Raw genomic sequence first — 67,220 nt, forward strand, 5'->3', positions numbered from 1 at the left:
GCAAGACAACTTGCTTAAATACATGGGGAAACAGATCAGGAAAACGAGACACAGCTGACAAGACTAACGAGGTATACAGGTGTGTGACCGGTGAACTAATGAGGGTTACCAAGGAAACAGATGAGTGGCAGGAAAACAGAACAAAGGAAGACGTGACTTATGAAAATACAAACAAACACTGACACGTGACAGTCCAATGCATTGGGTTTCCAGCACCAAGTCCAAGCCTATTCTTTTACACACCCAATGTTATACCAAATTTACCATTTTGATGGAGTATCGCAATAATATCATATCGTGCGTTCAGTATTGTGAAATGTATCAAATCTTGACATGAGGGTATCATTACACCCCGACTCCACATATTAAGAAATACTGAAATGACAACTGGAATCAATGTAGCTGTTCATCAGTTTGGAAGGAGTGGTGTCAAACTGTGTGGAGGACAGACTGGGAGAGATTTTTTTTGTGTGTGTTTTGGTGGGAACAAGCTAAACTGAATGGAGATCAGTTACATTCCTCAAATGTAATAGTGATTCAGGAATATGAATGAAGCAGTGATCAGGGATCAGGAGATCCAGGTCAGGTGATGACACCCCAGGTCAGGTGATGATCCTATTGACTACAACTCAATGTATGATCAATGTCAGCATTATCAGGAGCGTGCTTCTCTTTATTTTAATTGTCCATCTTCATCATGCCTTCACTAAAGGAAAGAAAGCAAGGGGCTCTGCATGTGGTGTGATCTATTATATATATATATGCTGCCAGGACACTGGGTGGCAGTACGGGGGCGATCGGGGGGAAGAGCTGTGATGCGAGTAAATAATAAAGTATTCCATGTGAATCTATCCAGCTACGTCTTCTTGATTATCTTAAGAACCCAACTCAACATGGTGTCAGAAGTGGAGCTAGAGTGAGTGAATGGATAGCGGACTTATATGAGAAGTGGAGAAGCAAAAGTTAAGCAGAATGTCGCAATCGCAACGAGGACAGCAAGCTGCCGAGGGCGAACAGAACGACCCTCCAGCACAGCCTCTTGCTAAAGCATGTGCAACGTTCTCAATAAATCCGCCGGAATCCTTCGACTTTTCAAAGCCACAAGATTGGGAAAAATGGATTAGACGGTTCGAGCGCTTCAGAGTGGCTAGCGACCTGGATAAGTCAACAGATGTTAATCAGGTAAACACGCTGATATATTGCATGGGAGATGAGGCAGATGACGTTTTAAAAGGGCTGACTTTAAGCGCCGAAGATAAACTGGTGTACAGCTCCGTCAGAGACGGTTTCACAAACTTTTTCGTGCCGAAGAAAAATGTGATATATCAAAGGGCTAAATTTAATCAGCGAGCCCAGGGGCCGTCCGAATCTGCCGATTCGTTCATAACTGCTCTATATGCTCTGGCTGAAAACTGTGAGTACGGGGCACTGCGCGATGAACTGTTGAGGGACAGGATCGTAGTAGGCATCAGAGACAACGTGCTTTCACAGAAAAGGCAAATGGAGAGCAGGCTGGATCTGGCAAAAGCTATTAATATGGTCAGACAAGCAGAAGACATTAAACGGCAACAAACAGATCTGAGAGGAGATGCTACACATGCTAGTAAATCTTTGGTGGATGCAGTGCACACTAAGAAAGCAAAACAGCAAGCATGGAAAAATAAAAGACAGCCAGCTAAACAGTACAAAGACAAGCATGAAGCACAATCAGGAGCAGAGCATAAGTCATGCCCTAAATGTGGAAATCAGCATGCTAAATTCCAGTGCCCAGCAAAGAATGCAGACTGCCACAACTGCGGTAAGAGAGGGGATTATGGCAAAGTATGCAAGTCTACTAAAAGCGTGAGTGTTGTCACAGAGGATGATGATATATTCCTGGGAACTATTGATGCAGGAGAGGATGCATGGACTGTAAACTTACAAGTAAGACAAACTAATGTGAGGTTCAAGATAGATACAGGAGCCGATGTTACGGTCATACCGGAGCAGGTGTACAAACAGATATGCAGCGGCACCAAATACAACCTCACTCCAGGTAATAAAGTGCTGTTTGGGCCAGGCCGTGTACCTCTTTCTGTATTGGGTGTGGCTAAAGAAATACTGAAAAGTGGTGATAAACACACCACAGAGGACATTTATGTAGTTAAGCACCTAAACACAGCTCTGCTGAGTAGGCCCGCCTCAGTTAACCTCAGACTGGTGGCCAGAGTAAATGGCATCGACTTGGACTCTGTAAAACAACAATACCCAAAGCTGTGCGGTGGGTTAGGCTTAGTACAGCAGCAGTACACAATTAAGCTTAGACCAGATGCCAAGCCCGTTTCTTTGAAGGTGCCTCGTCGTGTCCCACTGCCCTTAATGGGTAAAGTAAAGCAGGAACTCCAGCGCATGGAGCAGCTAGGAGTCATCAGCCACATTGAGCAGCCAACAGAGTGGTGCTCTGGCATGGACCAGACGCTAGGCATGCTGTCTGGAGCAAAGATATTCACTAAACTGGACGCCAAAATGGGGTTTTGGCAGATCCCATTATCAAAAGACTGTGCCCATTACACCACTTTCCTCACCCCATTCGGGCGCTTCTTCTTCAACCGCTTACCATTCGGCATTGCTTCTGCTCCTGAACATTTTCAAAACAGGATGGTAACGGAAGTGACAGAGGGCTTGGAAGGAGTCGTCTGCCACATGGACGATGTCCTTATATGGGGTTCCACACAGACAGAGCACGACGCACGGGTGCATGCGGTCCTACAGAGGGCACAAACGGCTGGCATAAGACTGAACACAGCCAAGTGTGAGTTCAGCAAAACCAAGGTGAAGTTTCTCGGATACATCATCTCAGCACATGGGGTAAGTCCAGATCCAGAAAAGACACGTGCTGTGCGTGAGATGCCTCCGCCACAAAACATCAGTGAGCTCAGGAGCTTTCTGGGCATGGTGAACCAGCTAGGCAAGTTTGTGCCCAACCTGGCTGAGAAGGACAAAGCTCTCAGAGACCTGTTGTCTAAAAAGAACAATGTGGTATTGGGGGCCTGAACATCAGATGGCATTCACCAGTCTCAAACAAGAGCTAGCGTCCACTCCGGTCTTGCAGTTATACGACCCAAACCAAGAACTGAAAATCTCAGCTGATGCCTCGTCATATATGCTCGGCAGTGTGCTCCTGCAGAAATGCAAGGGGACCTGCGCGCCGGTGGCAAATGCGTCCAGGGCGCTCACAAGCACGGAGCAACGCTATGCTCAGGTGGAGAAGGAAGCACTGGCTTTGACTTGGGCGTGCGAAAGATTCAGTGACTTCATCATCGGTCTCCATTTCGAGCTGGAGACAGACCACAAACCCCTCGTGAGCCTGCTGGGCGGACAAGCGCTGGATTCTCTCCCACCTAGAATACAAAGATTCAGGATGAGGCTCATGAGGCACGGGTACACAATCATGCACGTCCCAGGGAAAAGCCTTACTACTGCAGATACACTGTCACGGGCGCGCCGCTAAAAGATGGTGTGACAGATGGAGATGGCTTAATGGAGGAAACAAACATATATGTGGACTCTATAATGGAACACTTACCTGCAAGTGGGTCTTACCTGTCCGAGCTGCGGAAACAGCTGAGTGCAGACAGCGTGTGCGCCGAGGTGATGAAGTACTGCATTGAGGGCTGGCCAGATCGCAGCAGACTGGACGTGCTAGTAAAACCTTACTGGACCTAAAGGGCTGTTCTCAGCACTCACAATGGACTAATTTTGTGGGGTACTAGACTAGTTATCCCTTCAGTAATGAGGAATAAAGTGCTTGAGAAAATTCACGAAGGACACCAGGGGATAGTTAAATGTCGTGAACGAGCCCAGCAATCCGTATGGTGGCCAGGGCTAAGCAGCCAAATAGGAGAGCTGGTGTTGAAATGCACTGCGTCCATTAAAGAACGTGCCAATGCAACTGAGCCTCCTATGCCTTCCAAACTACCCGATAGGCCATGGCAGAAGCTAGGGGCTGCCCGACAAGAAGTGCAGATGTGGTAATACACCTCAAATCAATTTTTGCCAGGCACGGCATACCGGAAATTCTAGTCACAGACAACGGGCCTCAGTTTGCGGGTGCTCACATGTCAGCCTTCACCACCGAGTACGAGTTTGAGCATGTAACGAGCAGCCCAAGATACCCTCAAAGCAACGGTGAGGCCGAGCGTGCGGTCCAAACCGTTAAGAACCTGCTGAAAAAAGCGACTGACCCTTACCGTACGCTGCTGGCTGACAGGAGCACTCCTTTGAGCAACGGCTTTAGTCCAGCACAGCTGCTTATGGGGCGCCGCCTGCGCACCACGGTGCCAACGTTCCCAGCAGTGCTGGAGCCAGCCATCCCAGATCTTTGGTCTGTGCAGCGCAAAGAAAGGGAGAAGAGAAAGATGGATGCGAGTAACTACGACCGCAGACACAGAGTGAGAAATCTCTCTGACCTGTCACCAGGAGATCAAGTGTGGATCACAGATACAAGATCTACAGCCGCACATGAAACACCTAGATCTTACCTGGTCAGTGGACCACAAGGCACTTTAAGGAGGAATCGCCGTCACCTCATGCCCATGTCGGCAGACAACAGCAGTAACATACTAGAGCATGCTGCAGGGGTTGGTGTGCAGGATACTTCTGCAGACTCAGGACATGTGTCTCCAGAGGGGCCTAAGAACACTCCCACAACTTTGAGAACCAGATCTGGCAGGGCTATTAGAAAGCCAGATAAACTGAATCTGTGAGAACTATGGAAAAAGTATGCTAAATGTTTTTGGGGTTAAACAAGGAGGTTTAGTAATTTCAGTGTTCTAACAGTTTAATAAGACGTTGAATCCTGGTTTGTGTTAACTGTCTATGGTAACTAATGTGTGTTCATGTGTAGCTTAAAGAGGCCTCAAGGATACATATATATATATTAGGGGTGTAACGATACCTTCATTTCACGATTCGATATATATCACGATACTGAACTCACGATACGATATTATTGCGATACTCCCAAGACATATGATAAAAGGTTAACAAAAAATGTATTGTTGATTAAAATGCTAACTTTGATATTACATTGTGGGTTTAAATGAACAGGTTTGGACTTGGTGCTTGTAATTCAAAGACAATGGTGACACCAGAATAAAAATATTCATGATTCTGAAGCTGACCATTGCATTATTATACATTATAATCAACATTATATAGTAGTTTAATGTAGTACTGACACTAAAACTCTGAAAACATGATTTTTTTCTTATACAGTAATTTCTATTTTGGGTGAACTATCCACGATACATATTGTCACTATCCACGATACGTATTGTTGCATTTTTGTATTGCGATATATTGTGGCACGATATATTGTTACACCCCTAATATATATATATGTAATTATATAGGTCACAGTCTATTGCTTTTCAGAAAGGGAGATGTGGTGTGATCTATTATATATATATATATGCTGCCAGGACACTGGGTGGCAGTACGGGGGCGATCGGGGGGAAGAGCTGTGATGCAAGTAAATAATAAAGTATTCCATGTGAATCTATCCAGCTACGTCTTCTTGATTATCTTAAGAACCCAACTCAACCCTGCAAGCATTGAGCAAAATGCAATACGTGGGCTATGTGTAAAGTATTATATATTGCTCACGTTCAAGTCATTTGCACTTCAAAAAAATCGGTTAAATGTTGTTAGAACTTTAATCAGGAAATTCCTAAACATTCCTAAAGCAAGATGCATTTTTAAGAACGTAGAAAAATGGATACTTTATTCAAACACTACTTTTTTAATGAATGCATCTCATTGCAGTCAGTAACTATACAAATCAAACGCAAATAACAAGCATGCAAAACATTGGTGGTGCTTGAGGAGATTCCCCTCTTCCATGTAAAGCGCTTTGAGTGCAGAGAAAAGCGCTATATAAATGTAATAAATTATTATTATTAGATAATTAGAAGACTAGAAGACTAAAACTGAGAATTGCACATGCAAAACTAAAATGTGTGTTTACCAATCAGTGGCCATTATTCTACAATGGATGTTTTCCAACCATTTTTCAACAGACTTGCTATCATCATGATCATGAAGGCCGACCCCTAAACCAAGCCCCCAGTGGATTAGAGGAAGTCAGGTAAAGCGGTTAAACCCCCCGACTGATGGAGAAACACCTCGAGTGTTCTACAGAGATATGATCTTGTGCTCATCAACTACGGTAACACTTTAGAACTGATCCTGATAGTTACTGATTGGCTAATGGTGAACTACCACATTCGACTGCTTACTAGTTCCTTAATCAGAGTTTCTTGTTAGTTAATAATAGTTACTAGAATGTTAATAGTGCGTTACTCATGTAGTTCTTCATTAATGAAGGAACCGTCTTCTATAGTGTTACACAAATCACTTAGTTCAATGTTACTGTCTCCACACCGTCGGCTTCGTCAAAAGGTCAATGCTGATCCAACATTCTTTAAACATTGAAATGTATGTATGTATGTATGTATGGGTATGTGTATGTGTGTATATGTGTATGTGTATATGTATATATATATGTAATATATATATCTTTTTTTTCTTTTCTTTTTTTTCTTCCTCTCAAACAGTGAGTAATAAATGATAACAATACCATCACACATTCACTACTTAAATTACAATATTATACATTCTGGTTGGGGAGATATACAATGTGTCTATAATATGTATATGTATGTGTATGTGAGTATATGTGTATGTAATAGAGACAGGTTCATCCGTATTACCTTCTGTGTTATGTTGTTTAGATATTTGTTTATTTGTTGGCTCATTTGTTTTTCTCTTGTATTATGCCTCTCTTGTTTGTCATTAACTAGTTTAATTGTCCGATACTTGCTTTTTTCACATTTATATTTGTTTATATTTTTTGTTGTTTTTTGTTGTTGCTTTTTTTGTTTATGTACTTATCTGTATTTGTATTGTTTGCTTAATAAAAAAAATAATAAAAAATATTGAAATGTCAAACTTGACCAAAATGATTGGATCAAAACTCAATGTCACCTTGCTATCTGTAATCAGTAACGCGGAAAACATATCAGCACAGCAGAGGAAACACTGAACTGAAAACACTCGAAGAAACAATGCAGCAAACCTGCAAACCTGAGTGAAAGAGAGAGTCTTGAAAAATGCTCGGTCAGAGAGAGACGATATTAATCCATATTTAGATTAGTAGCCTATCTTTCATTTGTTTGGCTGAGAAATCAACTAAAGGTGTTTATTTAATAAAATGTGGATCATTCACATTAAAAGAGACATGTCAGACGGCTTAAATAGCCTACATGCCATAAAAATGTCTTATCAGGACTTTTTTTTCACACTCCATTTGGGGTGAAGAGACACCATAAGTCGATGTGTTGTGTAAAATAACCGAAACTCACAGACTCTTCCGTTCAGATAGGGACTAGCGAATTTAGAAATCATTTTAATAGTTTTTATTTAGTATGCATGCTATTTATACTTTACTATGCATCTGTTGTGATTAAAATTAATTTTTATGTAAAGCACTTTGAATTATACCATTGTGTATGAAATGTGCTGTATAAAAAAATGCATTGCCTTGCTATGCCTAAACTCTCTCTTAAAATGTCTTAGGTATTATTTTAGGTAGGCTATTGATTTTGTTTTACTTATATTTATGATGATTATGTTAAACTATAAAAAATTATGTTATGGTATTTTTTCCCTTATAAAATATGTAGCCTGGTGTAATAACATGTATTTTTGCCCAGTATGCCCAGTAACTTGTAATCATCAGTAGTGGTCTTTCTTTCGAAACCTCCACCCTCACCTAACAGTGGTGGGCGGGGTTTGTTTGTGTCAGAACGATGATTCTGCATCTCCATTGGCTCGTGTCATCTCCGACGTCACGATCATGATTAGAATTGATGATCGGACGTTTTGATTTCATTGTCTAGCCAGGGGATTCGTAAGGAAATCTGCTGAATTCGAGGGGGCCCGTTGATTTCTCAACAAAAAGGTATCTCTTTTAACACGCCAAGGAATATTGTAAGGTTGTGGTGACAGCACGGGTCTCATTCCAAATAGCCCGTGTCATCCATTTATACCAGCATCGCTTCTCGAGCAATGCAAAATTATAATAATAATAATAATAAAAGTTTCGCGTGGTGGATTTGGCTCGCGCGTGGCCTCCTGGGCCTCTCTCGCGCACTAGCGCGCGTCAGGAATTTGCCTCTTATCTTTCCCCCCTCTTTTTTTACCACTTTACTTCAGTTTAGTTACGCATTTCATTTATTTTTTTACCCTAACCCCCAGCGTTTTATCTCCGAGATGAGGGTGGTCGTATGCCCATTTGAGCTCTGTTTGAGATTATTATGATTTCATGCACGAGCGCAAATGTATTACGTGATATTATTTAAAACGCACAAATGAAACGTCGGCGATTAACATACATTTTCTGAGCATCCTAGACATTTGCATGATAAATCAGATAAACTGTTTTGTTTACCATGGGCTGTCCGAGCAGCAGTGACACGCTAGCGTTGGATGTTATTGAGTGTGTTTGTAATGGCGCGGGATGGAGACTTTAGCACTGCAGCTAAACCGCATCAGCACCGCCACTCATCATCACAACAAACAACGCTCATGGTTACGCTGAGGCACACAGCATTTGAATAACACAGTTTTAACTTGTTTCATTTTATTAAAGGGAACGGTTATCTATTATCTTGGACGAAATTTAGATTTCACTACATTCACGTTGTGATGAAAGGCACGGCTCTATCACTCAGTCTAACAATCTTTGGTAACACTTTATTTTACGCCGTCATTGTTACATTGATATGTTACATGTAGTTACTATAGTAATAACTTCAAATTATGTGTAATTGCATGCAACTAACCCTAAACCAAATCAAACCCTTATCCTAACCCTAGTACATGTAGTTACTTGTTCTACATGTATATTAAATATATAATTACAGTGTAACAAATACACCTTAAAATAAAGTGCATCCCAATCTTTCTGTCATTGTATTTATTTGAATAATATAACTAACAGAGTTTTATTATTGCAACATAATATTAATGATTTGGCAGCAACTATAAGATAACCATGAATCAGTGATTTTATGCTTTTTATTAAATAAGCTGATGAAGAACTTTCTCACGTAATGTTGTTGGACTGAAATTGTAAACAGTATTTTAGGTCCCACTTTATTTGTTCTAAATTTAAAAAGAAAATTGATCTAAGGTGCATTGTACTTATTGTGTTGATGTTGTATTGCAAAACACTTGCTACTATTGAGGTGGGATACAGGTAAGGTTAGGACAGGTTTGGTGGTATGTGTAGGTTTAAGGGTGGGTTAAGGAGTAAGGGAATGTCAAAAGTGTAATTATAGATGTAATTACAGAAATTAATTACAGCTGTAATTAAGGCATTTCAATCCTTTAGGTATTATTTTTTTGAAAGTGACCCTATTATGCTATTTTAAAGTTTCCTAATGTAGTTTTTGAGTCTCCTACAACAGGTTTACATGCATCAAAGGTAAAAAAAAAAAAAACTGTTTAATTTTCTCATAATATACATTTGCACATCATCACATTTTCAATGATTCTCAAACGACTCGTCAGATGAATCAATCTCTCTAAATCCCTCCTTTCCGCGAGCTACTCCCCCCCCCCCCCCCCCCCTTAAGCATTAACAAGTGCATGTCCATCAACAAACTGATTATTTTACTTGTACTTAATTATTTATAGAGTATGTTCCTAATTTATTGCGGTGAACATGTGAAAACTGTATCAATAACAGTGCATACATTAGCCAAGCTCTAGCGTGAATGACTGATGTAACATAAAGTTAGTAAAACAAATCTTGCTCCATGCTTAATCTTTCCTCAAAGTAGTGAGAACGACAGACAATCTGCATTGATAGACACAGTTTTATGTAATAGTGTCCCACAGCTGATTAGCAGGAGTATTTCAGTAAGACAGTGATAACACGAGTTAGCCAGTTAGCAGGAGACCTATACTATGTAAAACTCAAAACTAAGTATTTTGAACACCATCTTTCAAGAGCAAGCGGTTTGCGAATCTTGTATTGAACTCCGATATTGAGAAGTCGTCAGTAAAATATAACAATAAGTGTGCGGACAATATGCTAATGTTTCGTCTTGACGTCACAATGTAACGGCTTATGACTCGTTTGAATTTCATTGACTCAGAGTCGACTCTTACTTTTGAAAGACAATAACTTTATATACGGTGCACTTTCAGATTTAAAACTTTGCAGGATGTTTTCATTCGCTTAGAGCTGTGTTACACACTACATGAAAGGGCCCTTTATGGTAACACTTTATTTTACAGTGTCCTTGTTACATATGTTACATGTAATTACCATAGTAATAACAGTAAATTAACTAATCCTAATCTTATAGTAAGTACATGTTGTTAATTAATATTACTCCGTACTTAAATATATAATTACACTGTAACATTGATACCTTAAAATAAGTGTCCATTTTACATGTACTTACCATAGTAATAACAGTAAATTATGCATAATTACATGCAACTAACCCCTTAACCAAAACCTAATCCTACCCTAACCCTTATAGTAAGTACACATTGTTAATTATTTTATTACTCAAATATATAATATATTATTACTTAAATATATAGTTACACTGTAACAACGACACCTTAAAATAAAGTGTCTTTTTTTTCACTCTAAGTAAAATGTAGACAATATGTGCATTGTATCTACTGATTAATTGAAATGTTAGTACCTAGTAGTTAAAGACATGTAATTATTTAAAGTGTTTTTTTCTTTTCTTCTCAGTGTTGTTATAGCAATAATGACTGTTTTGAAGAGGAATCTTTCCATGTGGTGTTTTTCAGATCTGAGGGGTCCAGACCTGGAGAGAGCAGGAGCGTGTGTGTTTATACACCCTCCCAGATACAGCTTCCTCACACCTCGAGTGTTGCGATGCCTGAATGCTGGTGTGAATAGATGTGCACACGACAGTGTGTCTCTGCTGTATGTTGAGATTCATAGTAGCTCAGCCTGATTCCTGGGGTCTCACTGAACATCCATCAGAGGGATGGAAAAATGGCTGGAAAAGAGGAGCATTCACACTGTGAGCATCTACACAAGTGCATATTCATTAGAGACCACGTACACCATTGTGCTGTGGAGTGCAATACAATAGTCCTAACCACTGCAATGGGCTTATTACTCTTATATTGATTTGTTTTTATTTCATAATAAAAGAGGGACATACATTTACCATAAGTTGCACAACTACCGGTACACACTTAAATATTGTTCAGGGTTCAACATATTAAGCTCTGTAAATGGCATCTGATGTGTTACCGGCGAATATAATTTTGACTCATCTGTGTTTCACATTTTTAAAATGAATATTTAATAGGGCTGTCAATCGATTATTATTTTTAATCGCGATTAATCGCATGATTGTCGTGAGTTAACGCGCGATTAATCACATTTTATTTGTTCTAAATATACCTTAAATTAATACTTTTCAAGTTTGTAATACTCTAATCATTATGGGCATGGATAAATATGGATGCTTTATGCAAATGTATGTTTATTATTGAAACCATAGTCATCATAGAGCATGAAGACGAGACATGTTTCAAAGATCATAGATGTTTTTCATTCATGTTGTTATTATTCAGTGTTGTTATTATTCAGGTTCCCATTACTTCTCTTTCTTTGAGAAGTAATGGAAAGAGACGTTATTAACGCGTTAACTTTGACAGCACTAATATTTAAACAAAGAGAATGCAAAACTTCACATGTTACCATCAAGTAATGTTATGAAGCATGTCTCAATTGTGTGTCATGACCTCCTTGCTTTGGTTATGTGCCATACTGAAGCAGTTATAAATAGTGTAATGACAATGAGATTGTGGAGAATGAGTGAAATAGCTCAATAATGATTTCCCCATACACAGCTGTGGGTGAAACATTGAAAAATACATCAAAATAGTTGGATGGAAACCCAGACACTCTTTCAAAAGTATAACCACAAAACATTCAACGTGATCCTAATGCTTTCAATCCAGAACATTCATTTAAAAGAATGAGATTTGCTTTGTGACACTACATTAGTGACTGTATTTGTAATGTGGCTTTTCTTCTTGCATAGGGTGTTCTTGATACTGTTGTCTTATTGCCCGTACTGTGCAGGAGTGTTTTGTCATTTTTATTATTATAACTTCCTTTCATCTTCCAGATGAACTTGCGGTCGGTATTTACTGCCGATCAACAGCGGATCCTGGAACGCTACTATGACAACGGCATGACCAATCAGAGCAAGAGCTGCTTCCAGCTCATCCTACAGTGTGCTCAAGAGACCAAACTTGACTTCAGCGTGGTCAGAGTAAGCGTGTTTTATGTATTTTCTATTGAACATGTCATTTCAGACCATTTTTTGTCGTTATTTATTGGTCAACCATCATGGATTTTTCAATGACTGTTAATTTAACGACTTATATCTAAAGAACAAGATGATAATTAAGTGTACTTATTTTAAATTACAGTATTTACTCAAAATTCTCTAAAACATGTGAAATAACAGAAATAACAATGCATATATCTATTCACATTACTTTAAAATTCTTTTAGTGAAAGTGCCTCAGTGATTGAGAGCAATAGGAGAGGGGGACATTTCAGTGAGTAATGACTTATAAACAAAAGTAGTAAAAAATAAAATAAAAATAAAAATAAATGTATGTAATTTACATTACAATATGCTTCCCCTGTAATTTAGGCGAGATATTGTTGCTAATAAACATAATGTAATTTAAGGTGTCGCTTTTATATGAAAATAAATATGATAAACAAGACACCAAAAGTATTTGTTATTTAATTACGAAAGACGTGTTTATCAATCATTTTTACTTTAATTTTTAGATATGACAACAATCACATGATCCATATAGAGATCGCATTATCAGAGAATGTGTAAATCTCACTTAATTTATAAACATAAACATATCAGAGTTTTAAAAACAAATATTTTAAAAGAGAAAAATACGTCACGGTTGTTTAAACTGTGTCGTCAGCCTCATTGTCGAGAGAGTTTTTTGTACATACGTCAGCATGACATCAGAGCAAGTTGTACCACACTCGGACACATTTCTAAATTGAAAATATGCCCAATGATAACACGTACATTTCACAAAACCTCCCATATATCGCAAAACAGTTTTTATGTTCGCATGAGGTGTTTTTTAGGCAATTTGAAAAAGGAATATTTCGCAAAACTGCTATGCGCATTTACAGGTCACCTGACGTAGATGTTCGGACAGAAGACGAGACAGAGTTCTTCATTAAATTCATAAAAGACAAAAGAATTATGATAATACTAGACTCTCAACCACTAAGAAATGCCACAATCAAGACCTCGAAGCAGATGTGAGGGAGAAACACCCAGAACCTCCTCATATGCGGCCTCTCCCCAGTATAAGTGGCTTTTCTTGCCATTAATGCTTGGATACACGCCTACGTCTCCTTCCATTAACAATAATGGCTTGTGTGGTGACTGCGATATACGTAAACCTACCCAACATCAGTGCCATGATTGTTGGAATGACTTATCACAACGTTTACATAACATCGGTTAATGGAAACGTCGTCATTTCACAGTAGTCTTGTAAAATAATCTATAATGGAAACGCGGCTAGTGTCAATGTTGCAAAGTTTATAGTGTCATTATTCACCGCAAATTTTGTTCTCATCTGATAGTGTCAGTGCAGTTAAATCGATAACATATTAATTCTAGTCTTACAGAAATGTGACAGTCTCTTATTAAATCTAAAAGGGGGGATTTATTCCACTTCCTCCCACAGGGAAACTTTTTCAATCTGTCCATCATGCAAAGTCTCGTTGACATGGGCTTCTACTTTCATGGTTCTTCATTTGCCATTTTGGAGCTTGGTAACACTTTACAATAAGGTTCATTAGATAATATTAGTTAACTACCTTAGTTAAACATGAACTCAGAATGAACAATACTTCTACAGCATTTATTAATCTTAGTTCATATTAATTATAACATTTACTAATACATTATTAAAACCAAAAGTTGTAACTACTAATGTAGTTAAAGGGGTGGTTGAATATGATTTCATTTTTCTAACTTTAATTAGTGTGTAATGTTGCTGTTTGAGCATAAACCACATCTGCAGTTACAACGCTCAAAGTTTAAAGCAAAGGGAGATATTTGCTTTTAAAGAAATTGCTTTTTAAGGACTACAACAAACGGCTGGTAGAGACTACATGACATTCCTCATTTACATAAACATTTACATAAACCCCGCCCCCAGAACACGATTTATAGATTATCAAGACAGAATATGCTAATCAATGACTAGAAGATAACTACACATAAGCTACATAAATTCATCAACTAACCATTCAAAATTCATGTTGTCACTTCTTGAGTCTCTCCATTTTTGTCTGACTGGTTTGAACATAAGAGGCTATCTACATTAATCCGGAGACATTTGAAAAACGGCGTTTTCGTTTATAAACGCTCTCCGTCCACACTAGCGTTTTCAGGCATTTTCGGACGTTTCAGTGTGGATGAGAAACTTTTGAAAAACGCCTGAAAACGCTAAATTCACCTTTACTGCGCATGCGTAAAACCCCACAAAAGATCACTGATATGATTCAGATGGAAAAATAAATAATGAAGTTATCATGCAATTCTTCTGACATGATCATTTTATTTAGTAAAATATCTCACCATACACTGATGCGTCCAGGTCGCACGCAGTCACCGCATGTTTGGTCTAAAACGTGTTGGCTCTCATGTATTGTCGCAGGACAGCAGCAAATGTGAGTAAATTCTGTCATCTTTGCAGGACTGTGATATGAAGAGTGTGCAATGTAGAATATTTTTAGCAACAGTGTGAAAGTGAATAGCACATAACAGGCACAATACTGGTATAAACATGAATATCTATTAGTACAATATGCGTCACATGACTAAATTTACGTCATCGGTTTTAAATACCACCGGTTTCACAGTCCACACTACAACGTGAGAACAGCGTTTTCAAATGTATCCACTTTGGAGTGCGTTTTCAAAAAAGTTAATAAAGTTTTCATTAATAAAAACGCATTCTCAGTGTGGACGGAAGGCCAAAACGGAGAGAAAAATATACATTTTCAAATTAAACGTATTAGTGTGGACATGGCCTAAAAGTTTTAGAAATTTTCAGTGCATGTCTGTGTGAGTGCAAGCTGTTGAAGCTCCGCCCCCTGTGCCGGGAGCAGCAGCTCATTTGCATTTAAAGGGACAGACACACAAACGGTGCGTTTTTGCTCACCCTCAAAAAGTGACAACTTTAACATGCTATATAAAAATATCTGTGGGGTATTTTGAGCTAAAACTTCACACTCTGGGGACATCAAAGACTTATTTTACATTTTGTGAAAAGGGCATTATACCACACCTTAAATGTACTGTGTGAACTAACATGAACAAACAATGAACAGCTGTATTTTTTATTAACTAACGTTAACAAAGATAAAGAACTAATACAGTAACAAATGTATTGCTCATTGTTAGTTCATGTTAGTTAAAGGGATAGTTCACTTTAAAATTAAAATTCTGTCATCATTTACTCACCCTCAAGTTGTTTCAAACCTGTATTAATTTATTTCTTCTGCTGAACACAAAGGAAGATATTTTGAAGAATGTCGGTAACCAAACAGTAGACAGTACCCATTGACTTCCATAGTAGGAAAAAAAAATACTATGGAAGTCAATGGGTACTGTCTACTGTTTGGTTACCGACATTCTTCAAAATATCTTCCTTTGTGTTCAGCAGAAGAAATAAATTAATACAGGTTTGAAACAACTTGAGGGCAGTGTTGTGCATGAACGCGTTCAATGAACGACGTTCACTGAACTCGTTCATATTTTCGCCGAACGCTGAACTGAACGAATCACTTTTCATACAATGAACGTGAACGAGAGCGGCGCTCACTCTGGCAGGAATGAGCAGCACGCGCAGTTCACGTTCACGCTCATTTGAAAAGTCAGGTTTTACCAGGGCTTAATTTGAACATGTTCCGTCACCTCCGACATTGGATCTGGAACCTTTTTTATTGGATCCGGCACCTCCTGTGTCACTAAAATTAATTGCCTAAATGAAAAAAAAAATAAAAAATAGGCTTACTGTTTGTGTAGTGTTCAAAGTTTGCGACACATGACTTGCGCGCTTGTTGTACGAGTTGAGATTGCTGTTAGCCTCGATCACTCAGGGGAAAAATCTCAAAAAGACAGGAAAATTTGCAAAAATCATTTCCGCGGATCAAAAAGGAGACCACGGTGGACACAGTAGCCTAGTATCGATATCTTGTTATTTAGACATAAATAAGGGGACGTTCTAATCTGCATCAAGCCACATTAAGCGTTCGTATAGCCTAATGGTTTTCTATGGGAGGAAAATGCTTAACCGTTCATATTATTGGCTCATCTGATTTTTTGTACATAGTAGCCTATTTGTTAGGATTTTAGTATAATTATTAGGTTTATAAATGCACGCACAATTATCCGTGAACTTGATTTGAACAAATGCCTTTCAACTTGTGAGTGCAAAATTCAGAATTAAATTAATGTGCAGAAATGTGTACAAATAGAGAGTAGGCTATGTGCCTAGGCCTACTATACTGTTGTAGCCATTAAAAAAAGCGCATTTCATATTTGTTAAAATGTTATAATGTTATTTTTTCCCCCCATTTATGTTGATTTATGAAAAGTGAACAGCACGACCGAGATAGGATGCGCAATATGAGACATGGAGCGGGTCAGACATGATTTTGACTGTTGAAGTTGAAGTTGTTATAGAAAGCCTTTCTTTAAAGTGAATTTCGTTTTGTATAAATTGTATCTTAATTTTAATAAATTTTTCATCAACCAATTGCCTGTAGGCTATTTAATGAATAGGCCGACGAAACAAATAGGCTATAACGGAGGCGCCCGCGCGCTCACTTGCATTGCACGTGAACTAGAGCACATCCTAACTTCACACAGACATGACAAATACATCAAATACACAAAGCTTGAAATGTCTTTAAACTAAATAATTCAAAACGAAAAAAGAAAAAGGCTACTCTCTGATAATCCAATATTAGGCTTATTTATGTGCATTTCTCTCTATAAGCGTTCACACGGAGATGGCGATCGTCAACTTCTAGAGAAAACACTTGTTTATTAATAAAAATCAATACACGCGTCACCGGATTTACAGATGCACGCACGCACATTATTTCGAAATAACGAGATACTGTGTTGAAATAACATTATTATGAATAATAGTCTACATCTTTGTTAAAATAATTTTAAAAAATGAACGTGAACTAGTTCATTTTTAGATATGTGAACTTAGTTATTTTTTTTTTTTAAATGAACTATGAACATGAACTAGTTCATTATCATCTGTGTGAACTGAACTTTGAGCTAGTTCTTTTTAAGTACACAGCAAAATCCCCAGTGTAAAATCAACACTGCTCGGAGCATATATGGTCCCACTCTACAGAGTGTTAAAATAACACTTAATCAGTGTTAAAGTTAATGAGATAATTAAGAGATTAATTAAGTGATGATTGAACATTAATGATGAACACCTGCTGTTAACAAGCACAATCACTGAAGGAAAGAGAAACACAAGAACTACAACTACAACTACAACTTTTAGTCACAGCCGTAGATTGAATCAACTGAAGATAAAAATAACACCGTGTCCTAACTACATGCGACGCGATAAAATTCCAGCGACAGCAAGTGTGTCTGTCCACACTAGACGCGACGCGACTGTGAGACGGCACACGTCAATAAAAAAATCACAGCCATTCAGAACAGCGTGTGGGCGGAGTCTCTCTGTGAAAGCGCACTGCTGGCCCGCACTCGCATTGGAAATGGGTAAGGACATAATCAAATCAAGAAATAACATTATTAAAAATCAAAACATTAACAAAATATACTTATTGACTAATTTTGTTATGAAGTACAGTTGTATGTTTGCATAGAATTCAGTTTGAACGCTAAATTATATGCTTTCAAAATCTGATGTAAATTATCCATTATCGCTTGTGGCACAGTGACCTATTTTTAACTAAAAATAAATAATGTGTACTCATAACCAGTGTAATTTCTTCATATGACAATCAGTTTATTCAATGAGATCTCTGTGTGGGCGGATCTGTCAGCCGCGACGTCGCAGAAATAGGAACCGTTTCTAAATTAGAAACTTCGCGTGTCGCCGCCGCGTCTGGTTAGGACAAAAACTCTGATTAACATGGAAAAGATACCTTTTATCGCGTGTCGCGGCGTCGCGTCGCGTGTAGTTAGGACATGGTGTAAGACATTCAATCTCTGAAGATCTCAACAGTGAACGATTAAACAACTCCACAAACAGCATTACCAGCTTCACTTATTACTAACCAGACTGACTTTATTTCTGGTATATGTCTATGGACAAAAGTTTAGATGTCGATGTTTTAAAAAAAAGGTCACCATTATGGTGATCAGTTTTCCCTTCAGTTGGGCAGTTTGACTCATGGCTTTTAAAGTGCAATTTTGGTCTTTGTAACAATATTTACCAAAACTCATAATATGTTACAAAGGAAGCTAAAAATATGAAATGTCCAGGTGTTATCGTTTTCATTATTATAAAGATGAAAGATTCACTAATCTTATCCCTGACAAAAAACAAAAGTTGTTTTTAGTTATTAATAAAGTCACTTTTTTTGACACAGAGCAGTCATCCTGAAAAAAAAATTGATATGTATTGCAGAATTTTTTTGAAAATTATTATTTTTATATTAGAAACAACAGACATCAAGAATCAGAGTATGAATCTCAACAATGGTGACATGCTTCATGCTGCAATGCATGCTGGGAGCCACGATTTGTATACTATGGTGCCTTCCATAATGCATTGCGGCATAAAGCATGTCACCATTAATGAGATTCATATGGGGATTCTTGATGTCTGTGTTTTTGTCCAAAGATTACTTTCCGAATAATTAAAAAATAAAGATTCAGCTTGATGACTTATCTATAGAAAGAAATTAATGTTATTGAAAATCGATTATTACCAAATCACCATTTTCAGTAAATGATAAAAAAAATTAATATTTGTGCTTCATGATTTTGAAAACTATGGGCCTATCACCTGACCATCTTTGTTTCTGGCTTTCTTTGCAACCTTTGTGTGTTTTGGTAAACACTGTTACAATGACCATGAAAATCAAATATTAAAAAAAAGAATCAAATTGCCCAACTAAAGGAAACACTGTTCACCATAATGGTGATTTTTTAAAATGGTGACTAAAACATCAACATCTAAACCTCTGTTAATTCTCAATAAAACTTCTGTAGACATCTGACAGAAATAAAGTCAGTCCTGGTTAGTAATAAGTGAAGCTGGTAATGCTGTTTGTGGAGTTGTTTAATTGTTCACTGTTGAGATCTTCAGAGATTGAATGTCTTATTTTTATCTTCAGTTGATTTAATCTACGGCTGTGACTAAAAGTCAGTTGTAGTTCTTGTGTTTCTCTTTCCTTCAGTGATTGTGCTTGTTAACAGCAGGTGTTTATCAATAATGTTCAATCATCACTTAATTAATCAGTTAATTATCTCATTAATTTTAACACTGCTTCAGTGTTATTTTAACACTCTGTAGAGTGGGACCATATATGCTCCGAGCAGTGTTGATTTTACACTGGAGATTTTGCTGTGTATGAACGGGCACAACACTGCTTGAGGGTGAGTAAATGATGACAGAATTTTAATTTTAAAGTGAACTATCCCTTTAATACATTAACTAATGTTAACTAATGAACCTTTTTGTAAAGTGTTACCCTTTAAAGGTAGGGTAGGTCAGAATTGTCTAAAAAAACTTTTATTCAAATTTGTTTAAACTGTCTTTATATACCAATACATAATTAAAATGCAAGTACTCTGAAATAGAGAGTATAAAAAATTGAGTGGCTCTAGTGTATTTAATCTTTAATAAACACAGCTCATTAATTCCATTCACTCCCACCTAAAAACGGGTGCGCGACTGCGCGCACGTCGGCAGAGCCAGTAATAGCGGCGGTAGTCATGGCGACGGAGAGTGACAGTCGCGCAAGCCAATCACTTGTTTCGTCCCGAATGAGCTGTGTTTTTTGAAGATTAAATACACTATAGTCACTCAATTTTTATACTCTCTTTTTCAAAGTACTTACATTTTAATTATGTATTGGTATATAAAGACAGTTTAAGCCAATTTGAAAAAAAGTTATTTAGACAATTCTTACCTACACAACCTTTAATTCAATGGAAAAGTGCAGCAGGAACATATTTTCTGCTGGAATAGTTAGACTTTCTCAAACCTGATGGCAGTGCATGTCTCTGCGTTTCTCTTTCTAGACATGGGTAGGAAACAAGCGACGGAAGCTGGCATCTAAAGCAGACCAGAACGGTGCATCTGCTCATGGTTTGTCCCATCAGCACGTTCCCTGTGGATCTGCCGGCGCGCTCGTGGCCGGGTCGGTGTTGACGGCCGAGATGGCAGCCATGAGGAGCATTCAGCGTGGGCCCGCTGTGACCCACCTCCTCCCCCCACAGGCCTCATCCTCCTCATCCTCCTCTTCTCCGTCATCTTCCTCGCCACTCAGTGGCCACAGTGATGTGATGTTGACAGGTATTTATGCCAGCTGCTTTGATGCTTCAGCTCTCAACAGGACAGGGACAAAATCATTGCCCTCGCACACAGAAATGGAGCTGCCCGCTCACGAGCGTATGCAGCGGAAAGTCCCCATCATCCCCGGCTCTAGCGCAACACTTAAACCCTTAAGCTCGAGAGACTCTGCGGTAATCGCTCCCAGTTGGGCCAAGCAGTGCAGGACGTCCCAGCATCCGCCATGGCCTCAGAAAACGGCGCCGGCGCATTGCGGTCCTGTGGGTGGTAGCGCTCAGATTCAGCGTGTTTTCACCCTGGACGGATTAGAGGACCTGTCGCAGCGAGCTCTCCCGGGAAGCGCTCGAGACACAGCGGTGAGGAAAACCCGGCCGGTCGACGCGTCCGAGATCTTCTCGATCGCGATGGAAACCGCCGACGCTGATGACGAGTATTCCAGAGAAGAAGAGCTAGCTAACATGGGTGTGCAGATGCACTGCGGGAAAGCCTCTGTGGGCTCCAGCGCTGGTTCCTCTTCTTTGACTGACAGTCCGGGACCAACAGAGAGGAGCCATCCGGCCTGTGCGCTGAACCTATCAAACTCGGCTCTCTTTGGGGAAAAGGGATGTCAGACCAGCAGCTCCTTATTGATCAGATCACCCTCCCCTAGCAACTTCCCGTTAAACCTGCAGACCTCTTCCAGAATCCCCTGTCTCAAGGTATGCCACGATGATTATTATTTTTGATTATTACACAGTGACTGTTTCAGAGGCCCACACATTTTCTGGACGAGCCTCACCCGTAGGGCTGTAAACGATTCATCGCGATTAATCAAATCCAAAATAAAAGTTTGTGTTTACATAATATATGTGTGTATTGTGTATAATTATTCTGTATATATAAATACACACACATGCATGTGTATATTTAAGAAATTATTTTTATTTATATATAATATAAATCATATAAAAATATATATGCAGTATATAAATGCAAATATTTCTGAAATATATACATGCATGTGTGTGTATTTATATATACAAAATAATTATACACAATACACACACATATATTATGTAAACACAAACTTTTATTTTGGATTCGATTAATCGCGTTATGATTATTGTTATGTTATGATTATTGTTATGTTATGATTATTTTAAAGCCCTAGATTAGCTATTAATGGCTGTTAATTTAGACAGGGACAAATGAATTTGAACTTTGCTATGAGATTCACACGAAATATAATTTTGATTGATCAAGAAAAAATGAACTAAATAAATTGCACCGGATTGCACTGAATCTCCAAATTAGTATTAGTGAAAGCACAAAAAGTCATTTTGGTAACACTTTAAAATAAGGTTTCATTTGCTAACATTAGTAAACTACTTTAGTTAACATGAACTACGAATGAACAACACTTCTGCAGAATTCATTATTGTAGTTAAAGGTTGGGTAGGTAAGAATTGTCTAAATAACTTTTTTTCAAGTTAGTTAAATTAGGAACTCCAAGGCACTCGAAATATGTGAAAAAAAGTTAAAAAGCCTTTATTGATGAATGGCTCTAAACATTAAAAATGGTGGATCTGTCACCATTTTTAATGTTTAGAGCCATTCATCAATAAAGGCTTTTTAACTTTTTTTCACATATTTCGAGTGCCTTGGAGTTCCTAATTTAACTAACTAGATTCTATATCCCATCCAAAGAGCACCGAGATTTTTACACCCTGAAGCAGCACTTCTATTTGCATCCTTTGCTTTGATAACTTTTTTTCAAATTGGCTTAAACTGTCTTTATATACCAATACATAATTAAAATGTAAGTACTTTGAAAAAGAGAGTATAAAAATTGAGTGACTATAGTGTATTTAATCTTCAAAACACAGCTCATTAATTCCTACCGGGACGAAACAAGTGATTGGCTTGCGCGACTGTCACTCTCCGTCGCCATGACTACCGCCACTATTACTGGCTCTGCCCACGTGCACGCAGCCGCGCACCCGTTTTTAGGTGGGAGTGAATGGAATTAATGAGCTGTGTTTATTGAAGATTAAATACACTAGAGTCACTCAGTTTTTTATACTCTATTTCAGAGTACTTGCATTTTAATTATGTATTGGTATATAAAGACAGTTTAAACAAATTTGAATAAAAGTTTTTTTAGACAATTCTGACCTACCCTACCTTTAATGCTAATTTTAATTTACTAATACGTTATTAAAATCAAAAGTTGTATTTATGACATTAATTAATGCACCGTGAACTAGCATGAACAAACAATGAACAACTGGATTTTTATTAACTAACATGAACAAAGATTTTTACAGTAAAAATGTACAGTATGAAATACAGTAAAAAAAAGATTGCTCATGGTTAGTTCATGTTAGTCAACGGTGCATTGTGTAATATTTAGGAGGATCTGTTGACAGAAATGCAATATAATATACATAACTATGTTTTCAGTGGTGTATAAAGTACCTTACTTAATGAACCGTTGTTTTTATTGCCTTAGAATGAGCCATTTCTATCTACATACACACCGGGTCCCCTTACATTGAAATGCGCTGGCATGTTTCTACAGGAGCCCTAAACGGACAAACTTGTTTCGTCACTATGCTGTTCTTCATGCAAAGAAGCTAGCTAAAGTCAGCCAATAAAATACTGACACAATGATGAACAAGTAACAATAATATTTGCAATAACATATAGTTTTACTGAATAATAAAGTAAACATCATTTCTTAATTTATCTTTGTAAAGAAACCTCATTGCTGAACTGGCTACTCTCTGCTGTCTCAGACGACGACGTCTTTTCCTGTCGGCCACCCACCGTAACTTTTGATGGTTGCAATTCGCAACCTCACCACTAGATGTCACAAAAACTTACACACTGCACCTTTAATATATTAACTAGTGTTACCTAATGAATCTTATTGTAAAGTGTTACCGTTATTTTTTTCCCCTCCACTTTAAAGTTTATTTTGTGAATTCATTTTCACAATAATTAAGTTGGGTATCAATATAAATAAATAAATACACAAGTATTCATAAGTACACAAGTATTCATTCTTATTTCTGCACGACACCTGCGTGCCTAAATTACAGAGACAAGCATGTTACTGAAAGGATCAGACTATTTTTTTCACAAGAAAATGTTTTCCTTTGTATTTCTTCAGGTAACGAGTAACATGTCTGCTCCCTGGCTTCATAGTAACTCGCGGAAAAGAACGGTGAGTCTCTCAAATATGCTGACGCTCTTCTCTAGCACATATATTGAGCAGAGATCATTTTACTGTCAGTTTTTGATGATGGCTTTTAATAAAAGGTGTAGTGTTTATTAAGCTGCAGGACAGGACGCAGTTTAGCGACAGAGACTTGTACACGCTGAAGCGCTACTGGGATAACGGCATGACCAGCCTGGGCTCTCTGTGCAAAGAGAAGATCTCAGCTGCAAGTAATGAACTCAGCGTGGACACTGAAATTATCAAGGTCAGGAGTCTGTACAGAAATCATCCTTTTCTTCTCTTCTTTTATAGTTAGAGACACAGCATAATACAGTGGCAAAAAAAAATCCCTCGTAAACAATTTCACTATTCATAATTCTAGAAGAATAATCAAACATTTTCTTTCAATAATCGAATTGGCTAAAAGATTCCTTAAGTTTTTTTTTCTTTTTTTCTATCGAGTAGATGCAGCATCACAGAAAGGTTTAGCTAGGCCCCTGATATGACTCAGTGTCTTCATCTGAATGTGCTTCATGTCAGTGGTATTTATCAAAAATCATACTTTTATGAGAATATAATACATCACATTATTAGGAGAATAATATAAATGTTCATTTAACATCAAGAAATGACATGCAGGTGAGACGATGTCAATGTGGTATTCTGTCAAATTGTATTTGTGTCTAAGTTACTGTCTGATTATTGTTTTAGTTTTTTGTTGAATGTGTTCCTTCTGTTTAGAGAGAATAATTTCCTTCACAAAAATGATATTTTTCTGTCTTACCATAAAGCATATTGTAATCACACACAAATATTTTGTGCACACTGTTTCAGTTTGCTTGAAATTGCCTTGGAAAATATCCTTTCCCTTGTAATATCAAAATGGTGTTTAATTATTGAGCTTGGCAACTAGCAGATATGTTACAATGATGAAATTGTAATGATGTAATTTCATTGAGAAAGCATATTGTTTCTGTTCTTTGATGTGAAATATATTGGCAATTATAGAATGAGCCCAAAGTAACAGTAGCAAACTGCATGTGTTATTTATAATTTAGGGGGAGGAGACGTTCTCATTCTAGAAAGCATTTGATTGGACAAAATTTCTCCAGTGCTTTGTAAGTCATCAAATTTTCTGGGTCCCTGCTCCCAGAGGAGAGAGTTTAAGTAGAAGTATATCAGCAAATCTTCTGAAAGTGAATTTAGTCAATGTTTAGATGTACACTAACATGAGCATAGCTAACAGACAGACCAAAAGCTTTATTTACCGATAATGTCCAAAGGAACTGTTATATTACAAGGTAATTTAAGAGCCAGAGGATTTATGGATAAACAAAGTGTCACACATAGTTTAAAAATTTCAGTACTACTTAAAAATGTTTGCTCGTTTGTTAAAGTACAATTTGACCAAATCTTCCAGACCCTCTTCTCATTTATAGTCTACCTACAGTCCAATCCCTTTTCTCATATTACATCTTTGCTTATCGGTGATATGACTTAATTCTCATAAAATGGTGGCCTATAATTTTTTATCTCACTTTATTCATGAAATCCATAATTTTATATATTGTTGCATCGAAATCCAACATTTTATATATATATATATATATATATATATATATATATATATATATATATATATATATATATATATATGAATGTCATGTCGTTGCCTTTTTTTATACCTGTATTTGACAGACGTGGATTGGTAACCGCAGAAGGAAGTACCGTTTGATGGGCATTGAAATTCCCCCGCCTAAAGGAGGGCCGGTCATGTTCCCAAATCCTTCTGCACCTCATTCACCTCAAATCCTCGAAGACGACTGTCCGGAACTAGGAGAGGCCGGCGAACACAATGACGCTATGTCACTCTGTTTGTCTGATGGTGGGAAAGATTTTAATGCTGTTGATGGATGAGATCATATTTAATGCATTTGTTAATTACATTGAAAATACAGGAAACTGTATTGTTTTAAGACATTTTAATGTGTATTAATTGTACATTTGCCTTTTTTTCTTTTTAAAGATGAAGCCAGTGATTATTATCTGAAAGAAAATGACGATATGAATGATGAATCAGATTCCACCCCTGCTAAACATGTGGTATGAGCACATATTCATTAACTTGTTAACCCGAACTCAATCTTTGCTGGTAACTAAAACATAAAACTTTCTTTTAGAAGATTGAAATCATCGAAGAAGAGGATGATGATTATGACGATGGCATGTTGACCACAGAGATGGAACAGATGCATAACCTCATAGAGTTCAAGGTAAGCAGAGAACCATGAGATAATGAAGAATCCTACAAAGACCAGGACAAATTAATTTTGCCCCGTATGCTTTATTAAAAAAAAAAAAAAAATTATGTAAAGAAACACAGGCCTCTGCTTTGTGTTCATCTTCCAACAGCTTAAAGGGATATTTCACACAAAATGTTGTTCCAAACATTGTACGCATGTCTTTCTTCTGCAGAACACAAATGAACAATATCATACGGGTTTAGTACGACATGAGGGTGAGTAAAAGATGACAGAACTTACATTTTTGGGTGAACGCAAGAATCTCAAGGGTGTTTCCGAGTTCATGCACGGCGGTAACTTTAAAATGAAAATGCTTTCATTCCCAGCCATCCCCACAGTTTCCAACGGTTGTTCTTCTGTTACTTTGTGCAAAACAGCTTTCGGAGTGCAGTACCCATCTCCTCTTTGAAGGGTATTAGGGCACAAGAGATTGTTACTATAGGCTGCCCCACTAAGGGTGGCTGTGTGCCAACTATACAATTGGTCCCTTGGTTCCAGAGTTCTGGGGCGGCTCCTCTGACACTTAAGGGAATACGTGGCCGCCATTACTGCTGAGCATGCGCTTATTGATGGAGAATCATTGAGGAGGTATTCGTTAGTCTCCAAATGTATGTGTAGGCTGAGGCCTTTCTGTCCAGAGAGAGTTCCTTCCTGGAAGGGTTATCAGGTTCCCCAGTCAGCTTTGGTTGAATTTCTGAACCTTAAGGTGGCTCTTTTGCTAGTCTTGATGTCTCTTTAAAAAATGGGGGATTTGTAGGCCCTGTCGGTGGGCTCGTGTTGCTTGGACTTTGCCCCTGTCCTAATTATGGTCTTATTGCACCATTTTAAAGGTGCCATCCTCTACCGCTTAGTTGGTTATGATGTGGTCATCTCTGGAGCAGGAAAGTGTCCCGTCTACTGAAGAAAAGACCCAAGAGCAGAAGAATGCTTAACAGTTTTATTGACAAATTGCTGAAATATACTTCTGGACAAAAACTCAGCTGCCTCCAGACCAACTCAGGTAGATGGTCAAACAGGTCTCACTCTTAACCAGCCGACAATTATTCAGATCCAGGAACGAAAGATTAGAGTCCGACGAGCAAGATGATAAAGTCCAGGCAAGCAATAAAACTGGAATTACTAACCAGTCGGAATAGCGTGCTGTAGTCACACTCAAATGTACTGATCATTAATGAAGCAGACTTGCAAGAAAGTTCAGATCCAGAGTCAGGAATGAATGGGATAGCCAAACCAGGGAGACCAATCCAACGTTGGGAGAAACTGGTGAGACAGGAACCACAACACCAACTAGGCAGAGAACAAAACCCCAAAAATAATGAACAAAATCTGACTGAATTGACAAAGCAATGTGAGCAAACAAACTGGCAATACACAGAGAAAAGACCAGAACAAATGGCAATGAAATCAAGAATAAACTGAGAACAGGTGTGTGCAGTCGCCACGTGAAAGAAAGACAATAAAAATAAAAACTAAGAAAGGAGACAGAGTGATCAAACCTGAGTCCTGACAGTACCCCCTCTCTCAGGAACGCCACCTGGCGCACTCACGGGAAGGGAAAACTGGCGATGCTGATTTGATGATTTGTTTTGAGCACAGACAGAGCATGCGGCCACAAACTGACGAATGTGCTTAGCCATGACCGGCCACCAAAACCGCTGACGGATGGCTGCCAGCGACCTACTCAGTCCTGGATGGTATACTAATTTGGAGGCGTGCCCCCAATGAAGAATGGTGGCGAGAACACCCTCAGGAACAAAAAGCAGACCCGCTGGATATCACCCTATGCACCTCAACTAGATTAGAGCTCGCCTGTCCCGATCCTTGATGCCCCAGACGACGGCCCCCACCACATAGCCTGATGGCAAAATAGTATTAGGATGGGGGACATCAACCAGGGCACCAAAACACTAGGACAATATGTCAGGCTTACCATTTTTAGAACCCGTTCTTTAAGACAGCACAAAGTTGAAGCGCCCGAAGAACAACTGAAATTCAAGCATTTAGCAGATCAAATATATTTCAGATTCCTGTGGTCAGTCCACACCCCAAATGGAAGAGCCATTCCCTTCAGCCAGTGACACCACTCCCCCAAAGCCAGACAGACCACCAGCAGCTCTCATTTGCTGAGGTCACAATTCTGCTCTGCTGTAGACAAACGGTAGGACAAATAAGCACAAGGGTGAAGCTTATTATCATGAGAGGATATTTGAGACAGGACTGCTCTGACACCAAACCTTGAGGCCTCCACCTCCACCTCAAACTGACGTGATGGGTCCAGAGTAATAAGAATGGGATCAGATGAACATTTGGACTTGGGGCTTAGAAAATGCCTCTTAAGCAGCTGAAGACCAAATCAATTTAGATTTGATGGATGCTAATGCTGATAGAGGGGCCGCCACCTGACTAAAGTTCCTAATGAAACGCAGATAAAAATTGGCGAATCTTAGGAACTGCTGAAGGTCTTTTCGAGAGTCGGGTGTCGGCCAGTCAGAAATGGCCCTTACTGTCGCAGGGTCCATGCGAATCCCTTCTACCAAAATGGTGGACCCCAGAAACGAAACTGACTGGGAATGAAACATGCACTTCTCCACTTTGACAAATAACTAATTCTCCATCAACCGCTGCAGCATTCGCCTGACGTGCTGGATGTGCAGCTGAAACAAACAAGAATATCTCAGACTGTCGTCCTGGTACATAAAGACAACTTTATTTATCATGTCTCTCAGCACGTCATTGACGAGGGCTTGGAAGACAGCCGGAGCATTAGACAGGCTGAGAGGTAAAACCAAATGTTCAAAGTGTCCCGTAGGTGCATTAAAAGTCCCCCACCCTTACAAATGGGAAGAGTTGCTTAAATCAAACTTTGTGAAGAATCTAGCCTCTAGCCTCTACTCCTGCAAAACCTCAAAGGCTGAAGACATAAGAGGTAGGGGGTACCTGTTAATAATAGTTATGTCATTCAGTCCCCGATAATCAACGCAAGGGTGCAAAGAGCCATCATTCTTCACAAAGAAGAACCCGGCACCCACCGGAGAGGAAGAGGGATGGATAATGCTGGCTGCCAGAGACCAGAGCTATTTTTCCATGGCAGCTTGCTCGGGATTGGACAAGAAGAAAAGCTCGCTCAGGAGATGTGCAAGAAGGTTGACCCTGTTGTCTATTCACTCATGAACCCACGAAAGGGAACGTCAGTTACGTATGTAACCCTCATTTCCTACTCATAGCGTTGCCATACTTTCAATTCATGCCTGCTGCGTCTTCCTCAGAGAAATCTGGGGAATTGATGAAACAGATGGGCTTTATGGTGCTGGTGACACAGCACACATATGCCATAGGGCTGGGAGAAAAAATCGATTAGCCTAGCTATTGCGTTTTTTTTTCTTCTAAAATCGATATTTTTATTATTATTCCAGAATCAATATTAATGCAAATTCAATTGCTTTATTTTTGTCCTTGCTTGTAGATGAGGTTGACAGAAGTTAGCCACTTTCGTTCCAACAGAGGATGAAGTGTGTCATTATCTATGGATGAGTGTTGAGTGACGTAATATCCCAAGTGGATGCGTGGAAGAGACGTGAGACTGAAAGCACTGAAAGGCCCTCGCGCTACTCATGTGCTGAGAGAGAGATAATAGAGCTGCACGATTCATCTTTAAAAGACTGTGATCTCGATTCAAACACCCACGCGATCTTTCAATTCGTCTGTCTATTAAACTTTGACAAAATCATATCACAACATTCAAAGCTGTGTTGGCGCTGCCGCTGACCCGGAGAGAGTTGTCTTGAAACAGCTTCACAAACAGTATTTTCAACCTCATAGTGTCATTATTTCTGTGATGCAATAGTTAAATTATCATAGAAGTACTTGGATAAAAGTTTAAAGTTCAAATATGAACACCGATGTCTACGATAGCGATCAAAATCAGCTTTTGATAGAAACTTGGTGCTTAAAATAGCGCATTTATCGATTACATTGTTTTGCCACTACGTGGCGATAAGTGACTGTTAAAAAATGTATTTGTTATTGAATCATTTATTCCAGAGAATGTAGTATTGTATGTACACATGCTTCAGGTACTCGTCACACCTGAGGTACTCCCCATAGCATCACTATTAACACAGTTTTGAGTGACCCTACGAAAGGGAACGTAGGAACTAAACACATGGTTAAGGAAGCAAGACACGATCAAGGGGCATGAAAATCACATGACATAAGCAGGAACCATAACTATGAGAAATTCAAAATGAAAGACATGAAAATATAAACAAGAACATAACAAAAAAACAGCATGACATCCATTTAATTGGTGTCATATTTCAGAATAAGAATCAGAAAGAGCTTTATTGCCAAATATGTTTATACATCGGCTGCATCCGAAATCGCATACTTCCCTACTATATAGTAGGTGAAAAAGAGTATGTGACAAAAGAAGTATGTCCGAATTCTCAGTACTCATAAAAGTGTAGGCAAAAAGTACCTGGATAACCTACTACTTCCAGCGAGATTCTGAGGTGTTCACACGATGGACACTTTACTATCCCATGAAGCCATAGGAGAGGGTTTATGAATGGCAGTGAAGCATCACAACTGACGCTGGTAGGTCACATGATAATGACAACATGGCGGATGTAGTACGTCCAGATTATATTCATACTACACACATTAATACCATATAGAACATACTTTTATAGCGGTGGTGAAGTAAATATTTACCCAAAATAAGTACTTACTTAAGAGAGTATGCGATTTCAGACGCAGCCAAGGCATTTGTCTTGGTAACAGGAGCTTCCAGTGCAGAAGAAAGTACAGACATACATAGGAGTAAGGCAATTCTCTTGAAGTCCACTATCATCTCCACTGCTTTAAACGTTTTCAGCTCAAGGTTGTTATGACTGCACCAGACAGCCAGCTGTTCAACCTCCTGTCTGTAAGCAGACTTGTCACCGTTTTAGATGAGGCAGATGACTGTGGTGTCATCTGCAAATTTCAGGAGCTTGACAGAGAGGTCTTTCGCAGTGCAGACATTTGTGTACAGGGAGAAGAGCAGTGGAGAGAGAATGAAATCCCGGGGAATACCAATGCTGATAGTAAGGATCCTGGATGTGAGTTTTGTAGGACGAACTGAAGTCCACAAACATTTAAACACAAACTTTCGTTAATTTAGAAACAATTCACCGCCTCTTGGTTTCCCTGTTAACTCTGTGATGCGATCCGCTATGAACAGCTGGAAGCCCAGCTGATGTAGCGCATTATCTGGAAAAGCTTCACTGAGCTAGGTTTCAGTGAAGCACAATGCAGCAGAGTTTGAAAAGTCCTTGTTTGTGTGGGTGAAAAGAAGAAGTTTGTAGGTTTTGTTGGGAAGAGATTTGAGATTCGCAAGATGGATACTTGGGAGCACAGTTTTGAAGCCGCGTTCACAGAGCTTAACCAGCACGCTGATGCATTTCACCCATTTGCGCCTGACTATGCGTTTAGATAGCACCACTGCTCCTCCAACAAAACATTGGAAAAAACGTTGAAAAAAAATGAAAAATATTGTCTGGTATGTGTTGCCTAATGTTCAGTAGTTCGTCTCTGGTAAAACTGATAGAAAACAAATTGACTAAATAGAACAAACAAACAAAAACAACAGAAGAACAGAAGAAAGAACAGAAGAAACAGAGCTCCACACCGAGGCGGATTCATTTAATTAACTTTTTGTCATGAATATCGTTGAAATGGTCTTCGACATAGAAGTAGGTTTCTGAAATTAAATTGGCAAAAAAATTATTGTGACAATGAAAGTCAGTTTGCCTATTTTGGGGGCACTGAAGGATTCATTCCTCTTCTTGCAGTTCCAGTCCATACCCAAATTACTTAATTTCTTCGGTGAAACACAAAAAAAATGTCCAGTTGGCTGAAATCAGCATTGTGGCTGTATAGCGACTACCTTCCTATGCTTCTTCTTTCATTGTACCAATGTAAAAGGTGCAATTTTGTGCTTTATAATGCTTTAAAGTGAGTCACAATGTGCTGCTGTTGTATTGAATTCATCCAGCTGGATATTCATGAAATGATCACATTTTGTGTTCTGTAGAAGAAAGAAAGTCATATGAGTTTGGATTGGAACCGCATGGACAGGAAAAATTATTATTTCACCTCTGAATTCTTCGCTGTCCCAAAATACAGGCTTCATACTGGTTTGGAACAACATGACGGTGAGTAAATGTATGATGACAGAATTTTTGGGTGAACTATTCCTTATATTCTTAATGTATTAACTGTTATACAGCACATGTAAACTCTTTTAAAAAAAAATAAAAAATCTTACACAACTTTCAGTTTTAATTTGTTTCACTAGTTTTAACTACGCAGCATGGCCCATTGGATAACGGAACGCATGCTCAAAGAAGTTGCGTTTACTCCCTGTCCCAGACATCATTATTAAATAGCACAGCAACATTCAGTGAAAAGTGTTTCAATTCGACACACACCTCTTTGTTACAAACCACAAATCACTCAATGATCAAAGTAGTTTTGAATCAGATGAAACGCCACCCAAATCACCACCCTTACAAACATTTATAATGAATGTACTGTAGTAACACAGTCTGTATGCACCATGGTTTGGGCAGAAATGTGAAATATTTGTATTGAATACAATGTTTGTCACGGATGGCTACTAACAGGAAGCGCACGACGAAAGATAACTTAATACCAATAGTCTTTAATCCAAAAGCTCCCATCCTGGAGTCCTGGCAGGTGACCAGGGTGATGAGGGCAGGCTAAGTAGCCTCCAGGACGGTACCGGCAGTACAGGAGACCAGGAAGGCACCGGCAGCACAGGGAGTCTGAGAGGAATTCTCAGATTCTCAGGAATGACCTCCGTGGCTGGGAGAGTCGGCAGCTCTGGGACGGCCTCCATGTCTGGAAGAGTGGACGATTGGGTGGCTCTTGGGCGGTCTCCGTGAGATTTCAGCTTGATTCCAGCTTGACCCTGGCACAGTATGTGGATGTTGATACTGTCTATTGTGTACTAATGGCTAAATGGCAGCTGTACCTTAATGTTTCAACCTGTTGGACAGACGGCAATTCTTCCCACCTAATGCCTGTGTGACATATCCCAATCAATTTTTCACACCATGTTCGTTCATCTAGGCCAGAGTGAAGCTTGGGTTCTTTGCCACTGTCACCTTTGTCTTGCTTAGTTGGGGACACTTAATATTCAGTAATATTATTGACTTAACTGCACTGACACTATCAGATGAGACACTCAGAAAATCCAAGCCCATGACTTCACCTCGGCCTGTCAACCCATTGGCTCTGTGCTCCCTCGACTCCACTGTGATCCGTCATCTTTCAGGCTCCACCAGGCTCCTTCATCCGGCAAGCACCACCTTGGTCAGGTGTCACCCTGTTTTCGTCACAGTCTTCTGGGTCTCCTGCTGCACCTCAGCCTTCCACCCCTTTGGCTCCACTGGGCTCCTCCTTTTTCCTCGCTCGCACTGGCTCCACCTTGGCCCTTTAGACCAGCAGTGTTGCCCTGTGTCCTCGGCCCTTTGGCTTCACCTGGATCTCCACCTGTCCTGGCTCCGTCCCGGACAGTTGGTAGGGTCTTGCTCAACCAGCCCCTCTATGGTCATCTCCTTTTCCGCTGGCCCTATGGTGGTCTACTCCTCCAATGGCTCCTCTGTACACTCTTTCTCCGACTCCTACATGGTTCCCCCCCTCTCCAGTCCTGCCATAGACTATTTTGCCCTGGGGTCCTAACCCCCTTCCCAACCCCTTATAGAGATCATCACCCCTCCAGTCACTTTGATGCAGTTTTTGTTTATGCCACAAGGAGGCGCCTACAGGGAGGGGGAGTTCTGTCACATTTATTACCTGTTTAGTTTGATTCTTTGTAGATAGTTTCTTTGCTTGGTTTGTCTCTGTTCATTTGGTAGTCATAGTTACTGATTTGGTTTCCCTTGTTACTGATTTTTTTTCACATGTGTCTTGTTTGTTTCCTCGTGTAGCCTTTTGTTTATATAGCCCTCAGTTTAATTGTAGTTAGTCTGTTCTTGATTGGCCGAACACACGCGAAACACCAGCACCTGCCATTTTTTTAAAAAGCTGTGTGCACACAGATTATAGCCTATATATTTACTCCACAAACTAACTCTACGAATATGGAAAACAGTGATATATGGACCTCTCAACCTTTACGCTAAGGAGAAAATCCAACGCAAATTTGAGGGGACCAATACCCCTTTTCCACCAGCAAGAACCAGGTGCTGGTTCAGAGCTAGAGCTAGAGCCGGTTCGGAGTTGGTTCTACTAACGGTTCTTCTAAGAACCGGTTTGCCTTTCCACAGGCTAGAGAGCCAAAACAGAGCCAGATCTTACGTCACTGTGTATACATCTCATGTTGCCCAGCAACGCTAGCGCGGTAGCGCCAAACAAAAACACACCAGGCTTGTTCGAGATGGTTCGGCTTCTCGCAGACCGATCGCCGCGTGACATTAAAGCACTGCGAAAGCGATCCAAAAGCACAAGGAGTCGTATGCTCTACAAATACTCCCGGAGCTCTGATCGGTCAGCGCCGCTCCGATGCATCTCGAACAAGCCATCAACAATAACGGACGTTGCAATACTATGGATCCTCATGGGATTACAAAAATACATCGGAATCCAACGCGTTCGTGCAGCTCGCCGTAACTTACATAGACGGATATTATAATCGAGCTGCTATTAGCTCGACTAGCTGCTATTTAAAAATGGCGGTCACAAACTCCAACACATGGGGGCTGAGCTGGGGGGCTATAAGCAAACCCACACCAGCCCGCCGCCTCTCACCATGGGCAACTCCAGAGTGGTGAAGAGTCCATCCTCTCTCAAGGAGTGTGGTTCCAGAGCCTAAGCCGTGCGTAGAGGTGATACCAACTATCTCTAGTTGGAATCTCTCAACCTCACGCACAATCTCAGGCTCCTTCCCCGCCAGCGAGGTGACGTTCCACGTCCCTAGAGCTAGTTTCCGTGTCCAGGGATCGGGTTGTCGAGGCCCCCGCCTTCGACTGCCGCCCAATCCTCTCAGCACCGGCCCCTTATGGCCCCTCCTGCAGGTGGTGAGCCCACGGGAAGGCGGCCCCACGTCGCTCCTTCGGGCTGAGCCCGGCCAGACCCCGTGGGGGGAGGCCCGGCCACCAGGCGCTCGCATACGAGCCCCAACCCCGGGCCTGGCTCCAGGGTGGGGCCCCGGCTGCGCCATACCGGGCGACGTCACGGTCCTTGATTTATTTGAATTCATAAAGGGTATTTTTTTGAACCACTCTTAGTCTGACCCGTCGCCTAGGACCTGTTTGCCTTGGGAGACCCTACCAGGGGCATATAGCCCCGGACAACATAGCTCCTAGGGTCATTCGGGTACTCAAACCCCTCCACCACGTTAAGGTGGCAGTTCAAGGAGGGGTTGGAGTTTACCCCGGTGAACGAGAGGGTCGTTTCCCTGCGCCTACGGGTCGGGGATAGGTCTCTCACTGTTGTGTGTGCCTACGGGCCAAACGGCAGTGCAGAGTACCCGGCCTTCTTGGAGTCTCTGGGAGGGGTGCTAGAAAGTGCTCCGACTGGAGACTCCGTCGTTCTACTGGGGGACTTCAATGCCCGCGTGGGCAACGACAGTGTAACCTGGAGGGGCGTGATTGGGAGGAACCTGATCTGAACCCGAGTGGTGTTCAGTTATTGGACTTCTGTGCTAGTTACAGTATGTCCATAACGAACACCATGTTCAAGCATAAGGGTGTCCATCAGTACACGTGGCACCAGGACACCCTAGGCCGTAGGTCGATGATCGACTTTGTGGTCGTTTCATCTGACCTGCGGCCGTATGTCTTGGACACTCGGGTAAAGAGAGGGGCGGAGCTGTCAACCGATCACCACCTGGTGGTGAGTTGGATCCGATGGCGGAAGAGGAAGCTGGACAGACTCGGCAGACCCAAGCGTACTGTAAGGGTCTGCTGGGAACGTTTGGCCGAGTCTCCTGTCAGAGAGATCTTCAACTCCCACCTCCGGCGGAGCTTCGACCGGATCCCGAGGGAGGCTGGAGATATTGAGTTCGAGCGGACCATGTTCTCCACCTCCATTGTCGAAGCGGCCGCTCGGAGCTGTGGCCGTAAGGTCTCCGGTGCCTGTCGAGGCGGCAATCCCCGAACCCGGTGGTGGACACCGGAAGTAAGGGATGCCGTCAAGCTGAAGAAGGAGTCCTATCGGGCCTGGTTGGCTTGTGGGACTCCTGAGGCAGCTGACGGGTACCGGCAGGCCAAGCGAACTGCAGCCCGGGTGGTTGTGGAGGCAAAAACTCGGGCCTGGGAGGAGTTCGGAGAGGCCATGGAAAAGGACTATCGGCTGGCCTCGGAAGAGATTCTGGCAAACCGTCCGGCGACTCAGGAGAGGGAAGCAGTGCCCTACCACCGCTGTCTACAGTGGAGGTGGGCAGCTGTTGACCTCAACTGGGTATGTCGTCGGACGGTGGAAGGAATACTTCGAGGATCTCCTCAATCCCGCCGTCACGTCTTCCATTGAGGAAGCAGAGGCTGAGGGCTCGGAGGTTGACTCGTCCATCTCCCAAGCTGAAGTCACCGAGGTAGTCAAGAAACTCCTCGGTGGCAAGGCACCGGGGGTGGATGAGATCCGCCCTGAGTACCTCAAGTCTCTGGATGTTGTGGGGCTGTCTTGGCTGACACGTCTCTGCAGCATCGCGTGGCGGTCGGGGACAGTACCTCTGGGATGGCAGACTGGGGTGGTGGTCCCTCTTTTTAAGAAGGGGGACCGGAGAGTGTGTTCCAACTACAGGGGGATCACACTTCTCAGCCTCCCCGGGAAAGTCTATGTCAGGGTACTGGAGAGGAGATTACAGCCGATAGTAGAACCTCGGATTCAGGAGGAACAGTGCGGTTTTCGTCCCGGCCGTGGAACACTGGACCAGCTCTATACCCTCTACAGGGTGCTGGAGGGTTCATGGGAGTTTGCCCAACCAATCCACATGTGCTTTGTGGATTTGGAGAAGGCATTCGACTGTGTCCCTCGGGGCGGCCTGTGGAGGGTGCTCCGGGAGTATGGGGTCCGGGGTCCTTTGCTAAGGGCTGTCCGGTCCCTATACGACCGGAGCAGGAGCTTGGTTCGCATTGCCGGCAGTAAGTCAGACTTGTTCCCGGTGCATGTTGGACTTCGGCAGGGCTTCGTCTCTGCTCTTTGCGGATGATGTTGTCGTGTTGGCCCCTTCAGACCAGGACCTTCAGCATGCACTGGGACGGTTTGCAGCCGAGTGTGAAGCGGCTGGGATGAGAATCAGCACCTACAAATCCGAGGCCATGGTCCTCAGTCGGAAAAGGGTGGCTTGCTCACTTCAGGTTGGTGGAGAGTTCATGCCTCAAGTGGAGGAGTTCAAGTATCTTGGGGTCTTGTTCACGAGTGAGGGAAGGATGGAACGGGAGATTGACAGACGGATCGGTGCAGCTGCGGCAGTAATGCGGTCGTTGTTTCCGGTCTGTCGTGGTGAAGAAAGAGCTGAGCCGCAAGGCGAAGCTCTCGATTTACCGGTCAATCTACGTTCCTACTCTCACCTATGGTCATGAGCTTTGGGTCATGACCGAAAGAACAAGATCCCGGATACAGGAGGCTGAAATGAGCTTTCTCCGCAGAGTGGCTAGGCGATCCCTTAGAGATAGGGTGAGGAGCTCGGTCACTCGGGAGGAGCTCAGAGTAGAGTCGCTGCTCCTCCACATCGAGAGGGGTCAGCTGAGGTGGCTCGGGCATCTGTTCCGGATGCCTCCTGAACGCCTTCCTGGGAAGGTGTTCAGGGCACGTCCCACCGGGAGGAGACCCCGAGGAAGACCTAGGACACGCTGGAGAGACTATGTCTCCCGGCTGGCCTGGGAACGCCTCGGTGTCCCCCCGGAAGAGCTGGAGGAAGTGTCTAGGGAGAGGGAAGTCTGGGTGTCTCTGCTTAGACTGCTGCCCCCGCGACCCGGCCCCGGATAAGCGGAAGAAGATGGATGGATGGAAGTTTCTATTCGTCTTGTTGGTCACGGTAACCCCGCCCCCAGCCCCTGACGCAAGCGGTTCTTACTTGGCTCCGTTCTAGACCCTGCAATGATTTGGTGCTACTTAAGAACCAGTTTTACTGGTTCGGAGCTGGTGCTTTGGCGGTGGAAAAACAAAGAACCGATTTGAAACTAGGCTCTGGCTCCGAACCAGCACCAGCTCTGCCTTGGTGGAAAAGGGGTACAAGTGAATGATCAAATTAGTGAATGATTATGTATATATTCAAATTCTGCTCAGCTAGCGACATTGGACATCCACCACACGGCAAACGCTAATACCTTTTCATATACTGTCTGCTTTCTTTGTATAACAGTTCTATTTAATAACGTATTAACGTATTATTATAAGCAGGTGAAGGTTACTACGTGTTACTGTCTTTTCAGCCTGACAAAGTAATTTAATTCCAATTCAACTTTTTTCTGACTCCATTTTATCACAATCTCGAATTTAGGTCAGAATGCCAATTGGTTATTATTGGTAATTTATATAATAGTTTAGTAATACATTTGATTATTATTTTATTTAACTCTTTACTAGAGCTTAGATTATCTGCCTGAGCCCGAGGCTTTACTAGAGCTTAGATTATCTGCCCGAGCCCGAGGGGTTGCATGCTGCTGTACTGTATTGTGTAGCTCAAGTGCAACATGGAGCTTGAAGATGTAAAGAAAAAAAGAAAAATAGGAGAATTACCTTTGAGCAAGTTTGGAGGAAAGTCGGAGGTATGGAACCATTTTAAACAAGTCGTGGGCAGTGACAACATATGTGTTGGCTTTGTCGAGTGCATTGTGCGGCACGCCGCTCACTTATGACAGCAGCGAGCGGGTGTTCACTGCAGCTGGCCGAACGATAGAGCAGAGGAGGACCGCTTTGAAACCAGCAACTGTGGTCACAATTTTGTTTAAAAAATATTCTATATTCTAAAACCTTGTTGAATTATATTAGAGAAGTAATGCTCGCACTTCCGGCTCCACTCCTGATGCCTGCCCTGCTTGCTCCACTCAAGAAGTATAAATCAGCCTTTAGAGAAGTAGGTCCAAGGTTCATTCTTGTTCATTTTCTGTGTTCATCATTGTTCACGTTTTTTTTTTACGTTTCTTCATTCGGATACAGGGCAGTAATAATCGATAGCCATCCACTTCCACTCATGGAGGATTTAGGTCAGAATGCCAATTGGTTATTGGTCATTTATATAATAGTTTAGTAATACATTTGATTATTCTATTTAACTCTTTACTAGAGCTTAGATTATCTGCCCGAGCCCGAGGGGTTGCATGCTGCTGTGCTGTATTGTGTAGCTCAAGTGGAACATGGAGCTTGAAGATGTAAAGAAAAAAAGAAAAATAGGAGAATTGGGACCAAAAATTGGAGGAATGGAACCATTTTAAACAAGTCGTGGGCAGTGACAACATATGTGTTGGCTTTGTCGAGTGCATTGTGCGGCACGCCACTCGCTTCTGACAGCAGCGAGCGGGTGTTCAGTGCAGCTGGCCGAACGATAGAGCAGAGGAGGACCGCTTTGAAACCAGCAACTGTGGTCGCAATTTTGTTTAAAAAATATTCTATATTCTAAAACCTTGTTGAATTATATTAGAGAAGTAATGCTCGCACTTCCGGCTCCACTCCTGATGCCTGCCCTGCTTGCTCCACTCAAGCTTCCGGGTTCGCCCTGACCGCCTGATTGGCAGGTTCCGCCTTGGCCGCCCGAGGGAGAGTCTCCGCCCTGGCCGCCCGAGGGAAAGTCTCCACCCTGGCCCCCCATCCCGAGGGAAAGTCTCCGCCCTGGCGGCCCAAGGGAAAGTCTCCACCCTGGCCGCCCGAGGGAAAGTCTCCGCCCTGGCCGCCCGAGGGAAAGTCTCCGCCCTGGCGGCCCAAGGGAAAGTCTCCGCCCTGGCGGCCCAAGGGAAAGTCTCCACCCTGGCCGCCCGAGGGAAAGTCTCCGCCCTGGCCGCCTGAGGGAAAATCTCCGCCCTGGTCGCCCGATCGACTGACGACTCCGCCCTGGCCGCCCGATGGACTGTCTGCTCCGCCCTGGCTAACAGTTAAACCATCACCCCCTGTTCCTTTTCCCCTCCATGGACCTGGTCTTGCTTGTTTCTTGCTTTGTTTCTTGTGTTGGATTGCCTTTTGGATTTTGACATTTGCTTGGACTGGATAATGATTTACGGATTACCCTAATAAATACTGCATTTTGGATCTACCCCTGTTTCCTGTGTGTGGATCGTGACACTTCCTTTATCGGTTAGGAATGCAGTTTCCAAAGAACTTTGTCATTTACAAGCTGAAAACATAATTGAGAGTGTGGATGCCTCCCCATAGGTGTCACCTATTGTGGTGACAAGAAAGAAAAACGGAGACATTCGTTTATGTGTGGATTTGCGGGAGCCAAACTGGGCAGTAATAATCGATAGCCATCCACTTCCACACATGGAGGACTTATTCACTGAACTAAAGGGGGCCACAATGTTTTCAAGCATCGATCTGAACAACTTAACCTACAGGCTGTTTTAACAACACTACAGCACGAAGGTCTCACACTGAATTGGGCAAAATGCAAGTTCAGCTGCACAAGCCTTCCTTACTTAGGACATGCTATCGCTGAGCAAGGCCTCTACCCAATGACTGCCATATTCAGGCTATCTTGCAAGCACCAGCTCCCACTGACGCAGCCAAATTATGTTCATTCTTAGGACTGACGTCCTGGTATTCACGGTTTGTGCCAAACAACTCTCTTCGGAGGAGGAGCCTATGAGGGCATGCTTAAAGAATGTGGGTGTTTTCAGTTGGACTGAGGATGCACAGAAAAGAGAGAGTTTGAGAAAGTGAAGGAGCTCATTGTGAACAGCATAGCTTTAGCAATCTTTGATCCAGCACTGCATAAGCTGGTAACCTGTGATGCTTCGGATTATGGGATATGGGCTGTGTTAACTCAGATTCATGTCGGCGATTCTTAGCGAACCTTCGCCTTTGCCTCTCGCTCACTCTCAGCAGCGGAGCGAAAATAGAGGCCCTAGCCTGCGAGTGGGCTGTGGAATGGTGGCAAACATTTTTGTGGGGCTGACGGTTCGCGCTTCGGATGGACCATCAGGCGCTAACTACCCTGCTGGCAACTAAAAGTATGGGGCGTGCTGGAATGGCCATCGCGACATGGTCCGTACGTCTGCTCTGCTTTAACTATGAAGTGTCATACAAGCCAGGAGCCGAAAATGTCACATGTCAAATGTCACCTGTGAGGATACTGATTCTACCATTGAACCCGATATGGTGGCATTCCTACTTGGTGAACTCCATGCTCTTTCATTGGAGGAGTTCTCCAAAGAATGCACTGCTTGTCCTGAACTGACTGCATTGTGACAGCAAATACTTATAGGCTGGCCTAAAAACAAGAAAAACCTTCCACCTGAGCTGGCATCATACTTTCATGTCCGCAAGCAAATGGGGCTGTGGAGCGCATGAACCGTGTCCTGAAGGATTGCATTCAAACTGCAAATTTGGAAGGTAAGCCCTGGAAAACTTCTGTGAGGGACTTCTTGCTGCATTATCATGCCACACCTCATGCCACCACTGGTGCTGCTCCCAGTGAACTCTTGCTTGGACGCAAACTGAGAACAACCTTGCACATTCTACTCACCCGGCTCTCTGCTTGTACTGATGCTACAGTGCGAGCTCGCGTTCATGCTCGCCAGCCTCAAGTCAAGACCTACACTAACATCAAACGTGAAGGTGACAGAGTGCGGGTGAGGATACCTACACATATGAAAAAGGGCAGGCCGAAATTCATTCCGCCTTGTACAGTGTTGGGACAAAAATGTCAGGACACATATATCCTTGATGATGGGAAAGTGTGGAACGCAATATACCTGTCACCATGTCCGGGTCAAAACCATTTGGATAATGAACCTACAGAGGTTCCAACGCCTGTTGTCACACCAGTCATATTATCTACATTCAATTCAATACCAATTCAAATTTATTTGTATTGCGCTTTTCATAATACATGTTGTTTCAAAGCAGCTTTACAGAAAATGCATATCAGAAATGTACATAGAAAAAATACAGTTAGTCAATCATGTATTAATTTAGGGCATAACATATCACCGGCGTTGAGTCGTCTCTTCACAGGCGTCGAATCGTCTCTTCACAGGGGTTGGGTCTTTTGAATTCTCCATGAGAGGCTGGATACATAACTGGAGCTGGCGAACTCTATTTACAGAGATAACAACAAAAAAGGCAGATGGTAAATAATTAGCGTATCTGCTGTTCATAATATGAATGCATTTGATCTGATTTAACTGTAGTATAAAAGATATGAGATGCATTATGTGACTGCTTGGCTAAAGAGATGCGTCTTTAATCTAGTTTTAAACTGGGAGAGCGAGTCTGAGCCTCGAACAATATCAGGAAGGCTATTCCAGAGTTTAGGAGCTAAATGTGAAAACGCCCTCCCTCCTTTAGTGGACTTAGTTATCCTAGGTACGACCAGAAGCCTCGAATTTAGCGATCTTAAAGAGCGCGATGGATTGTAGGGCGATAGAAGATCCCTTAAATACACAGGAGCTAAACCATTTAAGGCTTTGTAGGTCAGTAGCAATACTTTGTAATTGATACTGAACTTAATACTGTAGGTAACTAGTGTAGAGATGATAAAATGAGTGTTATATGATCATATTTTCTTGACCTAGTCAGAATTCTAGCAGCTGCATTTTGGACTAACTGTAGTTTGTTTACGGAGGATGCAGGACAACCAGCTAATAATGCATTACAGTAATCTAGTCTTGAGGTCATGAATGCATGAACTAACTTTTCTGCATCAGAAACAGATAGCATGTTACGTAGCTTAGCAATGTTTCTAAGGAAAAAGGCTGTTGTTGTTACATTTGAAATATGGTTTTCAAAAGACAAGTTGCGGTCTAGTATAATACCCAGGTCTTTTACTGTAGAGGATAAAGTAACAGGACGTCCTTCTAGATTAAGGTTGTATTGTAAGAGGTTTTGTGGGCAGTTTTTTGGACCAATCAGTAATACCTCCGTTTTATCTGAATTTAATAGAAGAAAATTACACATCATCCAATATTTTATATCTTTAACACACTGTCAATTTAGCTAATTTAGTGTTATCATCTGGTCGTGATGAAATATATAGTTGAGTGTCATCAGCATAACAGTGGAAACGTATTCCATGTTTTCTTATAATATTACCAAGTGGCAGCATATAAATTGAGAATAGCAAAGGGCCTAATACAGATCCTTGCGGCACTCCATAATTTTCTGGCGTTATCTTCGTCTGATAGGTACGATCTAAACCAGCTTAATGCCTGTCCCTGAACACCAGTGTAATTTTGAAGTCGATCTAAGAGTATTTTATGATCTATGGTGTCGAACGCAGCACTAAGATCGAGCTACATATAATAGTAGCTTTTTACTTTTATCTGGGCTTCTAACAAAAGTAAATTCTACAGGTGCTAATCCAACAACATGGCATTACCTTTTGTTTTAGGACGCCCACAAAGACGAGTAGACGAGCACAAAGACTCCGCCGGAGTAGGTTCCACAATCCTAGTCCAAGCTTTATGTGGCACGTTGACTCGAAGCCTACATGTCTTCGTGCTCGTCTATAGGCAACACCATCTGGGTCGAGAACACTTAACAGTAACCGTACTGTCTCCCTCTTCACCGTAAATCCTTTCTGGATACATTTCAAGTGCATCATTATGATACGACTTTATTCTCAAAATAAAAAAAATTTACGTTGCGGTTCAGGGCTTCCGTACTGGCAACCACAGATACTGTTTTTTTTTATTTTACAGGTTTATTTTTTAGTGTGGGAACCTGATTTTTTTCCCCCATGCCCTGTATTTTCTTAACACAACGAGTTATTGAGGAACTCATCAAAGGGGTTTTCTGTTCCTGTCGTATGGCTCTCACTATAATCGTCCTTATCTTGAGGGATATAAACAAATGGTTGGATTAATGGAAAAGGTCATAGCTCCCTTATAGGTTTAGCATACATACTATATGAGTGACTGAATAAACAGGGCTTATATAGGCACAGTTAACAAGGGTGATGACAAACAGGTGGAAGTGATCAAACAATAATGAGTCCGGGCAATGGGTTATGGAAATGCAGTCCATGATGATATATAGGGCTGGGACAATAAATCGTTTCATCGAGATTCGTGGATCGATTCCAATGTTTCCAAATGCATCGACATTCTCTCTCGAATCGATTCTCAGCTTAGTTTTTAACAGCAGATGGCGCTGAAGGATAGTTTTTAACCGCACACTCAAATTCTCACGAAGAAGAGCACCTGTGTGTTCAGCTGAGTATGTACTTGCACCTCAGAATGCTTTTATGACGTGAGATTAATGTAAACAGCCCACTCTAAACACCCTTGTACTTCGCTTCATCCTTTTCGAACTTTATGAATGATTTTTTTATAGAAGGTTCAAGTGGTGTGTGTGTAAGGCATTGGAAGCCAACAGAGTACGGCTGTTTCTAAAGCATACCGTGTCATCCGAGGTTAAAAACTAAGCTCAGAATCGGTTCGAGAGAGAACCGCGATGCATTCGGAAAATCTCAGAATCGATCCAGAATAATTTCTCAATTCACGATGCATCGATTTATTGTCCCAGCCCTAATCTCAGATGGAAGGAGTGCCCTCTGATGGCTATATTAGGCACTCCAGTTGGTAGGCGTGACATTAGGGAACATAGGACCATTTTTCATGTGTTCATTATGTGCTATATAAATCTGGGGAATATAGAAACCTGGGAACATAGGCATGAACACATCTAAAAACTTCTCTTATCACTGTTTTCATTAGGAAATCTGGCTTGGATCCTTCTCAGCTGAGCAGTTTCAGATCTACCTCAAACCCTTTGTTCTTATCCAAACTGATTAGGTAGACTTGCCTCTTAGCTACAATCTCATTGGCTTTCTCTTTCAATCTGGTTTTTGCTCTTCCACCACAAAGAAACGACTCTCCTGAAGACTGTCAGGGATCTTCTTCTAGCAGCTCAGTCTGGTTGTCTTAGATCTTGAACTAAGCATCACATTTGATGTACTCTGCTATCAGCATCTCACACAGAATAGACAATATGCTTTTCATATCTTAAATTGTGCAGCCTGGCATCTTAGTTCATCTCTCTATGTATGCGAGGGAAGGAAATGAGGGCGGAGGAATCCAAGGAAGACATTTGTAAATTGGATTTTTTGATTTCTCAAGTGGCACTTCACATGACATGACCTGTTGAAATATGTGAGATTTATGTTTAATTTAAACTTCATTGGTAAAACATGAATTAAAACTATTGTGACATGTGAAGGGGGAGGAGAATTTATACATGTCAAGTGTTTCCACAAAACCTCCTTCAAGCATCCTCAGTAAGCTTTCTCCATCATTGATCTTCCCCTCCTCACACTGCAATTTTACAATTGATATGTCCTTCATCATGGGCAACTTTATTTATCTCTGAGGCTAAAATATCTAACTGATTAATTGGAGAGCGTGATTGTGTGAAATATTGTGGAATAATTGTTTAAATATTGGTGATTTGTTCCCTCAGAATGAAGAAGTGCAGTTCCTTGAGAGTGAGCTGCAGAACCAGAAACAGAAGTTCTCAAAGCTGAAGAGCTTCACCAAAAGCCTGCTGATCGCTGTGAAAAACAAAGACAGAAAGAAACAGCAGGTAAGGAAACAGTTGGGTTAAACTTTTAGACAGCAATGAAAGAAATTCAATCTTGATCAGGTGTGTCTGTCTTGTGTTCTCAGGAGCTGTTAGCCAGTCTACCTCATAAAGTGAACGAGGACTGGGACCTGGGCCTGGAAAATCACAGCATGTCTGGCATAGAGACGCCCACCATCCAGAAAGAGTCCTCTGTATCAGAGGAGGAGGGGGACACCAATCAAATGAGACTATAAATGCTGGGCAGCTTCCACCTCTTCTGTTACTCACATGTGCCACATAGTGCCTGTGGAAACGAACCAATAACTGTTGGACCCCACAAGTCATTTTCTATAGCATATCAGACTGCCTTGGCCAGGTCCAGTACTATCAAATAAACGCCACTAAGTCAACAAGATCTGTGTCTTATTATTTTTATGATGACTGGAAGCATATTATGTTCTAATTGAGATTATAATTAAGCAAGTTCAAACAAGCAAGAGTGCTTTTCTGGGATGCGTTTCCCAAAGCCAAATGCGTTTACAGTTCATGAGAACTTGTGACCATATTTGGCTAACGATGGTTTTGGTAAACGCACGCCTGAATGTTGGCACGTCTGGGATTTGGCCATGGCTGCAGGTAATTGCAGCTGTGCTGATATTCAGAATGACAGCATGAGTCTATAAGCAAGCTTGTGTTTCCCAGTTGGTCTGGATTTTTGTTCATTCTCAGTAACACAGCTGTGTCAAACTGTGCATGTCAGCAAACCTCACACTAGACTGAGAGTCAGTCTGGAAATGTGTATGTGAGTTGAGCGGAGAGTCTTATGTAGTCACTATGTTACAACCATTTGGCTCGAGGTGATGCAACATAAAGAGGCAAGGCAAGGCAAGGCAAGGCAAGGCAAGGCAAGTTTATTTATATAGCACATTTCATACACAATGGTAATTCAAAGTGCTTTACATAGAAGAAATTAAAATAATCAAAAGAAATAAGAATAATTAAAACAGTTTAGAGTAAAAAAAAATAAAAAAAAAAATAAATAAAATACAGTGCAAACAGTCGGACGAACAGTGGCACAGTGCTCATTCAGTAAATGCAATGTTAAACAGAAGTGTTTTGAGTCTGGATTTGAATGTGGCTACAGTAGGAGCACACCTGATCTCTTCTGGAAGCTGGTTCCAGCTGCGGCTGGCATAATAGCTAAAAGCGGACTCTCCATGCTTTGAGTGAACCCTTGGTATTTCTAGTTGATGTGATCCTAATGATCTCAGTGATCTGTTGGGTTTATATTCAGTGAGCATATCTGCAATGTATTGAGGTCCTAGGCCATTAAATGATTTATATACCAGTAATAATACTTTAAAATCAATCCTAAATGTGACTGGGAGCCAGTGTAAAGACCTGAGGACAGGTGTGATATGTTCATATTTTCTGGTTCTGCTCAGGATCCTGGCGGCAGCGTTCTGTACGAGCTGCAACTGTCTTATGGTCTTTTTGGGAAGGCCAGTGAGGAGTCCATTACAATAATCCACCCTGCTGGTGATGAAAGTATGCACAATTTTCTCTAAGTCTTGACTGGAAACAAAGCATCTAATTCTTGCAATATTTTTTAGATGATAGTATGCCGATTTAGTTATTGCTTTGACATGACTACTAAAGCTAAGGTCTGACTCTAGAGACACACCAAGATTCCTGACTTGATTTTTAGTTGTTTGACCTCTAGAGTGAAGGTATGCGTTCACCTTGAGAACTTCATCTTTGTTTCCAAACGCAATGACTTCAGTTTTGTCTTTGTTTAACTGAAGAAAGTTTTGGCACATCCAGCTGTTTACTTCATCAATGCATTGGAACAGGGAGTCAATGGGGCTGTAATCGTTTGGCGATAGGGCTAAATAGATCTGTGTGTCATCTGCATAGCTGTGGTAAGAGATTTGGTTCTTTCTCATTATTTGGCTCATTGGAAGCATGTACAGGTTGAATAGGAGTGGCGCAAGAATTGAGCCTTGAGGAACTCCGCATGTCATGGATGTCCACTCAGACTTATGGTCTCCTATACTCACATAATAACCTCTCGCTTCTAAGTATGACCTGAACCATTTTAGGACTATCCCAGAAAGACCCACCCAGTTTTCCAGCCTGTCAAGAAGTATGTTGTGATCAACAGTGTCAAATGCAGCACTGAGGTCGAGTAGTACCAGCACTGATATTTTGCCTGTATCAGTATTTAAGCGAATATCGTTAATTATCTTTATGAGCGCTGTCTCTGTGCTGTGATGCGATCGGAAACCAGATTGAAAATTGTCAAAGTATCCATTCGAGCTTAAGAATTTGTTCAGCTGATTGAAAACAACTTTTTCAATGATCTTGCCAATGAAAGGAAGATTTGAGATCGGTCTATAATTGCTTAATATAGTCTTATCAAGATTACTCTTTTTTAGGAGGGGTTTGACAACTGCAGTTTTCAGGGAGTTTGGAAAACTTCCAGAGAGAAGTGAGGCATTTACCACTTCTAGGAGATCTGCTTCTAAGCTGTTTAACACACTTTTGAAGAAAGATGTGGGAAGAGCGTCAAGGGCGCAGGTTGATGTTTTAAGGTGCTGTACGGTTTCTTCCAAAATTTTGCCATCAATTTCTTTGAAATCAGACATAGTAACTACTTTCTCAGGTTGTGGTCTGATCTGTCTGACCCCAGTGCAACTCAAGGATGTGCTGATCACCTTTCTGATATTATTGATTTTCTCAGAGAAGAAAGAAGCGAACTCACTGCACTTGCTGTCTGAGAGCATTTCACTGGGAATCTGGCTCGGGGGGTTCGTTAATCTCTCTACAGTAGCAAAAAGAGTGCGTGTGTTGTTTAAGTTGCTGTTAATAATATTTGAGAAGAAAGTCTGTCTAGCTTTGCCTAGTTCCATATTGAAAGCATGGATGGTGTCTTTGTAGATGTTATAATGGACTACAAGTTTTGTCTTCCGCCACATGCGCTCTGCTTTTCTGCATTGTCTTTTCATATTTTGCACTGCTGTTGAGTTTCTCCATGGTGCCTTTTGTCTACCACTCTTCCTGACCTTCACAGGAGCAATATCATCAATTACACTTTTAACTTTTGAGTTAAAAGAATCAAGGAGAAAATCAACAGAGTCAGCAGATATGCTTGGTGTTAAAGATATAGCCTTCATAAATAGTACACTAGTGTTCTCATTTAAGCATCTCTTTTTGACAGACACAGATCTAGCTTCAATGGCAGGAGAGATCAATATATCAAAGAAAATACAGAAATGATCAGACAGTGCTACATCCTTAATAACAATCGATGAAATGTTTAGACCCTTACTGATAAGTAAATCTAGAGTGTGTCCACGATTGTGTGTCGGTCCATGTACATGCTGAGTCAGATCAAAAGTTTTTAAAACAGTTTTGATTTCTTTTGCCATATTGTTTTCTGCATTGTCTATGTGGATGTTGAAATCTCCGGCAATAGCAAAACAGTCAAACTCTGAGGAAATGGTTGATAACAGTTCTGTAAAATCCTCAGCAAAGGCTGAAGAGTATTTTGGAGGCCTGTAAACAATGATTAGTAAAATGCGTGGAGCACCTTTTAACACAATACCCAGATATTCAAAAGACGGGTAATTACCAAATGATATTTGCTTACATGGATAGACATCTTTAAAAAGAGCAGCTACTCCCCCACCTCTCCTACCCGTTCTGCAGACACTCATAAAAGTGAAGTTAGGAGGGGATGTTTCATTGAGGACAGTTGCACTGCAGTTGTCTTCTAGCCAAGTTTCATTTAGAAACATAAAATCCAGGTTGTATGTGGTTATTAAGTCATTGACTAGAAGTGATTTATTTTTAAGTGAGCAGATGTTTAAGAGTGCTAACTTTACAGTCTTACTTTTTGTCCGCACAGCAGTCTTAGTTTGGCGTGTAATAGGCACCAGATTAGATGGGTTTGCTGTACGGCTTTTGAAGGCCTTAGACTTTCTATCATGTAATCGAACAGCAATAGAGAAAGATACAGGCACACAGGGTTCCCGCTTGTTCTGTAAACATTTGAGAAAGTTACTGTTATCATAGCGGGGACCCGGCACATATCACTGAGAGCTGGTATCAGTTGTTTTTGGTTCACCTCGAGCAGAAGGAGGAGGGTGTGAGCCCTGTCGTTGTGGCAGAGCCCGAAGAACTCTTGCAGGAGGAGGGGGAGGGCGAGCGGGGCCCGCAGGCTTTGGTGGTTTTGGGGCCTGCCGTTTTTTGGTTGATATCTGAGGGCTTGCAAAAGAGTGGGATAGTTTGGTTCCAGCATAGACCAGTTTTTCCATTCTCTCTGAGAAGCCCAGAAGTGGAGATGCTGGAGATAGAGATAGCGTGTCTGGTGAGAGGGGCTGTTGTTGTTCTGGTGTTATCGGAGGCTGTAATATGCTGTCCTGGTTTCCCTGGCTGTTTTCCAGGAAGTCGTCCTTGGGTGTTGAATCTTGGAGCAGTTCTAGTATGTCACAGTCTGTCTGTGGGCAGGGCTCAGCTGAGATTGTGTCCGTGAGCAGAAGTTGTTGTGGCTGAGTGGTGTTATCATTGTCCTTGTGTGACGTGTCAACCGCATGTCCATTCAGGTGCTGGAGTGAAGTCCTGTGGTCATTCATACTGTGTCCAGGTGTGTGTGTGCCATTCAGGTTGAGTGGATTGGCACACACTGCAGAAGGATGGTTGAGGGAGAAGTAGATATTGTCCTTTAGCACTCTTGAACCAAGTTTGTTTGGGTGGTGTCCGTCCTGTTGGAACAGTTGCCTCTGACTCCAGAAAAGATTGAAGTTGTCAATGAAGTTCACTCCTTTTATATTGCAGGTTTTTTGGAGCCATGTATTAAGCCCAAGCAACCGTGAAAACCTGTTTGTTCCTCTTGCTGGGAGTGGGCCACTGATGAATGTTTGTACTTTCAGTCTTTTAAGTGTTTCAAGAAGTTCATTGAAATCCTTCTTAAGGAGTTCTGACTGCTCTTTATGAATATCATTTTTCCCCACATGAATGATGAGTCGATTTGCAGTCTTATGTTTCATCAGAATGTTCTCAAGTTCCCTGTTTACATCAGAAATTGTTGCTTGTGGAAGGCAGCACGTAGTTGTATCCCTGCTACTAGTGTTTCGGATAATGGAGTCTCCTACTATCAGAGTCGTGTGCTCGGCTGTGCTCTGCGCTGAGTGCCGCTGTCTGCTCGACCTTGAGCGCAAGTTAGCATCAGTGTTAGCTACTGGCTTATCCAGTCTGTGTTCGATCACATTCATCACGTTTGGAGATTCCTCATTTACATTCATTAATACTTCAAATCTGTTCTCAAGATGTATAGGCGGTGGTAGGAGACCAGTGTTTGCAATCCTTGTCAGAGCCGTATCTGGGGTAGAGGATGCTACTGCGGCAATATGTGATACTCGTGACAATCTGATGTCTCGAGTGCCTTTGGGTCTCGCTCCCTGTGTGTGCCATCGATTTGTAAGTCGATCGGCTTGTTTCTCTACACTCAGTATAGCCTGTTGAGGAGCAGTAGATTCATGGGGCTCACCTGCTGTATGCTGAGGGCGTCCATGACGGAGCTCTGTTGTGTGTTCCGTCTGGTTTGGTGGTCCCGCAAATAACTTTGTTTCAAGAACTGCAATCCTTTGTAAAAGTCTGTGGCAGTTAGTGCAGCAAGTAGATTCCAGAAGAGGCATTTTCTCTTATCCTTATGCAGTTGTGTTTTCTCTTCCCCGGAATGTAAGCTTTCAGTGGGAGGCTGGTCGAATAAAATAATTCAGCTTTTTTGTAGTAATCCAAGCGTTTGAGCACTGTGCTGATTTGCTGAGGTTAAAATTAGTTGATAAAAGAAGATAAAATATAAAAAATGTAAAAGCGATAGAGCAAAGCGCGGAGCAGTAAGCAAGAGCGTCCGAACAGTAGCTGAGCAGGAAGTGGAAGAGGGGAGGGGGCCACACATGGAAGTCAATTTAACAGACAAACGTTATTAATTATCGGGTAGGGTTAGGGTAGGTGTAAGGAGAGCTTTATTGTCCCAATAAGGTGGCATCCATTCAATAATTTTAATAAATATTGTAATTTACACCCTATGCTTTTATTGCATACTGTTAATGTACAAAAATACTGAGGTGCAAATAGTATCTACCACTATTTATAAGTGTAAAAAGCATCTAACATCTATTTGCACTAATTGCAAAGAACTTTAGGCACACACATATATAAATATATAAATATATATATATATCGCGGTTTTCACTTAGTGTGAATAGCATATCGCTAAGAAATTGCCGTTATAACTTGCGGCCGAATTATTCTGATAAACAGAAGACAATGATGTAGACTGACAATTCAAAGAACAAAAAAGTAACTATGCCTTAATTCTTTCTGTGTTAAACTGACGTGTGTCGTTTGTTCAGAGACTGCAGTCTATTGCTCTTAAATGTAATGAAAATATTATTAGACCTTTTAAATGCTCTATTGTAGTTGTTCTCCTTGCATGTATGCTATTTATCAGCCAGCCAAACTCCATCCATAAAGTACAGACGAGTCAGGATTCATCTTAGTCTTTGCCGTTTAATAAAATGCCAAGTCCATTGTGAATTAGGAGTAAAACTGTAAAAAACAGCAAATAAACAATAATCAGAACAATTTTCCAATTACTAAAGACCATTCATGTAGTTCTGAAACTCTTATCTGAAAATACACCAAATAAAATCATTGTCATCAATTTACTTAAATGGGATTATCAGGTAACAAAGAAAATAGTAATAAATACAGATATCGACTCATATAGTGAAGTTATCCTATCAAAGTAGAAGTTTGCTACAGCAAAGAAAGGCTAGGCTAATAGCTAAAGGCTATCACCAAAATTATATTAAATCAAAGCTTAGAATAAACTTATCACAAATATGTATCATAAAGCATTATGTAGGCTAATGAATAATTAACTTACAGATGATGCTTTTACAAACTCAAAACTAAGGCATCCAAACATTGAGGAGAATCTGACTGCTTGAAATGTGATCACTTATTTTTCTAGAGAACTGCCACAGGGGGGCGCCAGAACTAAAACAACTATACAAAACAATACAGATCACTGATTCTTGAGAGTCGGGACAAAACACGTTTTAAAAAACTTTTTTTTAAAATACACACTATATCAATTAGAGTTATACGTTTCTGCAGAGAAAGGTCTTAGCTATTTAACCATGTAAAGGAACAGGTTCTAAATAAAAACACATTTTAAACAAATTTACATGTTTCCCTTCAGAACTGGATTTGTGTCAACTCCGTCAGACACACTAAAAAGTAAACAATTTAAATTCTTCCAATCCAACAAGAATCTAAAGTTATGAAGTATATTGTAATAGTGTTTAGTTACTCTGATATGTAAACAAAATACAATATATAAACTTAAGTTGTGATTTCACACTATTCTGAAAACTCAGATTTCTAAATATTTGCACTTTTAAACTTTGATTTTAATTTCAATATTGTAAAAACAAATTCCTTAAATAAATAAAACCTAAGAGGATGTAGATCAGATGGTCCTTTATTACAAAAACAACACCAACTGAAGGAAGAATATTTTTTTCCCCAAAAAATTAACAAAAACATACATCCAAACGTCGAAGATCTGATGGTGTTGACGAAAAACTGACGGTGTTGACGAAAAACTGATGGTGTTGACGAAAAACTGACGGTGTTGACACAAAATGTGTGCATTGCTGATTAGTGAACAGATGTGCTCTTTAAACACTACTACTAAAACTACTCCTTGTTATTAGAGTACTGAACTTACTGTAAAGCAAACTATAATAAACATATTGCACATACACCGTTTCCAACTATTTTAAATTAAACCGTTTCCAACTATAAAAAACAAAAAAAAACAATAAGGTAAACCAGGGGCTACCCTCTGCCGTGATAATTTTTTTTGGCCATATCGCCCAGCCCTACACTGGCTTCTCATTTGTCTATCTGTCTCTATATATATAAATATATATATATTAAAGTGCTGGCAAAGTTACACGTTACACAATAATAAGCAGACCACTGCCTGCCCATTCTCTACAAGTCAGATGCGTATGGTTAAATAATGTAATGCATGCTATGTATGTGCATTTATGTGTAAATAAAACCCTGAAATAACAGTTTAACCCTTCACTATATTCACAAATAATATTATATTCGCACATTAAGAGGTTATTGGTGGATTTGTCAACTCCGTCATCGTACAGGTCAACTCCGTCAGACATAGAACCTGACGGAGTTGACGTCTGACGGAGTTGACGTAAGGGCATGTATTTTCCACCAAAACATGTATTGTACACTGCAGCTAGGTAGTTTTTCCTCAGTTGCTAGCTGTCCCAATAACCTCACTAAAATGCTTAAATTCAATCCACTATGGTTTAAAAAAAGTATCTTAACGGAAAGATGGTATTGACATGGTGCAGCTGTGACCATAGGAATATTGACATTGTTTGTCTAAAATATAAAAAAAATTAAAACGTACTAGAGCATGTGTGGTAGTGCTGCATTCACCACAGGCAGGGAGATGAAAAGGGGTCCTCGGGATATAGCTGACCATGCTATTTCCTGATTTAAAGAGCTTTATGAAAATATCTGACGGAGTTGACAGAAACTGAGGACAACTTTAATAGGCAGATTTCTATGGAAAATATTGTTTGATGTTCACTTCATGCATTGTTTTTTATATGTATACCCCTTATTTTGTATTTGATATATATGTTTTCACAATTGTAGAGCTTTTTTAAAGTTTTTTGGGATGGTTAATGTTGTGACCTCTTGCTGAGGACAAGTGCAATAACATGGACCTTCTACATGGACCTGTAGAAAACCTTCAAATTTTCCCCAAAAAGATAAAAAGTTTATTCTAAAAATCAGATAGGTATATACAAATCCTTTAGATTTAACTTTGTAAGTATGCCAATCATGATGAATTTCTTAATTTTTGCTATAAATTAGACTTTTCTGTGTGGGACATGTTTTGTCCCGACTCTCAAGAATCAGTGAGTGACAAGTAAACTTGGAGCAGAACAACCGTGTTTCTCTCTCGTTTTGCGAGTTTGTTGTTATAGGGTTATATTTTTTAATTGCTTCGATGTGCCCTCAATTCTTTTCTTTTTTTGGGTGTGTGTTTTTTTTCTCTCTCTCCGTGATCATATTTTAATATTCATTATTTGTCTGTAGGCTATATTGAGTGTGTTGCAGGTCTTGAGTTTTATTGGTTGTTGTCTCCCGCCTCTACCCTCATGGGTATTACACATTTATTTAAACTTTTACAACTCTGAGGTGTGAACGACCAGTCTAAAACATTGGGAGTTTCATGACACTTTAAAAAAGAGACCCCTACAAAATAAACACACTCAAAAAAAAAAAAAAAAAAAAAAACACTAACTCGATCATAACAATTCACACATTTATAAAAAGGAAATCTTAGGCTCACTTACAACAGATGTCGCTTACCCTTTCCTTCTCACAACCTCCACCTACCCAAACTCCATCCTTTAGTGCCCTCAGGCACCCTAAAAACACTAAACATAGCTAAAGCCAAAGGTAAAGAAATAACATTCAGTGGTATCAGTTTAGATCATTCATCAATTGGGGAATTGGACAAGTATCCGCCATGACATTATCGCTCCTCGAAGATGATGAATGACTAGACTGAATGGCTGTAACAATAATGGCCAATGTAGTCGTGCTCAGAATTAATCATACCTCTGGTAAATATGATCAAAAATGACTGTTATATTTTTGATATTTCATTCAAAAAATTGGCAAAAATCTAACCTTTCATTTAAGTAAAATAATTGAAAGTGGGGTGGTGGGGGGGGGGGGGGTCACATTATGAAATAATTATTAATACCCCTAGAATTTTTCATGAGTAAAATATGTCTGAAGTATATTCCCATTAATATGTACCTTTTTTTAGCACACCACGGTGACTAAGAACATGAAATTGTCCAGCCATGACTTCTTGTTTCACAGGAGTTTAAATTTGAGGAAACACAAAGGCCAAATTCCCTTAATCATCCATCAAAATGAGTAAAACCAAAGAATATAGTTCTGATGTGCAGCAAAATATTGTTAAGCTTCACAAAATAGAAAGTGGCCGTAAGAAAATAGCTAAAGAATTGAAAATCCCGATTTTGACCATCAGGACATTAATTAAGAAGTTCCAATCAACTAAAGATGTTACGAATCTGCCAGGAAGAGGACGTGTGTCCATATTGTCTTAATGGACGGTGAGGAGGAAGTTTGAGTGGCCTAAGACTCATCAGGGATCACAGATGGATGATGGAGAGATTAGTTGAGTCTTGGGGTCAGAAAGCCTATTAAAAAAAACATCAAACAACCCCTACATCCCCACATGTTGTTTGGGAGGGTTTCAAGAAAAATGCTCCTCGCTCATCCAAGAACAAACTCCAGTATATTCAGGTGTCAGACACGACTGGATCTTCACACGGCACAGGTTCTGTGGTCAGATCAAACTAACAGAAGAGCTTTTCGGCAGCAAACACGCTAGATGGGTTTGTTGCACACAAGGATAAAAAGTACTTATGTGTACAATTTAATAAACCGTTGGATCTTTGATGTTGTGGGCATATTTTTCAGCTGGAGGTCCTGGACTTCTTGTTCAGATACATGGCATCGTGGATTCTATCAAATATCAACGGATAAAAAATCAAAACCTGACGGCTTCTGCTAGAAATCTTATAATGGGCCGTGTTTGGATCTTCCATCAGGATATGATCCAAAACAAACATCAAAATCAACACAAAAATGTGTTACGGAGCACAAAATAAAGCTTCTGCCATGACCGTCCCAGTTCCCTGACCTGATGAGTGGAGTGAACTAAAGAGAAGAGAGAAGAAGAGCTTTTTTTAATCATATTTACCAGGGGTATGATTAATTCTGAGCACGACTGTATAAGTCGTTGGTTTAGGCTTCATAATGATTGTAGAAATGTTAGCGGGTTGTGACTACTATAGGCAAAGAACCTCCGCCCACATAGGCTACTACACTTTAAAATGCTGCACTGGCCACACACACCAAAGCCAATTTTTCTTATTAGAAATTTCTTAGAATTTAAACTAATTGGTCAATCGACTCCGTCGATATATTTTTTGCTGTCATACAGCTCCTGCATCCACTTGACTTCCATCTACTTGAATTTGGAACGATTGGTCCCAATGAGGCGCAGCCAACACAACCAAAACTCATTATATATGTACCAGGATCACAAATGAACTAAAGCTGCGTTTCATCTGCAGAAAGTTTCCCCAGGAACTAGGGATTTTGGGGTGGTAGTCAGTGTGTTTTGACTGCAGGGACCAGGGTCTAAATGAAGTTCCGGGGAATTTCCCCCTCAGAAAGTCCCTGCTCGCGAGATAGTACTTTTTCAAAGTTCAGGAACTTCCAGGAGTGGGACTTGCGCACTGAACATGCTGATTGGTTGAGTTCACGCTGTAACGTCTGAGAACCAACCACAAAACAAGGTGTCTGTGATAACCCCCAAAATAGAAAGTCATTTGAATCAGGCCATAGGAAAGACCCATAGCCCTTAAAACAAACTTTTCTGCATTAAAGGGGGTATTTTTTGGATAGTTCACCCAAAATGAAAAAAATTACCCCATGATTTACTTACCCTCAAGCCATCCGTGTATATGACATTCTTCTTTCAGACACAAAACAATCTGAGTTATATAAAAAAATCCAATTCCAAGCTTTATTATGGCAGTGAATGACCGTTTCTGTTTTGAAGTCCATAAAAGTGCATCTATCCATCATAAAAGTAATTCACACGGCTCACCTGGGGGTTAATAAAGGCCTTCTGAAGCGAAGCGATGCGATTGTGTAAGAAAAATATCCATATTTAAAACTTTATTGACTAAAATAACTAGCTTCTGACACACGGCCGTTGGGATCGATTTACGCCGAAAGAGTAACCAGAGAATGTCTAATAAGGGGAGAACCTCCACTCTCAGTAAACTTCCGGCTTCTGAACTGGTTGCAGTTCCACTCTGGCTCCACATGAGGGCGCTCACAGGACGAGTGCAGAATGAATGGAGGTCTATGGAGCTATACCCCTCAAAATCCACTTTCCTCAGGATATAATTTTTTGTCTAGTAATTTGAATGTTGTATTCGAAAGGAGATGCAAAGAAATTACACATTGCTGGGTGTTAGGTTTTTTAGAGTCACTTATTTGCTTTAAAAAGTCTTTTAAAATGTCAATGACGTCAGACACATCGTACGACCAAAGATACTGCTTTACGGCAATCCTTCAGTCACTTTGGTGCTTTCGCGCTCTGCACTTTCTTTTCTCTCGAGGCATCGACAACACAGCGGACACAGGGAAACACACGTGCTAGAAGAGTTTTTGCTTGAAGACATTCTGGTCCCGCTTCGGATGCCACGATGCCATCAAGCGGTATCTCTGTCCTTCACCGACCAATCAGCGTTCATTAGCAGAATGCTAGCGTGTTATGGGCAACTCAAATTTGATTTGCTATCAAATTAATGCTCATTTAACGACTCACACTTTAGTAAACATTACCTCATCATAGAGGGCAGTGTGTGTTTGTTATATTAATCTGAGTATAAATGGACACAAACTGCCAGACCGATTATAACCATGCTTCATAATGACCATAAAACCTCCCAACAGAAGAATTTTCCCACTTGGAAATTCCACCTTTCTCATTGGTCAAGACAACCCTTAGAGGTGTGACTTTTCCCTGGCTTTGTAGAGCAGTGGTTTTCAAACCCTGGGTCGTGACCCACCCTTAAAAATGGGTTACATTAAAAATAAAATAAAAAATAATACAAAAAAGTAATTAAATCATAGAGTATAGATCTAAATAAAAGGAACAAATAGTCCTATGCAAAATATATTTGACTTGAATGATTAACAGATTAGCAAAACAAAAGAAAAAACTGTGCTACAGTATACTGCTGAGTTTGGTTCATTATTGTGAGGCGTGGTGCTCCACAAACAAGTTGACGGAAAGGAAAGAGATGACAGTTTGTTTGTTTTCTTTATTTTACAAAAGCACAGTGCAGTGATGAGCAGGTGAGGGAGAGTCCAAATGAAGATCTTGGTGGAGACACAGAGGAAAGAATCACTGGAGGCAGGGGGGATCGCTGGAGGCAGGGGGATCGCTGGAGGCAGGGGGATCGCTGGAGGCAGGGGGATTGCTGGAGGTAGTGGGATCGCTGGAGGCAGGGGGATCGCTGGAGGCAGGGGAATCGCTGGAGGCAGGGGGATCGCTGGAGGCAGGGGAATCGCTGGAGGCAGTGGGATCGCTGGAGGCAGGGAGATCGCTGGAGGCAGGGGGGTATCGCTGGAGGCAGGGGGGATCGCTGGAGGCAGGGGGATCGCTGGAGGCAGGGGAATCGCTGGAGGCAGGGGGGTATCGCTGGAGGCAGGGGAATCGCTGGAGGCAGTGGGATCGCTGGAGGCAGGGAGATCGCTGGAGGCAGGGGGGGAAATCGCTGGAGCCAGGGGGGAATCGCTGGAGGCAGAGGGGATGGCTGGAGGCAATCGCTGGAGGCAGGGGGGAATCGCTGGAGGCAGAGGGGATAGCTGGAGGAAGGGGGGAATCGCTGGAGGCAGAGGGGATAGCTGGAGGCAGAGGGGAATTGGTGGAGGCAGGGGGAAATCGGTGGATGCAGGGGGGATCGCTGGAGGCAGGGGGGAATCGCTGGAGGCAGAGGGGATAGCTGGAGGCAGAGGGGATAGCTGGAGGCAGAGGGGATAGCTGGAGGAAGGGGGGAATCGCTGGCGGCAGAGGGGATAGCTGGAGGCAGAGGGGAATCGGTGGAGGCAGGGGGAAATCGGTGGAGGCAGGGGGGAATCGCTGGAGGCAGAGGGGATAGCTGGAGGCAGAGGGGATAGCTGGAGGCAGAGGGGAATCGGTGGAGGCAGGGGGAAATCGGTGGAGGCAGGGGGGATCGCTGGAGGCAGAGGGGATAGCTGGAGGCAGGGGGGAATCGGTGGAGGCAGGGGGGATCGCTGGAGGCAGGGGGGATCGCTGGAGGCAGAGGGGATGGCTGGAGGCAATCGCTGGAGGCAGGGGGGAATCGCTGGAGGCAGAGGGGATAGCTGGAGGAAGGGGGGAATCGCTGGAGGCAGAGGGGATAGCTGGAGGCAGAGGGGAATTGGTGGAGGCAGGGGGAAATCGGTGGATGCAGGGGGGATCGCTGGAGGCAGGGGGAATCGCTGGAGGCAGAGGGGATAGCTGGAGGCAGAGGGGATAGCTGGAGGCAGAGGGGATAGCTGGAGGAAGGGGGGAATCGCTGGCGGCAGAGGGGATAGCTGGAGGCAGAGGGGAATCGGTGGAGGCAGGGGGAAATTGGTGGAGGCAGGGGGGAATCGCTGGAGGCAGAGGGGATAGCTGGAGGCAGAGGGGAATCGGTGGAGGCAGGGGGAAATCGGTGGAGGCAGGGGGATCGCTGGAGGCAGAGGGGATAGCTGGAGGCAGGGGGGAATCGGTGGAGGCAGGGGGAAATCGGTGGAGGCAGGGGGGATCGCTGGAGGCAGGGGGGAATCGCTGGAGTCAGAGGGGATAGCTGGAGGAAGGGGGGAATCGCTGGAGGCAGAGGGGATAGCTGGAGGAAGGGGGGAATCGCTGGAGGCAGAGGGGATAGCTGGAGGCAGAGGGGAATCGGTGGAGGCAGGGGGAAATCGGTGGAGGCAGCGGGGAATCGCTGGAGGCAGAGGGGATAGCTGGAGGCAGAGGGGATAGCTGGAGGCAGAGGGGAATCGGTGGAGGCAGGGGGAAATCGGTGGAGGCAGGGGGGATCGCTGGAGGCAGGGGGGAATCGCTGGAGGCAGAGGGGATAGCTGGAGGAAGGGGGAAATCGGTGGAGGCAGGGGGAAATCGGTGGAGGCAGGGGGGAATCGCTGGAGGCAGAGGGGATAGCTGGAGGCAGAGGGGATAGCTGGAGGAAGGGGGGAATCGCTGGAGGCAGAGGGGATAGCTGGAGGCAGAGGGGATAGCTGGAGGAAGGGGGGAATCGCTGGAGGCAGGGGGGAATCGGTGGAGGAAGGGGGGAATCGGTGGAGGCAGGGGAAAATCGGTGGAGGCAGGGGGGAATCGCTGGAGGCAGAGGGGATAGCTGGAGGCAGGGGGGAATCGCTGGAGCCGGGGGGATCGCTGGAGGCAGGGGGGAATCGCTGGAGGCAGGGGGGAAATCGCTGGAGGAAGGGGGGGATCGCTGGAGGCAGAGGGGATAGCTGGAGGAAGGGGGGAATCGCTGGAGGAAGGGAATCGCTGGAGGCAGAGGGGATAGCTGGAGGAAGGGGGAAATCGCTGGAGGCAGGGGGGATGGCTGGAGGAAGGGGGGAATCGGTGGAGGCAGGGGGAAATCGGTGGAGGCAGGGGGGAATCGCTGGAGGAAGGGGGGAATCGCTGGAGGCAGGGGGGAATCGCTAGAGGCAGGGGGGATCGCTGGAGGCAGGGGGGAATCGCTGGAGGCAGGGGGGAATCGCTGGAGGAAGGGAATCGCTGGAGGCAGGGGGGAATCGCTGGAGGAAGGGAATCGCTGGAGGAAGGGAATCGCTGGAGGCAGGGGGGAATCGCTGGAGGCAGGGGGGAATCGCTGGAGGCAGGGGGGAATCGCTGGAGGCAGGGGGGAATCGCTGGAGGCAGGGGGGATCGCTGGAGGCAGGGGGGAATCGCTGGAGGAAGGGAATCGGTGGAGGCAGGGGGGATCACTGGTGGCAGGGGGGAATCGCAGGAGGAAGGGGATCGCTGGAGGCAGAGGGGATCGATGGAGGCAGCGGGGATCGATGGAGGAAGGAAATCGCTGGAGGCAGGGGGGAATCGCTGGAGGCAGGGGGGAATCGCTGGAGGAAGGGGGGAATCGCAGGAGGAAGGGGATCGCTGGAGGCAGAGGGGATCGATGGAGGCAGCGGGGATCGATGGAGGAAGGGAATCGCTGGAGGCAGGGGGGAATCGCTGGAGGCAGGGGGGAATCGCTGGAGGCAGGGGGGAATCGCTGGAGGCAGGGGGGAATCGCTGGAGGCAGGGGGGATCGCTGGAGGCAGGGGGGAATCGCTGGAGGAAGGGAATCGGTGGAGGCAGGGGGGATCACTGGTGGCAGGGGGGAATCGCAGGAGGCAGGGGGGAATCGCTGGAGGAAGGGAATCGGTGGAGGCAGGGGGGATCACTGGTGGCAGGGGGGAATCGCAGGAGGAAGGGGATCGCTGGAGGCAGAGGGGATCGATGGAGGCAGCGGGGATCGATGGAGGAAGGAAATCGCTGGAGGCAGGGGGGAATCGCTGGAGGCAGGGGGGAATCGCTGGAGGAAGGGGGGAATCGCAGGAGGAAGGGGATCGCTGGAGGCAGAGGGGATCGATGGAGGCAGCGGGGATCGATGGAGGAAGGGAATCGCTGGAGGCAGGGGGGAATCGCTGGAGGCAGGGGGGAATCGCTGGAGGCAGGGGATCGCTGGAGGCAGAGGGGATCGATGGAGGCAGCGGGGATCGATGGAGGAAGGGAATCGCTGGAGGCAGGGGGGATCGCTGGAGGCAGGGGGGAATCGCAGGAGGAAGGGGATCAATGGAGGCAGAGGGGATCGATGGAGGCAGCGGGGATCGATGGAGGAAGGGAATCGCTGGAGGCAGGGGGGAATCGCTGGAGGCAGGGGGGAATCGCTGGAGGAAGGGAATCGCTGGAGGCAGGGGGGAATCGCTGGAGGCAGGGGGGAATAGCTGGAGGAAGGGGGGAATCGCAGGAGGAAGGGGATCGCTGGAGGAAGGGAATCGCTGGAGGCAGGGGGGATCGCTGGAGGCAGGGGGGATCGCTGGAGGAAGGGGATCGCTGGAGGCAGAGGGGATCGATGGAGGCAGAGGGGATCGATGGAGGCAGGGGGGATTGATGGGGCAGGGGGACTGCTGGATGCAGGGAGATCGCTGGAGGCAGGGTAACAGTCCACTTAACGAAAATGAGGTCGGACGACGAACTGTGGTGGAGTCTAAATAGTGGCAGTGATGAAGGTGATGATGACGTGCAGTTGTGTGTGATTAGCAATGACGTGCAGGTGGGAACCAAGGAGAGTGATGGGAAATGTAGTGAAGAGGATGGTGACTAGGTTGATAAGTGACATTGTTGCGGTGCATGCAGTAAGAGTTGTTTGCTATTCGAATCAACAATGGAGTTAAAAAAAATAGGACCTATGGACCGACGACAATGGACCGACGGTTCAGGCTTTTAAGCTTATATGCAGAGGACGAAATCCAGCAGGAACTGGAAAGTCGTGAGCATTCATTCCCAATATCCATAAACTTAGTACAATATTAGATATATTTACTTTTCCATTTGGTCATATAGCAGACGCCTTTGTCCAAATTGACTTACAAATGAGGAATACAGCAAGCGAAGCGAGTCATCATGAAGAGGCAAAAACCACACAAGAAGTGCTCAAAATACAAAGTTCAGGCATTGCTTAGAGTAGCATAAGCCAGACGAGGATTAAAAGAATATATATATATATATATATATATATATATATATATATATATATATATATATATATCCATGCCGAGATGTCCGCCAGACAGCTTGAGAAACGTGCAGCTACTGTGGGATCATCTGGTTGAAATGAGAGGAAGAGCTGTGTGTCATCAGCATAGCAATGGTAATCAAATCCATGTGCCTGCATGATGGGTCCCAGTGATGTGGTTGTTGTAAGATTCAGATGAAGGTCGGCTTGTCTGAGACTCGTGACTTTATTTCAGTAACAGTAGATCACACAATAACATAAATCCACGCTGCGGGCGCTTCACATAACTCAGTCTTTAACTCTTTCCACCAACGCTCTTCAGAGCTCTGTAAACGGTCTTTCAACCAGATCTGTGCACGAGTCTTAGCCAGTCTCTCTCTGCCGCTTCACATCTTATCTCCCAGGTGGATTTTATCCGGTCTCTTCATGCCAATTACTAAAACAAGACACAGGTATTTGTCATTTGCACTTGACCCACTTACACGCGTTCGTCTCCTTTCTCTCTCTCCCGTCACAGACCTTGTTGAACCACGTCACCCTTGCCACAGTGGTGTAAATGAAGAAGAGGAGGGGTCCACGCACTGAACCCTGGGGAACCCCTTTGGTCAGTTGATGTGCTTTGGATACCTCGCCTCTCCATGCGACCCTGAAGGACCTACCTGTGAGATAGGGCTCAAACCAGAGGAGTGGAGGTCCTGTGATGCCCAGAGAGGGTGGACAGAAGGATCAGATGATTCACAGTGTCGAAAGCATCAGACAGATCCAGGAGCATGGGCGTCGGAAGCCAAAATGTTACTGGAGTAAATGCCATTTCATGTATTTAGGTGCCTTTTAATTAAACAAGTAAACTCCGCTTCACGTCGGCCTGTTCTTTGCCTCCACGTCGTGCACAGCTTATATGCACTGCTATCCGTGGATTAACACGCTGATACCATCAGCAGTTATTGATGTTTGCAACGCAATATTTGACTGGAAGGGTACAACGGGCGGTTATTTTCGTCAGTTGCGGCTCGTTGAGAAATATAATGTAGCGATTTCAGCGGAAATGGAGTTTTATTCATTAGGGCATTCCTCAAGTTGAATGGATTTGACTGACGGCGCTCTGAAAAGCAAACAGACAGCGCTGAATGTAAAAGTGAGTGGGTCCAATATCATTGGTCTTAAAAAGTGGGTGGGTCTTGTCCCACCCATATACAATGGTTCCGACAACCCGATCTCACGGCAATTCGTACGAATTTTACGAGGTGGCTAATTCGTACCAATTCATACGACCTCACTCGTATGAATTTGTAAGTTTTTTGCTAAATCGTACATATTTTACGATTTGCCAAAATCGTATGAATTCATACGAATGACCTACCCCTGACCCGCCCCCTAAACCTACCCATCACATGGGTTTAGACAAATCGTACAAATTCGTACGAGTGAGGTCGTACAAATTCGTACGAATTAGCCACCTTTTAATCACTCGTACAAATTCATACGAATTGGTTGTGAGTCCGACGCCCATGTCCAGGAGAATGAGAACTGATGAGTTGGAAGCAGCTTTCATGATTCGCAGGACTTCTGTGACTAACAGTAATGCCGTTTCGGTTGAACGCTCTTTCTTGATGTTGGTGCAGTGCTGAAGTGCCAACTAGCCTCTCCCTATGGAGGATCCCTTTACCACTCTACAGATAAAGAATCGTGGAAAATTTGCATATCTACCCCGTAGTGATAAAATAAAATAAAATTCTGTATCAAATTTATAGGCAGGACAAGTAGTTTAAGGCTTGGTTTGTAGAGAATTACAAACATGCGTACATATATTCAAAAGCATATAACTATAGAATTAATTCTTGATGTGCACGTGAGCGCCATCAGTGTTTCTCACAGGTTCGCGTTTAAAGTCTGTGTAGAGAGAACGATGTCGTCTTAGCGGCCCCTAATTTAATAACAAATTATCCTTTCGACGGAAGTGAATCAATCAAAACTAACTTTAGCTGGAAAGTAACATTATTCAGGAACCGCTATAAAGCCAAAACAATCTGTTACCTTAAATTATATGTTTATTACTGTAAAGCAGCTTTGAAACAGTCTACATTGTTAAAAGCGCTATATAAATGATGATGACTTGACTTGACTTGAAGCCAAATTGGTTGACATCCAACTGGTTGTTAAGAGACAGGAAAGATGATACTTGGTTGAAAGCAACTCGTTCAAGTGTTTTCATAATGAATGGTAGGAGAGAGACAGGTCTGTAACTCTCTACGAGTGATGTGTTTAATGTTTTTTTTAAAGCAGTTACCCGAGCCTGCTTGAATGCTGTAGGGAAAATGCCAGTATAGAGGGATGAGTTGATGATGTGTGTGAGTGCTGGTAGAAGTGTGGGAGAGATGGCTTGTAGAAGGTGTGAGGGGATGGGATCTAGAGGGCAGGTGGTGGGGTGACTGGAGAGGAGAAGTTTAGATTCTGCCTTGGTTTAATGGAGAGAAGGAGGACATAAGGTTTTTGGCTGTGGGAGAGGTTGGTCTGGGTTCCTGTGTGTGTGGAGCTGAGAACTGACTGCTGAAAGTTGTTGTTTTGTTGGTGAAGAAATTTAGCAAAATCATCAGCAATTAAAGAGGAGGTGTGTGGTGGTGGAGGTGGAGGTGGACAGAGGAGATAGTTGAATGTCTTGAAAAGTGTCTGTGTGTTAGAAGCACTGTTAATCTTGTTATGGAAATGTGAAGATTTTGCAGCATGAACTTCAACAGAAAAGGAAGAGAGCAGAGACTGATTCTCAGGTCAGATGTGTCTTTTGATTTGCGCCATTTCCTCTCCGCTGCCCTGGTCCGGTGTTCACGAAGAACCTCAGATAATCAGGGGTTAGAGGGAGTAACGCGTGCTTGCCTGGAGGAGAGAGGGCAGATATTGTCTAAAGAAGAAGTTAAAGTGGAGCATAAAGTATCCGTGGTGGGAGATCCGGAGATGAGAATTGTGAGGGTGAGGGAAGAGAAGATGACAAGATGGGTGGAAATTATTTTCTTATTTAATGAAAATCCTGTATTGTACATAATAAAATACTAAAAAACATGTAAAAAAAAAAAAAAAAAAGAAAGATGGGTGGGAGAAAGTGAGCGCAGGTTTTGTCTGAAAGTAACTAGTGGGGTTGGTGGTGCACAGGTAGTGATTTGTAGATTGAAAGTAATGAAGAAATTATCGGAAATGTGGAGAGGTTTCACCAATATGTTATCTGTGATGCAGTTGCGTGTGTAAACAAGGTCCAGTTGGTTGCCTAGCTGATTTGTGAGTACCTGTGGTGATGAGCCGTTTGAGATCGAATGAGGCTAAGAGAGAGATGAATGTTGGAATCACCAAAGACTACAAGTGGGGTGCCATCCTCAGGGAAAGAGGACAGCAGCACATCCAGCTCCTCAACAAAGCTTACCAGTTGACATGTGGGGCGATAAAAGCAATATGGATCTTAATGGAAGTTTTAAATGTAATAGCATGATATTCAAACAAATTGTTATTGCATAAAGAAGAGTGAGTTGAGTATTTCCAACTGTTAGAAATGAGAAATATTTAAATGATTTTCTCTTAACTTGTTTGAAATACAACATTTCTAGGGTAACAGCCATGCCTTTCTCCAATTAACATCCATTAGAAAGGAATTCCAAAAACAATTCCTTATTGTAGGCCTAATAGCTTTTTGTTTATTTTTTCTTCTTCTGGTCTAATATCTTTATTAATTCATTTATCAAACACCTTTTTTTTTGC

At 42.3% G+C, this 67,220-nt stretch overlaps 1 protein-coding gene and 1 long non-coding RNA gene across 8 annotated transcripts; one reads left to right on the forward strand and one right to left on the reverse strand.

Annotated features, from left to right (window-relative positions):
• The first annotated feature begins 7,888 nt into the window (after positions 1 to 7,888).
• On the forward strand, positions 7,889 to 46,350 carry hdx (highly divergent homeobox). Of its 7 annotated transcripts, none has more exons than XR_013799841.1 (12): positions 7,890 to 8,002; positions 10,882 to 11,120; positions 12,243 to 12,389; positions 20,442 to 21,410; positions 23,867 to 23,920; positions 24,033 to 24,179; positions 25,613 to 25,799; positions 25,941 to 26,017; positions 26,095 to 26,187; positions 26,327 to 26,432; positions 45,841 to 45,963; positions 46,047 to 46,062. XR_013799841.1 is itself a non-coding variant. In XM_079631340.1 (11 exons), exons 2-11 carry the CDS (start codon positions 11,085 to 11,087, stop codon positions 46,194 to 46,196), a joined length of 1,980 nt encoding a protein of 659 aa, XP_079487466.1. In that variant the 5' UTR covers positions 7,889 to 8,002; positions 10,882 to 11,084; the 3' UTR covers positions 46,197 to 46,350. The 7 variants fall into 7 exon arrangements, 5 of the variants coding, with proteins under 5 accessions (XP_079487466.1, XP_079487465.1, XP_079487467.1 ...); XR_013799842.1 differs by having other exon boundaries at positions 26,390 to 26,432; XM_079631340.1 differs by lacking the exon at positions 26,327 to 26,432 and having other exon boundaries at positions 7,889 to 8,002; positions 26,098 to 26,187; positions 46,047 to 46,350.
• On the reverse strand, positions 41,344 to 52,997 carry LOC307008512. The gene is made up of 4 exons (XR_013799843.1): positions 52,898 to 52,997; positions 52,408 to 52,557; positions 46,066 to 46,152; positions 41,344 to 45,931 (listed from the first exon to the last, which is right to left on the reverse strand). It is a non-coding gene; the product is annotated as an uncharacterized lncRNA (long non-coding RNA).
• Positions 52,998 to 67,220: the final 14,223 nt, after the last annotated feature.

Source organism: Phoxinus phoxinus, assembly GCF_949152265.1.
Source record: "Phoxinus phoxinus genome assembly, chromosome: 12".
Taxonomy (NCBI): Eukaryota; Metazoa; Chordata; class Actinopteri; order Cypriniformes; family Leuciscidae; genus Phoxinus; species Phoxinus phoxinus.

Bases quoted from the DNA above. Each gene is read 5' to 3' on its own strand.
- hdx (XM_079631339.1), top strand. From the start codon at position 11,085: ATGGAAAAATGGCTGGAAAAGAGGAGCATTCACACT. The intron at 25,800-25,940 runs GTGGGAAAGATT...TTCTTTTTAAAG, and splicing joins GTCACTCTGTTTGTCTGATG to ATGAAGCCAGTGATTATTAT. The intron at 26,188-45,840 runs GTAAGCAGAGAA...TTGTTCCCTCAG, and splicing joins ATAACCTCATAGAGTTCAAG to AATGAAGAAGTGCAGTTCCT.